Source organism: Salmo trutta, chromosome 8, assembly GCF_901001165.1.
Source record: "Salmo trutta chromosome 8, fSalTru1.1, whole genome shotgun sequence".
In the NCBI taxonomy this organism is placed as follows: Eukaryota; Metazoa; Chordata; class Actinopteri; order Salmoniformes; family Salmonidae; genus Salmo; species Salmo trutta.
The window spans coordinates 20885962-20958050 of record NC_042964.1 but is presented as its reverse complement, the minus strand read 5'-3'; the positions used below and the strand labels follow the sequence as shown (position 1 = coordinate 20958050).

General features: G+C 44.2%; 3 protein-coding genes and 1 pseudogene across 10 annotated transcripts in view; 1 reads left to right on the top strand and 3 right to left on the bottom strand.

Annotated features, from left to right (window-relative positions):
• The window catches only part of LOC115198453 (alpha-actinin-3), a 34691-nt gene extending 24809 nt beyond the window's left edge, over positions 1-9882 (bottom strand). The window contains exon 1 of the mRNA XM_029760397.1: positions 9495-9882. Within this exon, the coding sequence (XP_029616257.1) occupies positions 9495-9629 (135 nt within the window). The 5' untranslated portion in view covers positions 9630-9882. The remainder of the gene's footprint in view (positions 1-9494) is intronic.
• Positions 9883-10836: 954 nt separating this feature from the next.
• On the bottom strand, positions 10837-24463 carry LOC115198454 (RNA-binding protein 4B). 7 transcript variants are annotated; one of them, XM_029760398.1, is made up of 8 exons: positions 24405-24463; positions 22637-22787; positions 22071-22275; positions 21467-21594; positions 20159-21132; positions 18113-18184; positions 17641-17712; positions 10837-17356 (listed from the first exon to the last, which is right to left on the bottom strand). In XM_029760398.1, the coding sequence occupies exons 2-8, from the start codon at positions 22778-22780 to the stop codon at positions 17029-17031; spliced, it is 1923 nt and encodes a 640-aa protein (XP_029616258.1). In that variant the 5' UTR covers positions 22781-22787; positions 24405-24463; the 3' UTR covers positions 10837-17028. The 7 variants fall into 7 exon arrangements, with proteins under 7 accessions (XP_029616258.1, XP_029616261.1, XP_029616259.1 ...); XM_029760401.1 differs by having other exon boundaries at positions 21467-21573; XM_029760399.1 differs by lacking the exon at positions 24405-24463 and adding an exon at positions 23725-24397.
• Positions 24464-24537: 74 nt separating this feature from the next.
• Positions 24538-29049, bottom strand: LOC115198455 (copper chaperone for superoxide dismutase-like; annotated as a pseudogene).
• Positions 29050-34068: 5019 nt separating this feature from the next.
• LOC115198451 (galactose-3-O-sulfotransferase 3) lies at positions 34069-67685 on the top strand. 2 transcript variants are annotated; one of them, XM_029760396.1, is made up of 3 exons: positions 34069-34396; positions 65194-65290; positions 65761-67685. In XM_029760396.1, the coding sequence occupies exons 2-3, from the start codon at positions 65208-65210 to the stop codon at positions 67094-67096; spliced, it is 1419 nt and encodes a 472-aa protein (XP_029616256.1). In that variant the 5' UTR covers positions 34069-34396; positions 65194-65207; the 3' UTR covers positions 67097-67685. The 2 variants fall into 2 exon arrangements, with proteins under 2 accessions (XP_029616256.1, XP_029616255.1); XM_029760395.1 differs by lacking the exon at positions 34069-34396 and having other exon boundaries at positions 64861-65290.
• Positions 67686-72089: the final 4404 nt, after the last annotated feature.

Sequence of the window (72089 nt, the reverse complement as noted above, 5' to 3'; positions counted from 1 at the left end):
TTACTTTTGACCCAAAAGTAATGGGCCCCGGGGGTCTGGTCAAAAGTAGAGCGCTATAAAGGGAATGGGGTCCCATTTGGGACGCATCCAGAGACACTGAGGGCCAGCATTCTAAACACCAGGCCTAATATTTCTACATTTAGAGGATCAAGGGCTTTGACTAGCCTCGCGTTGGCAGGCTGAGTGTAGCGGCTAGCGGGCACTCCTCTTCTGCAAACCCAGCTCTGTCCCAGCTGCCAGCCACCCCCTGGGCACAAGGGCAGCCAGCTCCAAGCAACAGGTGGCACACCTGATGACAGCGTGGAGCGAATTGAAGCCCCCCCTCACACTCTCACGTCTAAGAGAATGCCCGTTGCTAATTATTCTGTATTTAACGCTTATTTCAGCAGTTACAGCATCGAGTGAAGCTCCTCTCATTGACCCACATCTGAGAGAATGCCCATCCTTAATTTGCATTTATTTAACCAGAGAGGTTGACTGAGAACATATTCTCATTGACAGCAACAGCCATGCAGGAACTGAATACTGAAGGATACTGAAGAAAACAGAGATAGAGGCCTATTTCTACACACTCAACTTGACTTGTGCATCAGGATGAAAAATGCTGCCCTTTTTCTTTAACTCTGTTCTGAAAACAATTTTTAGACAGGAAATCTGAAATAGACCAAATGCCACAGGTTTACAATGAGTTCTCTATAATATGGTGTTTGTGTGTTGCTTATTTATGAGGTTGACCGTTCCAAGCTTTAGTACTTGACTGGTATTAACAATCAAAGTGACAATATGTACGACTATGACCAACACAACACTTGGACCCGCACCTGCAGAGATTCATACCAACAGTTACACATCTGACATATTAATCATAATGTACTTCCATCTGTTTGCATCAATGGTTTTATTAAAGGGCAAGAGATGAAATAAATTCCATTCCATTGTTCCATTCCATTCTACTAAACATCATTCCATTATATATCGTTCCGTTCCATTCCATTCCAGTGTTTATCTGTTCTATTCTCCCTCCTGCAGCTTGACTGAGTGACTCTAAGGTCAAATGTCAAACACACTGGGCCTTCTAGTGGTCACAGGAGCATACGGTATGGGAACGTAGAGCGGAGCATGGTACAACCGTCCCATTGCTTCACAGTGTGTGTGTGTGTGTGTGTGTGTGTGTGTGTGTGTGTGTGTGTGTGTGTGTGTGTGTGGGTGTGTGTACATCCGCCCATGCGTGTGCATTTGCGTGTGTGTGTGTGTTTTTTTATGTGCCCTGGGCACTGTGATTGATGATTGCAGAGGGGATAAATTGGTTAAAGAGGGGAGTAGGATTTACAGCTGACCATCTGTCTTATATGAGTGTGGGGGGGAGGGGGTCTAATTTCAGCAGGCGTATCAGTTCTGTTCTGACTTCTGCCTCTTTAAACAGGATTCTGATATCATATTATATACACACACACACACACACACACACACACACACACACAGCTGCTATGACAGGCTTCCATCTTCAGTGCCAACGGCGGCATCCGATACAATGGAGAGATACCAGGGATTATCATCCAAAATGAACAAGTAATAAGACCATTGAACGACTTAATTTGTGGATTTTTGCCTCAGATACAGAGTAAACCATGACAAAACTCTTCCATCCCTCCCTCCATCCCTCGCTCCATCCATCCCTCCGTCCCTCCCCCACATCATATATCTTCTTTCTCCCTGTGGATTGTGGTGCCTCGGTGTCCCTTTACCGTTACCACACCATGGAATACCTGTGACCTCACATCTTAGCGCCCCCAACAACACACACACTTGGAGGAGGCATCACAGAACACACTCACTCCTCAGCCCTTCCTGTGGCCTCCCAGGGCTCCTAGCTCCACTAAGGCAGTTTATAGAAGCCTCCCTACATGGACACAGCTTCTGGAATAGCAACTGCCATCTGATCTCACTACAAGCTCTCTCTCTCTCTCTCTCTCTCTCTCTCTCTCTCACCTCGCCTTTTCCCTACACACACAAGGTTCTCTTGGCCAGTTCAGTTCTGTCTTGCATTCACTTGCAGGATGAACTTTGTTTCAAAATGTTGAATTATTGTAAGGAAGGAGAAAAGATAGAACAATAAAAACAAATTACTTAGAAAGGCTTGTCGATTCCGGTAGACTTCTTATAAAAATATGCCGAAGTAAATACAGTCAGGTCCAAAACTATTGACATCCTTGATAAAGAGGAGCAAAAATGACTGCATAAAATAAATAATACAAATACTAAGCTATATCGTATGCTCAAATAAAATAATTTTATACAAATACAATTTCTCAGAGAAAGATTTTGTTTAACAAGTAATAAAAAAAATATATAAGAAAAATAGGAGTCAAAATTATTGGTACCCCTGTTTTCAATACCTTTAAATACCTCACCTTCTAAAATGTTTTATGAGATTGGAGAACATATTGGGAGGGATCTTAGACCATTCCTCCATACAGAATCTTTCAAGATCCTTGATATGGACTGCCCTCTTAAATTCAAACCATAGGTTTTCAATAAGTTTGGGGACTGTGATGCAAATAGCAAAATGTTGATTTTGTGGTCAATTAACAATTTATTTTGGGATTTTGATGTGTGCTTGGGGTCATTGTCTTGCTGGAAGATTCACTTGCGGCCAAGTTTCAGTCTCCTAGCAGAGAGACTGGTTTTTAGCTCAAATGTCCTGGTACTGAGTAAAGTTCATGATGCTGTTGACCTTAACGACGGCCCCAAGACGAGTGGAAGCAAAATAGCCCCATAACATCAAATTATAGCCCCATAACAACATATTTTCTGAGTTTCTTTTCTGCATATGCCTCCTTTTTTCGACACCAAACCCACCACTGGTGTGCGTGGCCTACGACCTCTATTTTCATGTCATCTGACCATGGCACCATTTCCAATCTAAGTGCCAATGCCGTTTAGCAAACTCCAAGTGTTTACATTTGTTGGATGACATGAAAACAGAGCTCTTCCACTGGTCCTGGGGTCCCTTGTTAATAAGGACAATGGCATCATGAACTTTACCCAGCTATGTGGGTGAGACCTATGAGATAGATGAGATATTCATCAAACAAACGTCGGTGAGTTTCACTGGCTAGAACTAATGACAGAATAAACAACAGTTTTTGGAGAGCAGATTGTTAAAAGGGACTTAATAATATCATCCAGACCATGAATATCTGAGAAAACACATTGCATAGGCTAAGCTTGTCACTGTGCTTGTCACCAGAGATTGATGAGAATGTGAGGTGAAACAACCTGGTCTCAGAGCATTTCTTATTATTCTGTACGTAAATCCGAGACATTCCATTTAGTATGATATGTTACGTTTCATATGGTATGTATTAACGTGTGGATGTCCATCACCCATTTTGTATGATAGGTTACGAATTACAATTTGTATGATATGTTACGAATATGCAAAACATACAATACATTATGAATTTGCAAAATGTACAATATGTTACGCATTTGCAAAACATATGCTATGTTACGAATTCTAGCTAGGTGGCTAATGTTAGCTAGCTGGCTAATGTTAGCTAGGCTAGGGGTTAGTTAGGGGTTAGGGTTAAGTTCAGGAGTTAGGTTAATGGATAAGGGTTTGGGGAAGGGTCGCTAAAAGGGTTAAGGTTAGGGGAAGGGTTAACTAACATGCTAAGTAGCAAAAAAGTAGTAAGTAGTTGAAAAGTTGCAAATTAGCTAAAATGCTAAAGTTGTCCCTGATAAGATTCGAACTCGCAACCCACCCATCCACCCCGACCAACCACCCTACTTTCGTTTTTGCTTTAAGTGACCATCTGTCTTATGTAAACATACCAAACATAACATATCATACTAATTTGAGTGTCCCGGACTTATGTTTACTATGTTACGTCTAGTCTATGAGACCAGGCTGGGTGAAAGGGACACATCCTCATCAATTTCAAAATCCTTTGGATGAGATTTACAAGTAAATTACAGTACTACTGTATTCCATCAAAAGCCTTAATCTGATTTGTAGCAAAACTTCCATTGGATGAATTTTTTTAAGTCAAAGTGTGATAGGGATTAAACATTCTAAATAACTATACATACAATATCACATAAATAGAGAGTAGTAAATAGACGTTGAGATGAAAAAATTATATTTTCCCTTAATCTCTGCTAGATCCTGTGTTGGTCCGTTTCCATGGAAATTCATTCTGTCAATTCAGTAACACATTTTGGGAACTAGAGATGAGGGAAATGGAAGAAAAATGAATTGTGAAGTGTTAGTTGTTACTACTGCATTAAAATAAGACACAGAGACATAAGAGGAAAATGGATTTACCATGAGAGCTCAAGAGGCAGTGTTTGTTTCTCACACATACAAGCACACACACACACACACACACACACACACACACACACACACACACACACACACACACACACACACACACACACACACACACAAACTCCATCAAAGCCTACTGCCTCGAGCTCCCTGATCAGCTTACAGGCCTTATAAAGAGAGTATCCACCACAACAATCATTGATCGTTGTCTTGCTGGATCAATATCCACTACCCAAATATGAGCTCTCAAGTGTCCAAGCCAAGCCCTTGAACACTGACTGAGGTTTTGCATACCAAATGGCACGCTATTCCCTGCATAGTGCACTAGTGCAGCACTACAGGCTCACAGGGCTCTGGTCCAAAGTAGATCACAATATAGGGAATAAGGTGCCACTTGCGAAGCAACATGAGAGAGTGAGCCTCTTCCTATGGGGAATAAGTTCACTGCCGAGTGAATCACATCACATACTCCGGGTTTTCAGCTGCTAACTAACTGGCTAGATAGCTGAGTAATTGTCTGGCATAGCACAAGCTCATCCTAGCGCAATGCTAACCTATATATAACCTATATACATTGCATTCGGAAAGTATTCAGACCCCTTCACTTTTTACACATTGTGTTATGTTACAGCCTTACTTAAAAATTGATTACATTTAAAAAATAATCCCCATCAATCTATACTCAATATCCCATAATGACAAAGCAGAAATAGGTTTTTAGACATTTTAGCAAAACAAAACGTAATACCTAATTTACATAAGTATTCAGACCCTTTGCTATGAGACTCGAAATTGAGCTCAGGTGCATCCTGTTTCATGCATGTCAGAGCAAAAACCAAAGCCATGAGCTCCAAGGAATTGTCCTTAGAACTCAGAGACAGGACTGTGTCGAGGCAGAGATCTGGGAAAGGGTAACAAAAAAATTCTGCAGCATTGAAGGTCCCCAAGAACACAGTGGCCTCCATCTTTCTTAAATGGAAGAAGTTCGGAACCACCAAGAATCTTACTAGAGCTGGCCGCCCAGCCAAACTGAGCAACCGGGGAATAAGGCCCTTGGTCAGGGACGTGACCAAGAACCTGATGGTCACTGACAGAGCTCCAGAGTTCCTCTGCGGAGATGGGAGAATCTTCCAGAAAGACAACCATCTCTGCAGCACTCCACCAATCAGGCCTTTATGGTAGAGTGGCCAGATGGAAGCCACTCCTGAGTAAAAGGCACATGACAGAGTTTGCCAAAAGGCACCTAAAGGACTCTCAGACCATGAAAAACAAGATTATCTAGTCTGATGAAACCAAGATTGAACTCTTTGGCCTGAGTGCTGAGCGTCACGTCTGGAGGAAACCTGGCACCATCCCGACAGTGAAGCATGGTGGTGGCAGCATGATGCTGTTGTGATGTTTTTCTGCGGCAGGGACTGGGAGACTAGTCAGGATCGCGGGAAAGATTAACGGAGCAAAGTACAGAGAGATCCTTGATGAAAACCTGCTCCAGAGCACTCAGGACATAAGACTGGGGCTTAGGTTCACCTTCCAACAGGACAAGAACCCTAAGAACACAGTCAAGACAACGCAGGAGTGGCTTCGGGACAAGTCTCTGAATGTTCTTGAGTGGCCCAGCCAGAGCCCGGACTCCCCATCCATACTGACAAAGCTTGAGAGGATCTGCAGAGAAGAATGGGAGAAACGCCCCACATACTGGTGTGCCAAGCGTCATACCCAAGACTGTAATCGTTGCCAAAGGTGCTTCAATAAAGTACTGAGTAAAGGGTCTGAATACTTACGTAAATGTAATATTTCAGTATTTCTTTTTGGCAAAAATGTATACAAAAAAAACGTTTTTACTTTGTCATAATGGGGTATTGTGTGTAGATTGATGAGGGGAAAAAAACAATTTAATCAATTTTAGAATAAGGCTGTAACATAATGTGGAAAAAGTCAAGGGGTCTGAATACTTTCAGAATACACTGTATATAGCAGCAGTCTCACAGGCTGGAAGGTGCAGGTCTACCAGCCACAGGGGAATGGTCATCCCTGATCATATTAAGTTGGCATCTGTTGAGTGTGAATAGTCCACATCCTGTCCTCACTGCAGTGATGGGGCCCTCCTTGGCCAATTTAACACTCTGTGGTGTAAATTAAAGTTTATTTTTGTAATGTTAGGGAGTAACTTCTTAATAAAGTGTTCATTAGACTAATATGTTTTTCAACTTAAAGCTGAAGTGTTGCTCTGTAAACTTCATCTATTTTCTGTTTCACCTTAGGGCTTTAGTGTAGATGCCAAATATCATTATAATATCCTTTTTCGGTACACACAGAGCTAACCGAAATACACAATCCCTTTATAGGCTTACTGCAGTTGACATTATCTTTAGTTCCATGCAAGCTGACCTGACTAAATCATTTTCCATGTTAGTAGATAAATAAAACTACTGTATCGTATCACAGGAAATAGCTTCATAGCTCTCTATTTGCAGAAAAGGATTGTTATGACTGAGCTATAGCCAGAGACAGGACGGGTGGTGTGAATAAGAATCGTTCATACCTTCCTCTCATTCATCATCCTTTCATTCTGAACTCCTTAGGCGGTCCATGTTCAGATATAGTTTGTAACACCACTGTAAGACGTTAACTACCGTAACTGTAACGGAGGTGGCTCGGTAAACCATGCTCGAGTAATGAGAAACCTTGCCTTGAGACTAGAAGACCTGCGTTAGCTCCACGAGACTGTTAGCCTGCTTTAGCTCAGCAGGCTAACACAGTCTTGCAGTCTAAACCTTGATTGGCCATACTACTTCAACTCTTAGGACCAAGTGAAATATACAAATTCAACCCTCTCAAAGTGAAAGGAGTGCCGTGTAATATTTCTAATGCTGTATCATATTCAACAGAGTCACAGTGTGTTGACAAACACTTTATTACTGCGCCTGCCTGCAGTCGGGTGTTTTCCACAGAAATTTGGAACATGGGGTAGAACAGGTGGTGAGGTCCTCTCAGATTCATTTCACCTCAAAATGATGTCGCTTTCTATATTGATGATATGACATCAGCTTCTTAAGCTTCTTTCGTATGTGTGTGTGTGTGTGCTGTTCTTTACGTGCTAAAGTGACCCAATCACCCAGGCCAGTCATAGAGGTGAACTCACACCGCCCTTCTGGGGTGTGTGGATAAAATATGTGTGTATTCCTCTCAGAAAAATGACCCTCTATCATCTTACCTAAACAACAACAAAAAAGAAAGTGACATTGCACCACCTCAACAACTTCTTGGGACACAGAGAAGGTGTGAGAGAGACTGTTGGTGAGGGAACTGGCCAGGAGGCTTACTATATTGTTGGGAAAAAGGGGGGGGGGTGTAGGAGAGCGAGAGAGAGAGAAGGGGAGCGAGAGAGAGAGAGAGAACAAGAGGGAGAAGCCAGGAGAGAGGGAGAAGCAGGGAGAAAGAGAGGAGGGAGGGGAGGAACAGAAAGAGTTCAGGCGTATTTTTAGGACAGGTTTATTCGTAGGTCTGAAACTAACCCTGTCGGTGTACTTCTATACGAGTCGTCTCTCCCCTTCTCCGCCTCTCTGTTCTCTCACTCATCCTCTCTGGCCGCTGCCTGACTGGCCATCTGTTGACGTCTCTCACCCTTAAGGCCATGTGAGCTCCAGTACAGTCACTGTGCGAAGGAAACTTTTGCATCATAGAGACAGGGGAGTTCCATAGAAAAAGAACCAATTCCATTTTCTATGTGTTTCCTAATTAATGTTTGTATGTATGTTATGTACAGTATCCACCTTCTCCCAAGATGCCAATCAACCCAAGTAGGCTAGTTATGTATAAATATAAATAGGCCAAAGATATTTTCAGACAGAGAGTCAGACCTGTATGCAAGGACTACAATCCCCCAACTTCAGACCACTCTTTTAAAGGTGTACATGAACATTCTACAAAATCTTGTCAGAAGCAGAAAATGTCTTCTGGTAAATCAATGGTAATAGAATATACATATCAGAAATGAATGCCTATGACAGCTGAGGTGACGAACGTGTATTTATTAGCGGTTTAGTCATTATGCTCAATGAATTCACTATTGAGGTATGGTTGTCCCATTCCAAGTTTAGGCCAGGCCATAGAGCACAGGCAGGCGAGGCATACATCATAACTGTCACATCAGCCCATTGACTTTTAGGTTTGACAGCTCTGGCTCATTAAATGCACCTGTCATCCATGTCCGCGAGCACAACGAGGCCGGCTGATCGCCAAGACAACGGGCGGGCCCAAGTCCCCTCGCGACTCTCTAGGCCTATTTGACATTTTATTCATTTAGCAGACGCTCTCATCCAGGCTACATGACACTTCCAGACACTAAAATGTTGCCACCTCAAGCACAGAAAAATAAGCGGCACTCCCAAAATAAAAAAACGAACTCAAGAGAGACAACTTGGAGTAGTTTTGAGCGAGAGTTTTAAAAGCATTCAACTTTTAATATATCAACATATTTCTCTACAGGTATTTAGGCCTACTTTTATTGTGTGGGCCTAACTTTTGACTGGTAGGTCTAAGCATAGTTTAGAGCAGCGTTTCCCTATCTTGGTCCTGGGGACCCTAAGGGCTGCATCATCATCATCAAGCTTTGATTATTACAAATATCAGCTGTGTAGTGCTAGGGCAAAAAACAAAACGCGCAACTCTTGGGGTCTCCAAGACCGAGTTTGGGAAACGCTGGTTTAGAGATTCTGTAAATGGTTTGAGTTGGGCCTGCCTATAGCGCATGGTGACTTCTTGAAAGTCCCTATTTGTTCTATCGCTTAGTTTAAATGTGTGAGGGGTATATATATTTATTTTGAGACTGTCTTCGTGTGCCTGTCGGGGGTAAGTGAAAGATAACACTGAGAGCGTTACGCGTCTGAAATATCTAACCGCTCTGCTCATAGCTTCCAGAACTGAAAAGGAGCAGGTGCGTGCGCCAACTCCTTATCTCCCCCCGTTTCACTTGACAGCTTTAATACGTTTTACAGGGATTTTTGTAACTGTCAACCATTTGATTCTGGGCACTCATAAAACATACACAACGGGATGGCTGGACTCAAGCCAGACGCACAAATGCCCGTGGTGCACAACGAGCCGCTCTAGCCAACATTAAACCGTTGACTTACTCACAGCCCGGCACCGAACGTACCTTTCTCTGCTGTTTCTCCCAGGCGGGGTCCAGCAGCAGGTCCCTGTCCCACTCATCCTCCGGAGACATATACTGATGCTCCTCGCTCATCATATACGAGGTGTTATATTGCGCTTGGGTTTCGACAGCCATCATAATGCCGTCTAGGGTTTCTAGTACCCCCTCTGATTATATAGAACAGAAACGAGGTTTTTGCGCACTCTAAGCCTTGTAGATACCAGATGAAACCCTCCTTGGGCTTGAGGACTCGCTGTCTGTCGGGTGTGCTGGTCAGCAGAAACAAGAGATGCGGCGACAGAGTACAGACTGCGGCAGAGGTGCAGCTCCCACTACCAGAAACTCTGCTTGGTCGGTGCTACTTTCCTGGTCAAAAGTAGAACACGTGACCGCACCCCAATAAGTATGAGAACCCGGGCGGGCGGGTGTCAGGGTCTGACCCTAAAAAGGTGCGATGGGTGGGGTTGTGGTTGGAGAGTTGACCTATCCCGGGGCAGGGAGGCTTGAGAGAGGAGGATGGAGAAGTCAATCACACCCCTTACTGAAGGAGATTGTAAACTACAGCTTGTGGACCGCACCTGTTGCCTCTGGTGCGCCTCTATTCTCAGGCTGTAGTCTGTATACCGCTATACCCCTCACTGGCTACAATGATAAACAATACAGACCTCGGATAACTTGAATGTCCTTACAACGACATCTTATTCCAAGATGCATGTGTCATTAAGGATTATACTGACACAGCACATTTTAGGATAATTGTCGGGGAGATGACAGTACGAATGCTGGAAACTCACAGGGATAGGCTTTCTCCCATCCTTTCTCAAACCTCTCCTCTTGGAACCCCAGCTTTTCCATGCATTTGAACTATTCCAGATCTAGCACACCTGATTTAAAGTGTCAACTAATCACCAATGCCCTAGACCGTTTGAGTCAAGTGTGTTAGTTCAGGGCTACAACTAAATGATGAAACGTCTCTGGGGTTCCCTGAGGTGAGGTTTGAAAAAGGCTAGCCTAGCCTCTAGTATTGTGAAGGTCACATATCCAGATGGCACATTGACATGACAAGGCCTATAAAAAGTGCTGTGACTCAGAGGTAGAAATCAAAGAACAGCTGACGGCAGTTGACTTCTCAATATTTGGCTGATACACCAGTGACAGCTCAGCTGTAAAATGTCAGTAGGCTAAACAGCATAATACTGTCAAACAAAGTGATCTAGGCCTACAGTATTACATCAAAAATATCACAAAAAAATAACAAAAAGGTGCATAGCACTGCTTTATTACCATATTTTTGCTATAAGCTTTTAAAATTAGCCTATTTATGTTTAAAGAGAAAATGAAAAAGTTTATTTTAAAATTTTCATTTATTTGGTACAACCATGCAGACGTACAGTGCCTCAAGACATAAGCAATGCAAGGAGTATACATAATTCTATGAAATGTGGTTATTCATTGTCATAATACATTTAAGGCTACATTTTCATGGTGCGAAGTAGTTTAAAGCTGTGCAAAAACACAGTAAAACTCAATCTGGCATTGTGATTAAATTAGACTTCTCAAGCATTGTGCGTTATAAAAAGGACACTATTCATGCATTGCTCAGTGTACTAAACTCTAGTTAAATAAATCGCTTTTATAATGCACATTGTTGAAGAACTGTATAACACTGCTGGATTGAGTTTTACAATATTTTCTTGCATCTTTGAACAATTTTGCACCATTAAAATGTCCCCCTTCATCTCCTTCAAGCATGCTGATTCTTTGCACTTGTTTTTTCCTGTAAATGCACTTGAAGTACCAAATTACTCAACATTGATATTTGCAAAAACAATCACCTTAACAATCCAGTTTGGCATACAAAAATGTCTCCTCCAATAACAAGAGAAACTAGATCACTCAGACTATAAGAACATAGCTATTAGATAACAATTGAGGTAACAGTTTACATTAGGTTGCCTTTATATCGTAGTAGGACTATAAATAGTATCTTCTTTAACCAGATGAAATCGCACACCATTACACTGTAACTACACTTGACTTAATTAAGAATCTGGGGCAAGTCAACTTAGTTACAGCGTAGTTACAAGTTCTTGCATGTGAGAATATAATATTTGATGTGACTAGGTATTATTTGGGCAGCAATGTTAAGTGTGACTGACAGTGGACTGGCGACTACCCTGGGGGCAAAACTGTGGCCCAATTTCAATTCTCCCCGCTCTCCTTGAAGTGTGCACTCGTTCACTCCTTGAAGATGTAAAATATTGAGATTGGTATTAGATATACGGTATACTGTCTAGAACAATCCAATGCTTTCTCTCCCCCCCCCCCTCACTTCCTTGAGGGGGAGTGGACAAGCGCACATTTCAGGAAAGAGGGGCGAAATTCGGAATTGAGATTCCATTGGTAAGGCAGCATTTCTGGCTTCCCTGTCCTGTGTTGTGCAGCGCGAGGTAGAGCAGGACAGGAGCAGTGATTAAACGCTGCAGCCATATGGTTGCCAGTCAGTGTGAGCTAATAGGGAGCAGGCCAGGGGGAATTCAGCAATACAAGGCTGACTGCATTTGCTCAAGCACTAGAGTCAGACTCCACACGTCCACGTCTGAGAGGAAAAGGGGACTATGTGGGGGGGAAATACCCACATCCTGATTAGTTATTTTAGTTAGTCCATTTTGTGCAGAAGCAATACTGTAGTTTGAATGCTCAGAGAAGCGAGTACTGGTGAACCTTTTAACATTTTAGTCAATCCTATTCAGAGCGACTTACAGGAGCAATTAGAGTTAAGTGCCTTGCTCAAGGGCATAGACACATTTTTCACCTAGTCAGCTCGGGGGTTTTGAACCACAGACCTTCCGGTTACTGGCGAAACTCTCTTAACCCACCCCCTCTTTCCACGAGCCACCATTTTGAAAACATCTAGATTACTTTTCTCCTCTAAGATCAGGACAGAATGGGTTTAAGGGAACAGGCAGGGATCAGAGCTGGAGATCCCTACATTACCAACGCAGCTTCCTCCCATCCATCCATCCTTCATCCTTTTCAGTGGTAAAGCAGACAGAGACAGGAAGACCACGCCCTCTCCCTGTCAAGGCTCTGTCCGCCGCCAGCAACGCACCTCTCAGCTGCTCAGTGAACATGTCGGACAAGTGTGTGTGTGTGTTCAGCCATCCTAACAGAGGGAGATTCTTAACAGATACACACACATATATATACAGAACAACAAACAAGTACAGCCGGTTGAAGTGAAGAGAAATAGTCCCCGTACCAAAGAAATCCTATAGGAGTCCTGAGATTGCAGTGAATCTGCAGGTAGTTAAGCCTTTCTGGGCTCGTCTGTCTTATAGGACATTTTGGATAGGGCCATAGGGAGCTGTGTTAAAAAAAACATGAATGTTATTCTTCAGAGGGAGGTTAATTTATTGGCTTTATTAGTCTTGAATTGATTGATTAAACTGGAAGGAGCTGGTGGTGTTGGTAGTGAACAGTGATTAACCCCCATACATTCATGGCAAACCCAGGATCACAGTTCTTGCAAAGCAAAAACTCTCCCTACAAAGTCTGTTTTATGAATACCAAAGATGGTGGATAAATAAGAGTTTACTCTGGCCGTTAACCATTTTACAATAATGGTCAAGGGTTCCTGTTTGAGTGTGATTTTTCATCTCTCGCGTGAGCATGCTTTTCCCGCGCGAGCTCAGTTCCACCATATAGGTTGCATTCCCTTGCATGCATCAACCAATGTTTGCGTGCCACGTCATCGACTAACTGCTATAACATAATTCAAGTATCAGCTAATCACATTACCTATCCAGGCGTTGTAGGATAAGGTATGCATCAGCAATGCCTGGGCAGAGGAACGCAGCCAATGTCTGGCATGTGAGAAAGGGAACATCTGGCTTTAGTCTATTTATTGTCCCCATCTCGCTTGCCCCGACCAACCAGAAAAAAAATGAGCCAGTGAGATTTCTTGGCCTGGGTCACCCCCTCCGCAGGGGCAATCAGTAGACCAGAGTGGGCCTGCCCCGATCAGAAAATAAAAATAGGGAGTGGGGTGTCTCGCTTTCTCTACTGTCGCGGGTAATACTCTTACCAGCCAAGCGACCCCACTAGGCCACCATACACTGTGTCCATTGTCATTCACTAGGTCTCTATAGCTACAGCCATAGCCAGGGGTGGGTGTGGCCAGTTGGGGGCAGCTGATCCGCAGCCAGAGCCACAGAACCCAGCCTAGATCCAAGATGGCAGCGGTGGAGGCGGCAAGCATTGTGTACGGCGGACAGGCACAGAGGGGGATGGGTTGGGAGGAGGGGTGGCGAATACGGCGGTGTAGGAGTCACTAGCGGGAGCAGGAGATCCATATGTGCCAAGCCTCAACACATCAAAGACATCACACACTGGCTCACTCTATTAAACATGTAGTCACACACAAAAAGTAAAGCACAAGCACACAATCTCTCGCTCTAACACACACACACACACACACACATCAGCACGACAGAGAGAGACTGACGGAACAGTCCACTGTAGGTGCTGCATGGCGAGAGACGGGACAATTCACTGGAAGTCTGGTAGGAGACATCGCAGCAGCAGTGACCCCCCCCCACCCCCAAGAGAAGCCCTCCAGCTTTGGCAATGTCAACGCAGGTGAGTGGGGAGCTACGGAGGGGTGGTGGTGATGGCGGTGGGAGTTTGGTCAAAGCACAGTCAGAGAGGGGGACGGGAACGGTGCTTTGTTTCATTACCTTGGTGGAGTAGATTGAGTTCCCACTTCCCCTTTGCCTGCGCGACGTTTATTGTCTTCCCCCTCTCACCTCACACGCTTGGCTGTGTCTGGACGGCCGGGGACCTATTTCAGTTGACATAGTCAGTCAGTATGTACAGGGCTTTGGATATAGAGCACAGTGACGCATGCATGTCTAAAACAGTAGTCACTGGAGAAAGACACGTTGTTGGGTGTTGTGGTTGGGTAGGAGGAAGCCCTACAGATCAAAATGCCACAGATGGAGCCATTCTATCGGCGTGCCTCTCCCCAGCTCTCAGATGCTGTGTGTGTCCGCCATTGGTAAACAAGGAATCATCTGCAAACGAGTAATGCGCGCCACTCGGCTCAACATTGAATCTGCAATTAAAATGTTATGAAATCGACACCAGCTTGGCACAAAGCGGAAATCAAAAAGATCAGAGGTCATGGAAATGGTTTTCAGACATGAGAGCATGGTAACAGTAGAAGCCTTGTTGGGATACCAGTGGGGGGTTATGTCCCAATTATCTCTTTCTTCCTGATGTGTACAGTCGTTCACTACTTCTCACACATCTAAATCGCATTGGATTAGTGGAGGCATGGGCTAGAGGGTGTTTCCATTATATTTATTATACCAGTCATTTCCTCTCAAATTAGTGAAGGGAAATAAAAAATTAGTGAAGTGCACAATTGAGAAGAAAATAGATATTATTGGGACACACCCTGAGCCTGTCTGTGCTGTAGTCCTACAGAGTTCGAGTGAGGCTGGAAAGAGAGGCCGACCCCAGACTAGACTTACCCCATCCACCGAGGCAGACTAGGGGGGAGCCCACACTGACGCTACTCCTCATTTTCTCTGCCACCCTGGTCCCCAGTCACATGGGTCTGGTCATTACAACAAGGAGAAACAGGAAGGAGTGAAAAATACAAAAAAAAAAAAAAACAAGGAGAAGTACATCTGAAACGCTCAGGTTCTCCCCCCCACCGCAGTAGTCAGAAACATTCTTTATTTTAAAAATGGTGGGCATGTATAGTGTACATATTAAAAAGCATGCCGGTTTAATTGTTTATTTGAAAAAGGCAAAATAAAAAATATGGTCAGACACAAGGCAAGCAATAAGAATAAAAATACTTTTTTGTGACCATCGAGATTTCACAGGAGATGCAACCGTGTGTGTGTGTATATATGAGAGACGGAGAGAGAATATGCAATATAAAAAGCTACATCACTACAACCACAAGGAGAAAGGACAGCGGGGGACGGGGGTAGTGCGTCGTCTTACAACGGGGTGCAAGGACACGTCGGGGGCGGGCGACTGAAAGATACTGCTCCATCTGTCGTCATACCATCGGTGCAAACGTCACCGCACCGCTAAATAAAAATGATCACGTCACATTATCTTAAACCCTTTACCCTCCACCTCAGATTTTTTTTAAAAAGAAGACAGCCATTAGAAAAAAAGCACTTCAAAAAAAGGAGCTATTCCCTCCACTAAATGCACTTCACGCAACGCTTAGGCACAACGTTAAGCTCATCGAAACTCATGGTTCTCTAGCTAAAAAGTCTAAAAAGTCGACTTGCTTATAAATCCATCAAACAGCTCATACATACATGATCTGAGGGGTTAGAATGTACTCGTCGACCCCACAACCACTTACAGAAAAACTAAAACATACTTCAAAAGGCCTCAAAATACACTGATGCAGCAAGACACTAAAATGGGGCATTCTCCAAACTCCTGACCAGGGTTGGGGTCCATTCCATTTCAGGAAATAAATTGACTTGAATTCAAATGGAATGGATCCCAACCCTGCAACTGACACCAATTGATATAACTGGATGGATAGAAGGCAGACAATTCATACTATAACCAGCTAATCTCAATCCTATCTCATTGTCAAAGTTAGGTATAGATAGCCTGGTGAAACCTGACAATGTTGAATCCTCCATTGTTTCAGTGGCAAGCACAGCATTCAATCTGGTTTAACCAGGCTAAGGTATAGATAGAGTAAAAGAGGGCAGAAATGCAGCAGTGTCTTTCAGTGTTCTGGTTGCAGCGGGGTGAGGGGGGGGGGGATGAGGCTGGGTAGGTAGAGTAGTTCTTAAATAATAGTGTGGCTGTGGTCTGTGCCCTCGAGTCCCCCAGGATTGCGCTAGTGAGGGAACCGGACAGTGTGAATTACATTGAAACAGAAAGCCAACATCTCTCTCTCTCACACCACAGTCCCAACGCATGCAAGACACACAGACCCCTCCAACCCTGGACCTTCACAACAAACCACAGTGCAGTTTCAAGACATTCATATAGTCAAAATAAAAGCTAGAAATATTTCTGTTGAACTAGTGGAGAGATGAGCTAATTCATTGAATCCTCGAGAACCATCATATTTTGGCCTTTACACTGTAAATCACTCTTGAAGGCAATGAAAACGTATGACAGTTCTCAGTCTATTTCTTACACTTTAAAAAGCAATAGAAATCCCTACCAAAAAAAGCCAACGGTATGTGGCGGATAAGAGCAACTTTCCCCCCTCTTTCACTGCACTGTGTGTGTGGTATCAGGACCACAGTTGGGGTTTAGATGCTTGGGTATTTATCCATTGACTACAGTAAAAACTAATACCAAACCAACTCCACACACAAAACACTAATTCTCACACAGATACACATCCAGATATATATACCCCCACACACAGATACACACAGCCGCTGAGAGAAAGGAAGGGTACGAGGGTGGTATACGGGTTGTGTGCGGTGGGGTGCGGGGGGGGGGGGGGGGGGGGCAGAGGAGGTATGGACTATCGGAAGGGGGGCTCAGGCGTGTGAAGGGAGAGTTCGGGGGCTCGGCGGAGGACGGCCTCCTTGCGGTTCGGTGGCGGCGGCAGCGGCGACTCATACACTCTGGGCACTGCCACCATAGCGGAGGCGGGCACCACTGGCCTGAGGGCGGCGTCCAGCGCCGTGACGTGACCGGGCTGGCCGTGGTGGTGGGCGTGGCCCGCAATGGCGTGGGCAGGGATGGCGTGGTGGCTGGGAGGCGGGTAGGCGTACTGGAGCTGTTGCAGTTGCTGGTACTGTTGGAGTTGCTGGTACTGTTGGTACTGCTGGTAATACTCTGCATAGTACCTGGGGGAGAAGAGAGAGAAAGGTGGAGAGAGGGAGGAGGACGGGGAATGGAGTGGGGGGGGTAGAGGGGAGAAAGGGACAGAGAGGGAAGGAGAAAAAGGAGTAAAGAGGGAGGGAAGTAAGGAGCGGGAGAGGGACAAAGAGGAAAGGAGAGGGGGGGAGGGAGACAGACAAGAGGGTTTTGGATTATCTACTAGGGATCGTATATTCGTCTTTTACACACAAGGTTTCAAGTGGGGGTACAGAGTCTTTTCAGGGGGCAGTAGGTAGGGTAGGTAGCGTACTGTAACTGCTGGAGCTGCTGGTACTGTTGGTGCTGTTGTTGGTAGTACTCAGCATACTGTTGGTACTGCTCTCTAAGATACACACGAAGGGAGGGAGGGGGGACAGATTTTAGATCATGTACCAGTAGGGAACAGGTTTTCAGAGAATGTGCAAGGGGTTGGTTAAATTAAAACAAGCCTCTGATGGCAATGAAGGATAACGTATTGAGTAATTTGGCTAAGTGTATGTCCACTACCACTCCTGAAGTCTGAACATCAGAGGGGTCATGTAGTGGAAAAGGAGAGAGTGCAGTACACTGGGAAATGTCAGAGAGGATTCAATAAGGAGAGAGATGAGTTAAGTGCTCCTAAAACCATTGGGGCGAACCCTAACTTCCACTGAAGTCAAAATTCACTGAGCCACGCATTGATGTAAATGTGAGACTAAGTGAAAATGTGACTTAAAAATGGAAATTAGGATGCGCCTAATTACTGTAACTGCTGGAGCTGCTGGTACTGTTGGTGCTGTTGTTGGTAGTACTCAGCGTACTGTTGACACTGGTCTCTAAGATACACACGGAGGGAGGGAGACAGAGAGCGTTTCAGATCATCTACTAGCAGGGAATAGTAGTATTTTCACACAAAAAGAACAGGCTTTCAGAAAATGCACAAGGGGTAAAGCGAGTCTTTGATTGCAATGAAGGCTAATGTATTGAGCAATTCTGGTACAGGACCAGTCAAAAGTTTGGACACATACTCATTTCAGGGTTTTTCTTTATTTTTTACTAATTTCTACATTGTAGACATCAAAACTATGAAATAACACACATGGAATCATGTAGTAACCAAAGAAGTGTTAAACAAATAAAATATATTTTATATTTGAGATTCTTCAAAGTAACCACCCTTTGCCTTGATGACAGCTTTGCACACTCTTGGTATTCTCCCAACCAGCTTCATGAGGAAGTCACCTGGAATGCATTCCAACTAACAGGTGTGCCTTTCCTTCTTAATGTGTTTGAGCCAACCAGTTGTTGTGACATGGTAGGGGTGGTATACAGAAGATAGCCCTATTTGGTAAAAGACCAAATCCATATTATGCCAAGAACAGCTCAAATAAGCAAAGAGAAAAGACAGTCCATCACTAAGACAAGATGGTCAGTCAATACGAAAAATGTCAAGAACTTTGAAAGTTTCTTCAAGCGCAGTCGCAAAAACCATCAAGCCCTATGATGAAACTGACTCTCATGAGGACCGCCACAGGAAAGGAAGACCCAGAGTTTCCTCTGCTGCAGAGGATAAGTTCATTAGAGTTACCAGCCTCAGAAATTGCAGCCCAAATAAAATGCTTCAGAGTTCAAGTAACAGACAAACCTCAACATCAACTGTTCAGAGGAGACTGCGTGAATCAGGCCTTTCATGGTCGCATTGTTGCAAAGAAACTACTACTAAAAGGACACCAACAAGAAGAAGAGACTTGCTTGGGCCAAGAAACACGAGCAATGGACAATAGACCGGTGGAAATCTGTCCTTTGGTCTAATGAGTCCAAATTTGAGATTTTTGGTTCCAACCACCGTGTCTTTGTGAGACGCAGAGTAGGTAAACGGATGATTTCCGCATGTGTGGTTCCACCGTGAAGCATGGAGGAGGAGGTGGGATGGTGCTGTCTGTGATTTATTTAGAATTCAAGGCACACTTAACCAGCATGGCTACCACAGCATTCTGCAGCGATACGCCATCCCATCTGGTTTGAGCTTCGTAGGACTATCATTTGTTTTTCAACAGGACAATGACATAAAACACACCTCCAGGCTGTGTAAGGGCTATTTGACCAAGAAGGAGAGTGATGGAGTGCTGCATCAGATGACCTGGCATCCACAATCACCCGACCTCAACCAAATTGAGATGGTTTCGACCGCAGAGTGAAGGAAAAGCAGCCAACAAGTGCTCGGGATATGTGGGAACTCCTTCAAGACAGTTGGAAAAGCATTTCCTATGAAGCTGGTTGAGAGAATGCCAAGAGTGTACAAAGCTGTCATCAAGGCAAATGGTGGCTACTTTGAATAATCTCAAATATAAAATATATTTTGATTTGTTTCACACTTTTTTGGCTACTACCTGATTCCATATGTGTTATTTCATAGTTGAGGTCTTCACTATTATTCTACAATGTAGAAAATAGTAAAACCCTTGAATGACGAAGTGTGTCCAAACATTTGCCTCGTTCTGTATGTCCACTACCACTCCTGAAGCCTGAAAACACACGAAGGTTTGTAGTGAGAGGGTAATGTAGTGAGAAAGGAGTGTTTATGGTGTAGGGTGCAATGCATTGGGGAGGATCAGAGAGGATTAAACATTCCTACAACCTTTGGGGAGAATACAAAATCTCTACTGAAGTCAAATTTCACTCAGTCCTGCACTGATGTCAATGGGAAACTAAAATTTGAGTGGAAATCTGGATACGCCCCATAGAGCGTAAAGTCAACTAAATTGTGAATGAGGGTCAAAGAGGATTTGATAAGGAGAAAGTGCTAGTACCTAGTCATGGTGTCCTCCGCAGCTTCCGCTTCCTCCTCTGCAGCTCGCCCAGCGGGGGTGGGGAGCAGTGGCCGGCGTTGCTTGGGCGCTCTCTGGTACATGAAGGGCTTCATGACAGGGTCGGGCAGCAGGGACCCCGCCGAGCGCCTCAGGGGACTCCGGTCCCTTTCCCCGGACTTTGCCGCTTGGGCCGCCGCCGCATTCTGCTGCTCGGCCAGAACCTGCTGTCCCTGGGCGAAGTAGTGCTGCACCCTCGCTGCCTCAAAAATGGCCACCGACGGGTCCGCCGACACGCTCATGGCGGCGCCCATGGCTCCCATCCCCATGTGACCGTAGGCATGCTGGGCGCCCCCATAGAGCGCCGGTGCCAAGGCGTAGGCCTGGTTGATGGCAGCAGCTGCCGTAGGCATCTCAACGCCAGGGGCTGCCAGGTAGACGGCCCCTGGGTGGTGGTGGTGGTTGGCCATGGCATGCGCGTAGACGGGTGTGGAGTAGGCAGCGGCGGGGCTGGCAGCGATCTGACTGAGCTGACTGTAGAGGGCGGCGTGGCTGGGGTTCATGGACCTGGCGTACACCTGCGTGGCACCCGCCTGCGTCAATGCTGCCGCCTGATTTGCTGCCTGGACTCCATAGAGCTGATTGGCCACGTTGGCACCGTAGACCTGCGTCGCCAGGGCACCGTACACTGCCTGGTTGACGGGGTTGCCGTCCGTCCTCGTGCCGGTGGTGTGGCCCGTCAGCGCCGCGTACGTGGGGTCAAAGGTCGAGGTGTTGTAAACTGAGTTGTGGACGCTCTGCTGGACCTGGAGGGGGAGGCCGGCTGCGGCGGCGGCGGCTGCAGCTAACACAGCTGCCTGGCTTTGGTACTGTTCCAGAGAGGGCTTCCCTACAGGGCACTCCCCAGCGTAGTGGCCCTGCTTCCCACAGCTCACACAGGGGATCTTCCCGGTGGGGGTTTGCTTAGAGGGCTGTACCTGTAAGGATAAATAGACAAGACACAATCATGTTAGCTTCAGGGACATCTTTACTAAAGAGACAACCTGACATACAACACAGAGTATTATGGGTACCGTAGTACATAATTCTACAACCTTCAGGAACATCTTTACTGAGATAAAACCAGATATACAACGCAGAGCATTATGGGTACTGTACTACACATAGAAATACAATAACTAGAACGGAAATAACCCTTCAGACCACAGCAATTTGGCCGCACCCTCACGGGTCCACTCAAAATGGCCACCGGTCCACCCATCAATCCCTTTCCCCATTCTATTTCTATGTCAGGGCGTCGTGCTACAGCACCTTGGAGAGCTCCACGGAGAGCGGGCGTCCCTTGAAGGAGGTGCCGTGGAGAGCCTCGATGGCCTGTAGAGCCTCCTCCTTATTCTCCATGTGCACAAAGGCGTATCCTGCAGAAGAGGAGAGCCTGGCTGTCATTGAGCGCAGGGACACCAGTTAGAACCACACCGGGCATGCCACACACACCTTACCGCTCTATACACACGCATTTCTTATTGCTCTATACAATTATACACAGACCTTACCTGACTGTAATTCACATTGCATAATGAAGAAGCCCTAAACAGCTAAGAATACCTTGGATCTTAACTAGCCATCAATGGTACGCAGTGCTTGAAGTGCACTGAAATAGGTGCCGGTACTCATTTTGGGTGCTGGAACTCTTTATATTTAGTTGCTAGTACACATATTACAGCCAATATTCTATAAGTGATACAGTACTTCCTTCAGCAGTAGAACATTTGAGGTGCAAGTTCTTCGTACCGGACAGCACTATCCGGCCCACTTCAGGCACAGGTGGACCATAATGTACTGCATTTTAGTCATTTTAGTCATACTGCACAATCTCCCTTCTGAGTACTCCTCCATGAGAAGTGACGAGACTCACCTTTGACCTTGTCGCACTCCAGTACTTTGCCGAATGTCTGGAAGAGCTCCTGGAGATCCTCAGTGGTGCACATGCCCGACAGGTTGCCCACAAACACCTTGGTGGAGTGGAGCGGTCTGCCCCGGGACTCCTCCACCACCAGGTTCCTCCCCCGGAACTCCCTGCCGTTCAGCTCACTGATGGCCCGCTCTGCAGCCCCCTCGCCCTGGGGAGTACATTACATTAGATTACATTTCAAAATGCTAACTAAATAATGGGATCTTTTTAGATCTTTAGATTTGAATGTTACATTAGAAAACCATGTGAGAAACATCCAATAAGGAAATTAATGTTGTACCATATGGACTCAGTGTAGCCTACGTACACACAAAGTAACAACCAACACACAGTTCTGGTGTTCCCTCCCCATCATGGATTTAAAAGCATAGGATTGTTTGGTGTAAACTTTGCCTAGATGGAGTTAAGACCATTGTTAAAGCCATAAAGAACACTGTACGCAACCAAATATACACTTAAGGAGAATTGGAACATGCCTTAGTCCTTCCTATGGGATATCGATAACCTACCTGTAGGTGTACGAAGGCGAACTGTCGGAGAACGCTGCAGCTGACCACCTGCCCATACGACTCAAAGATGGCCGACAGCTCCTCCTGGGTGGTGTCCAGAGCCAGGTTGCCCACGAAGAGCTTCACCGTGTTGCTCTTGTCCATTGTGGCGCTGGGGACACACCGATGCAAGCAGGCGTGCGCGCACACACAGACAGACGCACGCAGACAGACAGACGAACACAGACAGACAGACGCACACAGACAGACAGACGCACACAGACAGACAGACAGACAGACGCACACAGACAGACAAACAGAGGCACACACACACAAGGGGGGGAGAGAGTAGACAAGTGAACATACTGAAGACAACTTTCCCGAACTTCAACTTGTTGCACTTGTCCACGGCGGTCGCTGGAGAAACCAAATTACAACCATTCAGAGGAAGAAAGCAAGAGATGAGTAAACGAATGAAACCACAGGAGAAGAGGGGAAGGAAATGTGTCAAGAAGAGATTTGACAGTTGACCACCATGCACAATAACTACAAAGGCATGAATGTCAGATTGAAGACACCATATCGTGTTATAATATGTTATTCTATGGATGACACCATAGAACCGTGGTTATGTTGCCTATTCTAGTCGCAAGCAACAAGTTGACCTCATTTCCTACAGGTCAAGAAGCACTAAGCTACCCTATAGGTTTGTCGACAGCTTAGCCTGGGCCTGTTGCTATGCTAGCTGTAGATCAAATCAAATTGTATTGGTCACATACACATATTTAGCGGATGTTATTGCGGGTGTAGCGAAATGCTTGTGTTCCTAGCTCCAACACTGCAGTAGTATCTAACAATTCACACAAATCTAAAAGTAAAATAATGGAATTAAGAAATATTTTGAAGAGCCATGTCGGAGTGGCATTGACTAAAATACAGTAGAACCATTAAAATAGTAAAGTAGTACATAAACATTAAAGTGACTAGTGTTCCATTATTAAAGTGATCGAAGAGCAACAACAAAAAATAAGGAACTTGACACCACCAGTGACGTTTCTGTTCTCTGTACATACCAAGCACAACATGTATATAATACTGAAAATACTAACGTTATACATAGTAGCCTATCCGCTGAGATCACCTATATTTACAGTAACGTTAGTTTAAAAAGTTCAGATGAGGGATCACCGCGTATGGAAACGATTTTGTTTTTCTGATGACGCAGCAAGAGAAAGTAAAAAATGTTTTGCTAGAAACATTGGGAATCTCCCGATCGATCACGATGTTACAGACATTTTACAAAAATGCGGTGCGGGTTTACATGATTTCGAAAGTCGCAGTTAAGACTGAGCAACCCGTTTTATTTAAAACTAGTAGCCTGATGGGGATATTTCATGTTTTGCTTGGTGTGACCGAAACTGAACAAACCTCGCGGCGAAAATGTGATCAAACAATTTCGATGCCATTTATCAGCAACCCAATCTACACAATTACACAAACAATACGCAAATTGTATCGAGTGAATGGTGTTGGATTGGAGACATTACAAAACGCTCTTATTGTAACATTGAAACGTTACAATAAGAGCATTTTTTCCGCACTGGAATGGACATTCCGCGAGAGCGAAAAATGTATCAAATGGTACGACAACCCGCTTTCCCTCTTTTGTGTCTTTGATGCTTCCGCTCTCCGCGGATAACACCTCATATTTGTACGCATCGTCGTTTGGTGTATTTTTCATCGTTTGTAAAGAAATAAAATGAAAGAGATGGACAGACATCTTACTTACCTAAGCAGTGTCGTGTTTCAAAATGGTAGCGCCTGCTTCCGTTTTTTTAGAATGACGCGCATTTCCACCAATGGGGAAGCTCGGGGCTGCCACACTAGAACGCCGATTCTTCACAATAACATTTGAACAGATAGGCTATTTCAAAAAATGGCTTTATTACATGTTTCCAACGAAGCAAAAGTCAGTAATTTATCAATTCATATACAGGGCAACTGGTGCCTTTTATTACAAGTCTGACTGAGAAAAGTAACCACAAAAACAAATCTCTACAACACTGGTTACAAATATTTTGATAAAACCATTGTGATATAAATCATACTACATTTATGAGGTAAACCACAATCTCCCTTGGAGGTACTGATATTTACACAGTAGAGCACTTGAGATAAGTATCAAAATTGTAATCAAACATAGAACGACAACATCCACATTGATATTACAAAACTATTCAAATTAGTCAACTACAACAGAATAGTCAGCATGGGATGTTTTGGCTTGAAATAAGAACATACATCCTATTCCTGTTGTGTTTCTTTAGTCTGTCATGAAAGGTTCCGGTCTCGGAAGAATTCGATATGGCATCTAAATAAAAAGGAAGCTGAACAGACAATTCTTTGATCTCTCCTCCTTCTCCTACTTAACCTCTCTCCCACTCTCTCAGTGCAGTTTCAGTCAGTGTGCGACATCATCAGCGACAGCCAGTGATGTTCACCATTCGGGGTAATTTTCACTAGGCAAAAAACAGAACACATGAACGGCTAACCTGGACTTGTCCAATGAGATCTCATTTTCAGTTATTGTCGCAAAAACGTTTTGCTACATTGTGCATGAATGAATATGACCCAGGCGTCTGGCATCACAGGTGAGCGGCAGGTGTCTCTGTGATGGTCTTGCTGCGTGCGGCCCGTTCCGGCCAGCGGTTGGTCCCTCTCCTCCCATAGCGTCACCCCGTCACACGCACAGATCTGCTTGGCATCTGGAACAGGCCAGCGGAGTGAGCGAATTATCCCACTGGCCAGTCTGTACCCAATGAGCACAGAGCAATAGATACACATACATTGACAGGGTCAGCAACTGCAGAGTCTAGACAATGAAGGCAACATGACACATGAGTCACACAGCAATATACACAGAATACTGTCACTAAGAGAAATTCCAAGAACCTATAGAATTGTATTTTAAAACGGTCAAATACAATTCATTAACTCCAACTCTGACTTACAGTTAGTCCACCTAACCGCTATCCTCATTTCTCCTCTACCATGAGCTCACCTCTGTCCGGAGTTCCCGGTCAATTTGGAGAGGGGGTGACCACCCCTTCCTAGGTCATCCTCCCCAGCATCCACCACCAGAGAACGACCAATCACGTCCCACACCTGCGAAGTGACAGAGGAGGGGCCAGTGTGGCCACTGTCAATGCCTGCATCCCAAATGGCACCGTATTCCCCATTTAGTGCACTACTTTTTCCCTGGTCAAAAGTAGTGCACTAAATGGGGAATAGGGTGCCAATTAGGACACAATCAATGTTGTTGGTACAACTGACCAGTGTGCTGTGCTCAGTATTTAATTGTGGCTAAACCTGCCCTCACCCTAGAATTAACATTCTAGATTACTAATTTATCTCCATAGTGAGTCTAGTTGTAAATTCTTTAAATTGCGCATGCCTCAAACACCATGTACTAAATGTCTACACTGTAATTACACTGTACTTGCCTGTGTAAGTACCATGTAAATACATAGGTTTTAGATCAGAAGGAGTAGGTGTGTGCATGTGTGTTACCTTTTGCTGAGGGTCCTCTAGTCTGAATGAGGCTCGGCCGTCTGGTCGGCCACAATATTCCCCAGATCACCTACATGCTGGAAGAAAACACATTTACATGGATATCACAGCCATGAAAAGCATTTGACCAGTCAGAAAAGGTAAAAGGCAATATATATTTTTTTTTTTACCAATATCTGTCTAATCAATATCAGTCAATACCAATCCTATCATCTCTTTGAGACAGTAAAAAGTGACTTCCTGGGAGCATAACATCTCAGAAAGTACCCCAGTTTCACAAGGTAATGAAGTAGGACTATACAGTGTAGCCTACTCTGAGTGAAGGCAAGGAAACTGTACCCTGTCTGGGTCCTGCGAGGAGCCATGTTGTCTCCCATAGGGGTTATAGTGTTCTCCACAGCTGTTTGAACACACACAGAGAGAGAAACATGAGTTATCAGCTCCCATGATCCTCTGGGGCAAGCAGGTGCAACTGTGATATCATGAGCTGCAGGGATGCAATCATAAAGCGACAGATCTAGCCAATGGTTCCTTTAATTGACTTTGAGGAAACTCTGAAGAATGTAAAAAATTGGGGCAAAAGCAATGCATACAGTATAATATACTATGATAAATATAACCTTTGAACAACTGCAAAATCCTCAAATAATGCATTTTGGGTGGTAATATAACATTTGTGTGTGCTTCACACACACACACACACACACACACACACACACACACACACACACACACACACACACACACACACACACACACACACACACACACACACACACACACACACACACACACACACACACACACGTAACCAATGTGAAATGGCTAGTTAGTTAGCGGTGGTGCGCGCTAATAGCGTTTCAATCAGTGACGTCACTCGCTCTGAGACTTGAAGTAGGGTTTCCCCTTGCGTTGCAAGGGCCGTGGCTTTTGTGGCGCGATGGGTAACGATGCTTCGTGGGTGTCAATTGTTGATGTGTGCAAGGGTCCCTGGTTCGAGCCCGGGTTGGGGCAAAGAGAGGGACGGAACCTACACTGTTACACACACACACGTTACCTCTGGCAGTCCTGTGTGAGATCTCCTAGCATGTGGATGTGGAGGCCGTGGGCACCAGGTTCCAGACCATCAAAGGTCCCGTCGATCAAACAGCGCTCCTCAGACAGCTGCAGGAACCGCACCACCCCCTGAACAGGACCGCTACCAACGATCACGGCTAGCGCTGCACCCAAGTCTGATACACACAGACACACAAACATTTGCATAGAGTACAGACTCACACACACACATAAAGAGTAGACACACATTACACATATAGTAGAATAAACAAATACAGATGCACATAGGCTGCCCCATACACCTGTGATTTAGGCCTACTAATAACTTCAATATTGGACATTAGTCTGTTAATGTGTTCAGGCATTCTGAATTCACCAAGTAATTCATACACTCTCAGGCTGATGGCTCCCGCCATAGGCCGTGGACACATTGGGATTTTGTATTGGGAGTATTTCGGATAGAGGCAATGCTTTTTCAATGAGAGTCATCCTTTGAGGGGTGAATGACAACGGAGATGGCTGTCCAACAAAAAACGCACAAATTGTTCGTCTTTTTGCGTACACAAAAAAAGGGATGTATTTTTTGACGGGCAATGAATGCAAGTAATATACAATTTCATCCGTGTTCACATGTTCCGAAAGTATGTCTACAGCCTGCGTCCTGTGCTCTCTATGAGATCCTGCACCTCACGGGACGTCAGAGATGCTTCCACCAGAACCTCCTCCTTCCCCACCGACCGCACTCCTGTACTCGGGAATAAAGGAGAGGCGAGAAAGAGGGCATGAGGAGCAGAAAAAAAAGAGAAAGAAAAGGGTGAGGAACCAAAACAGTGAGAGCGGAAAGCAATGAGGAGAACACACAGAGATGAGGAATGAAGGAAAAGAAAAGAGAGATTACTGCTGCCATGTGACCGGCTATGCTTTAGATGGCTTTTAGTGGATGAATCTTGGAATGCATGGAGGGGCCCTGTGGTTTCGTTCCAGTGTTAAGTATTTGAGCAAAAGCAAGAGCAGCCCCTGTACTGCTAACTAAATTGCAATGCACTGCACTAGGATGTAGCAGTAATAGCTAAGTAAATAATAACAACATTCATCATTTGTTCTACTGTATTACTATTGGTATGCAGCCTAGGGGCAATGCCCCTAGTTCACATTGAGTTGTGCACACTGTAGCATAAGTGTAGTTAGTAGCCTACTACACTAATCAATTATTTGAGTGGTGGAATGGACAGGTAAAAATGCACCTACATGGATTTCCCTCCAGTGCAGCTTGGATTGTCTCTGCACTGCAAACTCCAGCTGTACAGAACAGAGAGATTAGATACAGTACGCAGTGAACTAGGTCCTCAAAGTACAGTACAGTCTGTATGGCTATATCTCTAAATGTGAAATTAAGCTACTTTAGTTTTCCACCAATGCTGCGTTCCATATCAATTATTGGCGATAGCTAAAGTAGGCCTACCAGGTACGATTTATGAAGTCAAATGACAGATAGCTAGCTATTGCAGACAGTCCTGTTATTCATTTGTATAAGCGGTCTTGACTCTTTAATATAGTCATTGAATCTTAGGGCTGGTCAATAAGCAATTGTTTACATTCAGTAGCCTACTGACACTCAGGATCGCAAAATTGACAATTTGTAGTTTGAAGAAAGCATATTAACATACGATTGTTCAAACCTTCGTATTTCTATCTGTGTCCATGTTTGTGCTACACGCAGTTGTCTGACCTATGATAACAAAATGTAATAGATAAACTCCTACTTTCCTCCAAACACAAAACGGGTGAAGGGCGCTGCCATCTTTACGAGGTCGGTAAACGGTATTTTGACCGTCACCGCCACCTAGTGTTAATTACAGTCACTGCATAAATTTGGTGTTTAAATGTATAACTTTTTATAATGTGAACGTGACAAGACAAGTAAATGTAATACGATGGGGGGGAGTGGACTGAGAATAGGAGTGTGTCCCAAATGGCACCCTATTCCCTATATACTGAAAGTAGTGCAATATATACAGTACCAGTCAAAATTTTGGACACAGATAGTCATTTAAGGGTTTTTCTTTATTTGAACTATTTTCTATATTGTAGAAGAATAGTGAAGACATCAGAACTATGAAATAACACATATGGAATCATGTAGTAACCAAAAAAGGGTTAAACAAATCAAAATATATTTTATATTTGAGATTCTTCAAAGTAGGCCTTCCCTGTGGCTCAGTTGGTAGAGCATAGTATTTGCAACGCCAGCATGGTGTGTGCAACGCCAGGGTTGTGGGTTCAATTCCCACAGGGGGCCAGTACAAAAAAAAAAATGCATGAAATGAAATGTATGCGCTCACTACTGTAAGGTGCTCTGGATAAGAGCGTCTGCTGAATGACTAAAATGTAGCCATCATTTACCTTGATGACAGCTTCACACACTCTTGGCATTCTCTCAACCAGCTTCATGAGGTAGTCACCTGGAATGCATTTCAATTTACAGGTGTGCCTTGTTAATTTGTGGAATTTCTTAGTTTTTAAATTTTTTAGAGACAACCAGTTGTGTTTTTACATGGTAGGGGTGGTATACAGAAGATAGCCCTATTTGGAAAAAGACCAAGTCCATATAATGGCAAGAACAGCTCAAATAAGCAAAGAGAAACGACAGTCCATCATTACTTAAAGACATTACATTTTCCGGATTGACTGACCTTCAATAACTTTGAAAGTTTCTTCAAGTGCAGTCGCAAAAACCATCAAGCGCTTTGATGAAACTGGCTCTCATGAGGATAAACCAAAAATTTGACATTGTTTTTCCATTGGAATTTGGTTGCGCTTTTAGATGGTTGAAAGCATAGTGATAACAAATTGGGAATTGAACAAACTTCTGGCTCTCTTTTTGAGTGGGTGAATAAAGGTTGAAATCGCATTGATCAATGTCTCAACCAATTATTACCCACATTTCCACGTTGAAATTACGTTCTTTGTCCTGTGGGGAGGGGATCAATAAACCCATCAACTTTGGGACACACGTGACTTTAATGATGCTTTTCATGTTCCAGTTTTAATATGATCGACAGCAGAGTAGAACACACAATATAAACACAAAGGTTGAGATTGAGAGTATGTTGTACTGTACTGTCTGATGATGCAGTGACCTACCTACCTTAGTCAGATGTGCAGTGGATCTAGGGCACCCTATTCCCGATGTAGTGCACTACTTTTGACCGGGGCCCATAGGGTTCTGGTCAAAAGAAGTGCACTATTTAAGGAATAGGGAGCCAATTGGGAAGCAGCCCATAGAAGAGGATCACTTAGAAGATTGAGGTTGAGTTATTAATGATGATTGCTTTTCCTACACTGCACGTGTGGTGTATAGATGGTTGCGTCCTATGGGCCCTGGTCAATAGTAGTGCACTATATAGTGAATAGGGTGGTATTTGGGACGCAAGCCATAGACCCAGGTCACCCATCTCAATCTGTGGTAGATTATTAGATTATTGTTACCCATTTCATCCTGCAGATTACAGGCCGTTAGATTCCCGGTATGTGGACTGCACCACTAAGCTGATCACTAGTGAGATTTCAGAACACCCAGGGGTCAGAGGGGATCTGGTTTGATATAGTGTCTGTGGGTTGGGGGAGGGGGGGGGGGGCTGGATTGGAACCAGTGCTTTGATCAGATGACATGAAAATAGAGCTTCTTGGCCATGTACACCAGCGGTGCGTTTGGCGTCGAAATGAGAACGCATGAGCAGAAAATAACCTCATGCCTACTGTAAAATATCTTTGATGTTATGAGGCTATTTTGCTTCCACTGGTCCTGGGGCCCTTGTTAAGGTCAACGGCATCATTAATTTTACCCAGAACCAGGGCATTTTAGCCAAAACCCTGGTTGCTTCTGCCAGGAGGTTGTAACTAGCGCACATCAAAATCCACAAAGAAATGGTTAAAAGACCCCAAAAAATCAACATTTAGCAACGGCCATCAGTCTCTAGACTTGAAACCCTTTGAAAACCTGTGATTAGAATTGAAGAGGGCAGTCCATAAGCACAGATGAAGGATTTCAAGGATCTGAAAATAATGTGGATGAAGGAATGGTGTAAGATCCCTCCCAATGTGTTCTCCAATTCATAAAACATTTTAGAAAAAGGCTCAGTGCCGTTATCCTCGCAAGTTGAGGTATTGAACGGTATTGAAAACAGGGGTGTCAATCATTTCTGACCAAAAAAGACAGATTGTTCTTCACTATACATGGTACTGTAGACCTGTCGTCAGCCAAATTTATACTCAACTCAACGTACACTAGGTTAAGTGCTCCAACACTAATGCTATGTTTATGACACATATGATACCAATACACCCTCGTTATACAGAGAAAGTGAACACTCTGAAAACTCCTGTTAACACATAGGCTCTCCCAAATGTCACTCTATTCTGTATATAGTGCACTACTTTTGACCAGGACGCATAGAGCTCTGGTCAAAAGTAGTGCACTATATAGGGATAGGGTGCGATTTGGGACGCATATATCCACCTTTCCTTGTCGGCTCTTCTGTTTTTTACCTTTGACCCCATTCACAGTTAATGGCTACTTCCTGGTGGAGGTTCTAAGGGTGTGTGTGTGTGTGTGTGTGTGTGTGTGTGTGTGTGTGTGTGTGTGTGTGTGTGTGTGTGTGTGTGTGTGTGTGTGTGTGTGTGTGTGTGTGTGTGTGTGTGTGTGTGTGTGTGTGTCACTTTAACAGGCAACGCTAGCACTCCCTCAGCCTTGCCTGGTGAACTGCTCCAGTTACTGACTGGACACAAACACACACACAGTTGATGAGAGGACGGAGAGTTGAGCTCCCTCTGTAGTGTAATCAGAGAGAGGGAAATGATGAAGGAGCAGCTTTACCATAGAAAATATGCAGTGAGTGCAAAAGGCCATAACATGCAAATTAAATCATCACAGAAGATTAAGCACCACCCCCCACACACACGCACACACACACACACACACACACACACAGCGCAAGTGCATGCACGTATGCACACACACACACACACACACACACACACACACACACACACACACACACACACACACACACACACACAGAGCACCCATTAATCCGCCCAGGACTGAGCTAAGCAGAGAGAGAGATGGGGAGAGAGGGAGAGAGGGAGAGAGCGAGAGAGAGAGGCCTGGCTGTACGGGATACCTGATCCTGGAGAAGTGGGGTTTCTCCTCCCTCCGAGAGTCAAGCTAACACAGACAAACACACACTCTCTCTCTCTCTGGAGTTGAAATCCAAGCAGCACTACACTAGCCCCGGCCGTAACAAGGGAGCAGCGGAGCAGGAGGGAGGAGTGGAGGGGGGTGGTGGGGGGGCCAAGGAAGGCATTGTGGTGATCGATGGTGATGACAAGCCTTGTAGGAGGGAAGGAGGGAGCAGTAGGGGGCTTATCTATCCTAGATGGTGTGTGTGTGTGTGTGTGTGTGTGTGTGTGTGTGTGTGTGTTTGTGTGTGTGCGCGTGCGCATGCGCGTGCGCGCGCGTGCGTAAGGTGAATTATTTAACTCTTCCATAGGAAGATAAGAGGGCTTCAGTGACAGAGGATCCCCTTGGAGGTCGCAACAATGTCACAGGACAGGGCCACACGCTGTCATTTCTTCACACTTCACAAGGTAAACATATAGAACATGTTTGCATTTGGTTCATATGTTGTTTGTCATATTCCGTAAAGTACATGGACAATGAAGGTGAAATGCTGAATCAATTACATAAGTAGCTAGGCCAGTTATACACTTGGGGTCACGCATGATTATCATGAACCAGGTTAACATGAGCTTCTGTACAAACCATTGTTTGTCTCTGGATAAAATGCATCTATATTGCATACCAAGGCTACTTACTTACATTGTTGTCTGAAAATAGATATATTTTTATTCCAAGTGAAGCCATTTGCCTTGCTTGTATTTTCTTATAGGAGGACAATCTTCTCATAACAAACTCGTCAGATAAATGATCTTCATTCAGTTGCTACAGCTATTGTGGAAAGTAAGATCTTTAATGTATGGCGAGTGTGATAAACAGACATATAGATATCCCAGTGTAAATTCCATAACTTTGATCAACTAAAATCATGACAACATTGAATCAAGTGACGGTCTATGTGGCCTAGCAATAATCCTGAATCACAAATGATTTTTTTAAAAGCACAATTGTCGCAATCAAATAAACCAATACATTCTATGAAACAAAAAAATATATCAGAAAATGTAGGCCTACAGTCAGAAATGTCTAACATTGCTGACCAAGTAGCATTTAGGGAACAATGCCTCGTTAAATGACACTGTCTTGTCTCCTTATTGAAGAACTTGTTGATCCATGAAGTTCATTATGTTCCTCTGCTTCTTATGAACACAACCCAATGTCTTAGTAGTGCACTTCATAGGGAAAAGGGGGCTATTTGGGACATAAACAGACATTGTGAAGACAGTGGGTTGTGTTCATAAGAAGCAGAGGAACATAATGAACTTCATGGATCAACAAATTCTTCAATAAGGAGACAAGACAGTGTCGTTTAACGAGGCATTGTCTCCCTCTATTGTCCAAGCAATGGTCTATCCAGTCTACCCCGACCATATGGACACTGCAATATGGTGCCATGGGCCATCCACACCCAAACAACACTTCATCAAATCATAATAATAAAGAACGTCTTGTCTTATAATATATAATTGAGTCATTCCGCGTCATCAGCATGTGTGCGCTTGTGTGTGTGCTGCTCCTTCATTCCACGACTGGGGTGGGGGTGGTGGGGGGGGGGGGGGGCGCGCATTCGGTACGGGTATAGAAGAAAGGCATGACCGTCTCGTTTGTGCGCACGAGGGGTCTCAAAGCATTGATGACATACAGCGGGAGAGCAGTATCCGCCGGACAGAGGGGCAATCAAATGTAAAACGAACGATTCCATCCTGCAGCGTTTCCATAGCACTAGCCTCCTATACAGTCCTTTTGATGTTTCGATCACGAATGAATCGATGACGAAGAAGAGTAAGAAGGAAAAGGGAGATTGGAGGAGATTCGCTTCTCTCATAACGGGGTACCGGTGACCTATTAGTCAAAAACGTCAAAGGAGAATAGCCGCACCATCATCTGTCGCGTCTGTTTGTCGTGAGATGACAAAGGTGGGTGATATAGAATAGAATATCATCATAATGTTTTGTGTTTCTCTGTAACAGCACCCTTTTTATTCCAATACCCGTTAATCGCTATTTCCCCAATTTTTATGACAGAATATTTACCTGGGAATTTCTGTTGGCATTGCTCCCAGTAGTCTACAATAGAATATATTATTTAATTGCTTTTCCAACGTCACCGGGCTGGTGCACCCAGCACCCCACTGCCCCGGGTCTTAATTCTTTACAACGCCTGCCGCTGCGGTGTTGTGTCAGTCACTGACCGATGATCAAGCGACGACTGTCTCGGGCATAGGCTGTTGTGACAAGTGCGTTTGTCATTTCAGCCCGTCAGTCAGTTATTCGTTCGCCGGTTCGCATTTCATCCTTATTATTATGCCCTTCGGAGTTTATTTTTGTATGAATGAATTATCCCAAAATATTGACATGTGGGTTTGGATCTGGGTGCCGTGCTCATATTCTCCCGGTCTCGTCCTGTCCTGTTATTATACGGAGGACGGTAGGCTACTTTAGGAACTCAATAGATTGTGATATTCTTCAGTGCTTTCAGAATGTATTCATACACCTTGACTTATTCCAAATTTTTTTGTGTTAAAGTCTGAATTCAAAATGGATCTAAAAAAAAAACTATAATGACGAAATAAAACATGTTTTTAGAATTGTTTGCGTATTTATTGAAAATCAAACAAAAACAATTTATTGAAAATGAAAAAATATCTAATTTACATACCTATTCACACCCCTTTGCTATGACATTCCAAATTTAGCTCAGTTGCATCCAAATTCCTTTGATGATCCTTTAGATGTCACTACAACAACTTGATTGGAGTCCACCTGTTGTCAATGCAATTGTTTGGACATGATTTAGAAATAAACACACTTTTCTATATAAGGTCCCACAGTTGACAGTGCATTTCAGAGCAAAAACTATACCATGAAGTCAAAGGAACTTTCGTAGATCTCCATCGAGGCAAATCTTTTTTTGGAAGGGTATAAAACAATTTCTAGAGTGTTGAAAGTTTACAAGAGCACAGTGGTCTCCATCATTGGGAAACTACCTAGAACTACCTAGAGCTGGCCATCTGACCAAACTGAGCAACTGGGCAAGAAGGACCTTGGTCAGGGAGGTGACCAAGAACCCAATGACCAATCTGACAGAACTATAGAGTTTCTTGGCTGAGATGGGAGTACCTGCCAGAAGGACAACAGTCTCTGCAACACTTCACCAATCTGGGCTTTATAGGAGAGTGGCCAAAAGGAAGCCCCTCCTGAGAAAAAGGCACACGACAGCACATCTGGAGTTTGCAAAAAGGCACGTGAAAAACTCTGAGATCATAAGGAAAAAGATTCTGTAGTCTGATGAGACAAAAATGTAACTATTTGGCACGAATGCAAAGTGCTATGTCTGGATAAAACCAGGCACAGATCATCACCTGTTAAACACCAACCCTCCCGTGAAGCATGGTGGTGGCAGCATCATGCTATGGGGATGGTTTTCAGCGGCAGGGACTGAGAGATTGGTAAGGATAGAGGGAACAATGAATGGAACCAAATACAGGCAAATCCCTGATTAGAACCTGCTTCAGAGTGCAAATGACCTTCGACTGGAGCGAAGATTTACATTCAAACAGGGCATTGACCCCAAGCATGCAGCCAAAGCGACGCTGGAATGGCTTCAGCACATGTGACAGTCTTTGTGTGGCCCAGCCAAAGCCCAGACCTGAATCCCATAAAAAATCTGTAGAAAAACTTGAAGATTGCTGTTCACTGCCGCTCCCCAACTAATTTAACAGAGCCTGAGAAAATCTGCAGGGAAGAATGGAGAAAAATCCCCAAATCCAGATGTGCAAAGCTGATACAGAAACACCCGCCAAAGGTGCTTCTACTAAGTATTGTCTCAGGGGTGTGAATACTTATGTAAATGAGATATTTCTGTATTTCTGTATATTTCTGTATTTCATTTGCAAACATTTCTAAAAACATGTTTTCACTTTGTCGTTATTGGGTATTGTGTGTAGATGGGGGAGATAAAAAAACAACAACAATTTGATCCATTTTGAATTCAGGCTGTAACACAACAAAATGTTTAATAAGTCAAGGGGTATGGATACTTTTTGAAGGCACTATCTTCCAGAAGGACCTGAAAGCCATATGATTGATTATTCTAGCCTATCCATTATATTAGATTAAATTGGTTTAACACTCTCCCCGCTTAATGAAGGCCTAATTATTTTTCATTGAAAAGAGGTTATCATTTCAGAACATGAGACGGAGAGAGATGATACAACAGGAAATAGAAAACATATTTAAGATGCATTTAGGCCTATGAATAAATGCAATGTTTTCGCAATATAATAGTATTTGCTATTTTGTTTCATCCTAATTTCCTTTTTACCAACCTATTTTTTACCAACCTATGGGTTAATTAGAATGAAACATGATATCAAATCAAATCAAATCAAAAAACTCCTGAGAAAGGCCAAAAACCTAGGAAGAAACCTAGAGAGGAACCAGGCTATGAGGGGTGGCCAGTCCTCTTCTGGCTGTGCCGGGTGGATATTATAACAGAACATGGTCAAGATGTTAAAATGTTCGTAAATGACCAGCATGGTCAAATAATAATAATCATAGTAATTGTCGAGGGTGCAACAAGCACGTCCGGTGAAACAGGTCAGGGTTCCGTAGCCGCAGGCAGAACAGTTGAAACTGGAGCAGCAGCATGGTCAGGTGGACTGGGGACAGCAAGGAGTCATCATGCCAGGTAGTCCTGAGGCATGGTCCTAGGGCTCAGGTCCTCCGAGAGAAAGAAAGAAAGAAAGAAAGAAAGAAGAGAGAATTAGAGAGAGCATATTTACATTCACACAGGACACCGGATAAGACAAGAGAATACTCCAGATGTAACAGACTGACCTTAGCCCCCCGACACATAAACTACTGCAGCATAAATACTGGAGGCTGAGACAGGAGGGATCAGAAGACACTGTGGCCCCATCCGATGATACCCCCGGACAGGGCCAAACAGGCAGGATATAACCTGTTCATATCTATCTGTTCAGTCATTCTACCACAGTGCATCTTGTTCTCACCCTATCATCTATAAGGTTAATATTAGTGTGATTGAGCTGAAAGTGCTGTCAGATTAGATATACCCTGAGTGTACAAAACATTTCATAAAATAGAATTACCGGGTGAATCCAGGTGAAAGCTACAGTGCCTTCAGAAAGTATTCATACCCCTTGACTTACTCCACAATTTGTTGTGTTACAGCCTGAATTCAAAATGGATTAAATAGAAAATAACTAAATCATTTTTTTCCTCACCCATCTACACACAATACCCCATCATGACGAAGTGAAAACATATTTCGAATTTTTAGCTAATTTATTGAAAAATGAAATACAGAAATATCTCAATTTACATAGGTTCACACCCCTGAGTCAATACAATGTAGAAGCACCTTTGGCAGCTATTACAGCTATGAGTCTTTCTTGGTAAGTCTCTAAGAGCTTTCCACACCTGGATTGTACAACATTTTATGAATTATTATTTTAAAAAATTCTTCAAGCTTTGTCGAATTGGTTGTTGATCATTGCTAGACATCCATTTTCAGGTCATGTCATAGATTTTCAAGCAGATTTAAGTCAAAACTAACTTGGTCACTCAGGAACATTCAGTCTTCTTGGTAAGCAACACCAGTGTAGATTTGTTCTTGTGTTTTAGGTTATTGTCCTGCTGAAAGGTGAATTCATCTCCCAGTGTCTGTTGGAAAGCAGACTGAAGCAGGTTTTCAGATAGGATTTTGCCTGTGCTTAGCTCCATTCCTTTTTTTCAGTCCTTAACGATTACAAGCGTTCCCATAACATGATGTAGCCACCACTATGCTTGGAAATATGGAATGTGGTGCTCAGTAATGTGTTGTATAGGATTTTCCCTAAACATAACACTTTGTATTCAGGACAAAAAGTGAATTGCTTTGCCACATTTTCTGCAGTATTACTTTAGTGCCTTGCATGTGCAGGATGTATGTCACGTCTTTCTGAAGAATGGGACCAAAGCGCAGCGTGTGTATCGTTCCACATTTTATTATAACTGTGAAACTATGCAAGACATACAAATAAACTAATGAACAAAACAACAAACCGTGACGAAGCGGTGCAACATACACTTACTCAAAATACAATCTCCCACAAACCCAGGTGGGAAAAACAACTACTTAAGTATGATCTCCAATTAGAGACAACGATGACCAGCTGCCTGTAATTGGAGATCATCCCAAAAAACAACAACATAGAAATACAGAAACAAGAACATGACAACATAGAAAATCTAAACTAGACACAACCCCGTCACCCCCTGACCTACTCTACCATAGAAAATAAAAGCTTCTATGGTCAGGACGTGACAATGTAACTGCAATGTTGTTGATCCAGCCTCAGTTTATCCTATCAGAGCCATTAAACTCTGTAACTGTTTAAGTAAAAAAAATCATTAATAATAATAATTATGTTAAAACTTAAAACACTATTATTGCACACAGAATGATTCCATGCAACACATTATGTGGCTTGTTAAGCACATTTTGACTCCAGAACTTATTTAGGCTTGCCATAACAACGGGGTTGAATACTTATTGACTAAAGACATTTCACCTTTTCATTTTTATTAATTTGTAAAACTTTCTAAAAACATAATTCCACTTTGACATTATGGGGTATTGTGTGTAGGCCAGTGACATAAAATCTCAATTAAATCAATTTAAAATTCAGGCTGTAACACAACAAAATGTGGGAAAAGGGGTGTGAATACATTCTGAAGGCACTGTATGATCCCTTATTGATGTAACTTGTTAAATCCACTTCACTCAGTGTAGATGAAGGGGAGGATGCAGGTTAAAGAAGGATTTCTAAGCCTTAAGACAATTGAGACATGGATTGTGTATGTGTGCCATTCAGAGGGTGAATGGGCAAGACAAAAGAGGTATGGTAGTAGGTGCCAGGCGCACCGGTTTAAGTGTGTCACGCTGCTGGGGTTTTCACATTCAACAGTTTCCCATGTGTATCACGAATGGTCCACCACCCGAAGGACATCCAGCCAACTTGACACAACTGTGAGAAGCATTGGAGTCAACATGGGCCAGCATCCCTGTAGAAAGCTTTTGACACCTTGTAGAGTCCATGCCCTGACAAATTGAGGCCGTTCTGAGGGCAAAAGCAGGTGCAACTCAATATTAGCAATGCAATGCAACTCAATATTAAGCCAATGCAACTCAATATTGTTCCTAATGTTCTGTACACTCAGTGTAGTTTGGCATGAGTGAGGGATATGCTATGTAATTAGTCTAGCAGGCTACAGTGCATTTCGTTCACTACTGTAGAAGTTTGAACGTTCCTATTTTTGTGTGGTCCAGGTAGGTTTACTTCTATTGATTGGATTTATTTTTACTTAATCGTCACTTGTTTCATTATTAGCCTATATTGACAATACAACTATTTCTTGGCAATCAAATTCTTTAAATTGAACAAAATTGAGGTTAGTGTTTGTGTGTGTGTCACAAAAGAGTACAAACTGAGGACAAATCAAGTATATTGAGAATGTGGCACCACAGTATAGAATTAAAGAGATTCTCTGGTACTTGTGCATACTTTTTATCCAGTAGTTCTGAAAGTAGTGCTCACGAGCCAAAAGGTAGTCCCCAAAAATTGCATTGCACTCTCTCGCTGTGTGTGCATGATGTGCCTCTTGCTAGATGTTAGTCAAATGGTGAGAGGCTGAAGCTCATTGGTTGAACTCAAATTGTTAGGGGGCTGGCCGAGGTGGGGGAAAATGTAGGGAAAATTCAGATAAACCCATTCATACCACTCTAATGGTATAGCAGTGTGTTCTCTTTGAGGGTGGTCCAAATGGTTAGCCAAGCAAGGGAAATTTGCAATATAAGCCCCTCAGCCCTGATTTTTAGTCGAGTTTGCGAGTGTACAATTATGTTCACTTCGGAGCCTGAAACTCCCCATAATTCAATTTGGGACGATTGCACATCCGCTAAGAAAAGTCAGCCAAAAATTAAAACCTAAACGTCAATATATGAAGTCAACATACAAGTGTAAGTAAAAACTAATGTAAATAAGTTAGAAATTGTGCTACTAATGCACATGACGGCACAAACACGGCTCGTAAAAGTAATTATGTTTTTGTTTGGTTAGCTTTTGGAAATTGTAAATATAAAAATGGTCATCCCTGTGGCTCAGTTGGTAGAGCATGGTGTTTGCAACGCCAGCATGGTGTGTGCAACGCCAGGGTCGTGGGTTCAATTCCCACAAGTGGCCAGTACAAAAAAAAATACATGAAATGTATGCATTCACTACTGTAAGTTGCTCTGGATAAGAGCGTCTGCTAAATGACTAAAATGTAAAAATGTTTCCAGCTAGGCAGGCTAACGTTATTTAGCTAATTAATTTGCTAGCCATTATACAGTAGGTGTATATTAATAATTATTTATTTTATGTAAGTAGGCATGCAATCATAATTGACTGTAGCGCATATAAAGCACCCACAAGTGCCGGTGACTGAAAACACAATCACGGGATGAACGAGTGATGAATTTACGGGCCAGGGTGGTCCATTCCTATCACCTCAGCTAACTTCATTTGAGGGCTGAGGGGATACGGTGTGTTTGCCTTTGTCTTCCTGCCTGGACCTGTGGGAACACAATACAGAATAATGAATGCATGCTCTTGAAGTGACAATGCAGGCTTATGAATAACAGTGATAGCATCCTCCACACACACACACACACACACACACACACACACACACACACACACACACACACACACACACACACACACACACACACCTCTCTCTTTCTCTCTCCTCCCCCGGGCGTGCGCAATCTCCATGCCTGGCAGACTGGGAAAAAGGCACAATCGGGTGCGTGAGCGGTTTCCCAATAGCGATGGAACTCATGCCCCGTTTACATCGTGACAAACGTATTTTATTGCGCCATACGTCATCTTTATGCAATCTCGTTCCGTTACTGGACGGAGAGCATAGGGGGAGTTTCACAATGCAAGATGAAGGACAACCTAGTCTCTTGTCAGGGATTACATTTTTGGGGGAGATCGTAAAATATGACCTTTTCATTCAAGACAGGAGAAACATATTGTTTCAGTTGATAATAAAATATGTTTTGTTTAGTTACTTTTTCCTCAACTTCTTTCTATAACTTTCTAGCAAGTTAAGCTAGCATACAGAGCAGCTAGCTAGCTAAAAGCTAGTCTATACTGTAGCTTGCGACCTTCACCTAATAATTATCATAAAAAACAAACGTCATTACCATCACAATAAACTAAAACGGGAGGCAACAGTCCTAAAGTATAATTGTTTTAAAATCCAATGTGTATTATTTTTAACATACTATTAAAATAGTACTCACTTATAGGAATGAGTAATTGTTTACAAGTTGCTAGCTATCCCATAAACCCAAACACATATTTTCATCTTCAATGGTTTGGTAACTTCCTAGTCTTCGACGGACTCTGGCCGGAATACGTAGAGTTTGGAAAAATTGTGCTTATGATTAATGTGAATGGGGCGTCAGGCTTACAAGTGTTTTAATATTCATCTTTCCTACAACGGCCAAATATGTAACATGCGTTTCCCAAAACACCATGCAGAGAGAGCGTTCGCTATGTGCGATGATCTTACCTTAACATTATAATTATTTCGCAATACTGACGACGGATCAGTACCTAGAGAGATATTACCACCTACAGCTCCAAATATTGAATCGGCTTACTTGAACGCTTACCAATAAAAATGCACTGAATCACAGATTTGGCATATCATTGCTCACATGTTAGGCTACACATCATAAAATACACTTGAGTGTACAAAACATTAGTAATACGAGCCAATGCTAACGAGTGTTAGAGCTATTGCTATTGTTTTGGGAAGCAGCTCGGAGATTTAATAATGCTCCTAAAAGGTTCTAACAATGAACTTAGCCTTAAGATGCTTTTTGGAAACCGGGCCCAGATCAACAGGCGCAACCAACGGATAGGGGGGGGGGGCGAACTTGACAATGACTTGCGGGCAGTGGGTTCCAAACAACAATGACAGAAAATGTATAGCCTACAAAACATATTTTTTTTAGGGGAAATTATACTACCACCTACACAGGTAGAGCCCTATCTGTGCACGTGCCTGCATACATACCAAACAAACATGGAGGTGTAACAGTGTAGGTTACGTCCCTTTCTTCGCCCCAACCCGGGCTCAAACCAGGGAGCCTTGCACACAACAACAACTGACACCCCACGAAGCATCGTTACCCATCGCGCCACAAAAGCCGCGGCCCTTGCAACGCAAGGGGAAACCCTACTTCAAGTCTCAGAGCGAGTGACGTCACCGATTGAAATGCTATTAGCGCGCACCGCCGCTAACTAACTAGCCATTTCACATCGGTTACAGAGGCATGGCAATGATAGAGCAGTAGGTTAAAGCAGTGGTTTTCCAACCTCTCCTCAGGGACCCCCAGACGTTTCACAACTCTGTTGTAGCCTTGAACTAGCTCACCTGATTCACCTATTCAAAGGTTTGATGATTAATTGCCAAGTTGAATCAGGTGTGTGGAATAGTTAAAGCCCAGTGCAGTCCAAAACATAATTATCCTGTGTTTTATATATATATATATATGAATAATACTGTGAAAATGATGATAATGCCCTGTTTGAAAAGATCGCCCGAAATTTCAGCCTGTTTTGGTGGGATGGAGTTTAAGCCTTCCATGGTGACTTCACCATGTGGTACATTTGTTAATAGACCATTAAGAAAGACAGTTCCAAACCTCTCTGTCAATAGCAGAACATTTAAAGTTTTCCCCTCCCCACTCATACCTCCCAGACAGTCCTAGCTAAATTCTTGCTTGAGAAATTTCCCTTTGCTAAGTAGCTATTTTGGTGTATTTTTGACAATTTTAATTGAAAACAATTACAGTAAGGTACTTAAGGTACTTTGTTACCCAGAAATGATTTGATATTGAAAAAAAAATAAAAAATGCTGCGTTGGACCTTTAAAATACATGGGTTCCAGAAGAGAGGTTTGAAAACCCCTGGGCTAAAGCACATACAGGTCTGGTACAAGGATACGCAAGCTGCGGACTTCAACCCTGGTCCTGCATAGCGTTAGGGTCCTGACCCTCATGCCACTAACTCATCTCTGTGTAGTTGGGCGGTGGGCTCAGGCTAGCCCTCATACAACTACCCCATCTCTTTCTGTAGTTGTGTGTTGTGTAGTTGTGTAGTTGTGTGTTGGGTATTTGTGTGGTGTGTATTTGTGTGGTGTGTGGTGGCTGGGCTCAGGGCAGGCCCTTCTCTATAGTTGTGTGTCGTGTAGTTGTGTGTGTGTTGTAGTTGTGATTAAATCCGCAGAGGGGTGTGTGTATATGAGAGAGGTGAAAACGATGAGGTAATGGAGAGGTAGTACTACAATTACGGTCCTGGAGGTTTCCCTGACCAACTTACCCTGACCAGGAAAAATTCCTGGCCAACTAGGCAATGCAAGCGTTCTCGATAGTGTGCCCTTTGCCAGTGCCCTTTGCCAGTGGCAAAGCAGATATAAAAACAGATGGGCAGGGTTTGCAGAGCCAGGGGTTGGACGTGTGTCCAGTGGGGCCGGGCTGTTCTTGGTGTGGCAAAACATTATTCTCATCTCCTTGTAGATGTACAACATCCCCATCCATGGGGACCTGGATTAAATTGACAGTCGGGAATTGACCGTTGGGGATTACTGCACACACGCGCGCGTGCGCACACACACACACACACACACACACACACACACACACACACACACACAAACAATACACACATACACACAAGGAGCGTGGGTGGAATAGCAGGATGGGTGCGGTTGGCCTTGTATTGCAGGTGTGGAATTGAGATTATTTGCCCTCAATCCCTTGTCCTTCTTTTGAGCAGCTGTTGCTAAATGAACTCAATGGATTTTCAGGCCAAATAGAATCCGATCCATCGTCATGTTCCCAAAATGTTGGAACTTGTAAGCAAGGTGGTGTTCGTCAGATAAGAATAAAGGAAAATGTTTTAAAACTGACAATTCTTATTCAATGTTTAGTTTCAGGGTAAATCCATTTCAATTCAATCACTTTTTGACAGCACCCCTTTTGACTTGAACGAAACCTTCCATACATTGTAGATGTGCTCAGAAAGTGGCTTTTTGGACCACCACAGGTGTGAACGTTTCCCCTGGGTACAGATCTAGGATCAGCTTCTTCTGCCCCAATCCTAACCTGAACCATTAGTTGGGAAAATGCTAAACTGACCCAAGATCAGCATCTAGGGGCAACTTCACACTACATCCCAGGTTTGGCTGGAAGAGTGGGCGTGACCGTTGGAGTTGCCCTCCGGCTCCACCGCTGTGGTTCTCATGAACCCAAGGAAAGACTACCCCCTCGGAGGAAGGGAACACAAACCCTTTCTCCACATGGTAAGAACATCAAAGGAAGGCATCTTCTGGCGCTGCCACACCAATGCCATATCTTAGCCCTGCTCACAATGATGCAACTCCGTGGTTCTCAAACCTCTCCTCCCCGAACTAGCTCACCTGATTCGAATAGTCAAGGGCTTGATGATTAGTTGGCAAGTTGAATCAGGTGTGCTATCTCTGGAATAGATCAAATACATGGAATGGCCGGGGACAGAGAGGAAGAGGTGAAGTGAGAGGGATAACAGGGCCCAACATCTGTCTTCTTCAGCAGGTGGTGTTTTTTTGTGGTTTGTTTTTCGCTCACCAACCGAGGACTTTTTGTATGGAGGTCAATGAGAGAGTGTTGAATTTGGTTAACAAATAGTTGAATGGCTTATTTGCTACGTGTGGCTTATTTGATCGAATATACGTTTTGTAAGGATTTGGCTGTTACGAGTGTACTGATATAAGTAGGACACGTGACATCCTGGCAACTTTGAGAAAAAACGACTGATGTTGTTGTGCCTGGTTGTCACTAGTTACCGCAGCCACAACATTATAAACCCCACCTATTTCGACAATTTATCTTCTTAACATGTGAACACTTACCTTAACCACACTGCTAACATTATTCCTAACCCTAACCTCAAATTACGACCATAAATATAATAAAAAAATGTGCATGCATTTTTACGATATAGCCAATTTGAACTTTGTGGCTGGGGTAACTAGTGGAAAACGTAGTGTCTGTTGTTCAAACCCACCTGTTGTTCTGCCCTCTCATTGGCTAGAATGGTCCCTCCCGATCTTGCCTTCTCCCGACTACCTTTCATTTTTGAAGACATTTCGTTTCATTGTTAGAGCGGCCACTAGAGTATCTGGCCAATATAATGGATAATCTGTGCTTGGGGTCCCCAAGGAGAGGTTTGAGAACCACTGATGTAACTAAACAACACCAGCAGCAATAGGCCATCTAGGTTCACACCACCCTATAAGAACACACTGGATTGCCTGTCTAGTTAAGGCGTCAGCATATATCAATTTGGTTTGCTCCTAGCAGAACTCGGCATAGCGAAACGACCATCTGTGCTCTCATACTCCCTAAAGACCTTTGCTTGAAAAACGAGAAAATAACAGCAACATTACTGTTGTGCCTCTTGAGCCACCATCACAACGACATAGCCAGAAACACTTCCCCAAAAATAGTCTGAATTAATCTAAGATAAATCAAGAAATCTGTCATCAATGTTGATGTTTTTGCAAATGATGTCTTAGTCACTCAATTTTACATCGAACTAAGATGTTCTGTGAGGTAATTCTCAAGTGACAAAAGTTGCATGAAAGCGTGTCGTCTCTCGTTGAACGACAACAAACACTTCATGTTCCCACTCCTGCTAGACGTAGTACTGTTGAACAACCACTGATGGAGGGGCAATGACTTTGGCCACCGAACTTTGACTTGCCTTTGACTTGCCTCAATAAAAAAATGTGTGTGCACGAACAGCCGGAGAACAAAACAGCTGAAGACAAAAACGTCACAAAATGTCAACGTAATATAAGCGCAAACTTGTTCGACTGGGAAGCCTACGGTAAGCTTTACGGTGTCCAGTATCGGGAGCCATTATGTGGGAAGCCCCATTAGATATCCACAGGTGTATACACAGGTGTCACAATAGACAACTAAACGACTGTTGTCCAAACAATATCATCTTTCACAGCAGAATATAATCCAGCAAGATGTTTCAAAATCCTTTTTTTATTCAAATAAATCCTTACCAGCAGCAGCAGGACACAACTTCAATTTTTTTTAGGTTCTTCAACACTAAACAAATCCTCAGAGTAGATAACTTTAAGGTGAAAATACAGATAAAAACTGTTCTGTACAGTACAAAATACTGATTAAAAATACTGAGAAAATAACAGTGTGAAAGTAACGGTGTCAAGGTCTTTCCCCTTGGGGCCATGACTGGCTGGCAGGGGTCAGTAATAGATTGCCTCCCTACTGACCCGTCTCAGTGCAGAGCGATGTGTGTGTCTGTGTGGTGCAGAGCAACCCTCCCCTAGGGGATCTGGAGGAATAATGAATCTCTCCTCAGATGGAGGGTCTCTGTTACCTATGGGGCGCTGGTTGTAACATGTAAGCGTATAGTGTCGTGAAAAAGATGTATTCCGTGCATACAGTTTCCTCCTCCTTCTGGCTGGCATTAGAGGACAGGTTCGAGGAGCAGGATCTTTTAAAACCACTACAGTTAGAGGAGACTGGAGTGGAATCTGATTACAGTCTTTTACAGCACCTTCGTGGCGGCGGGGAGATATCACATTTACCTCTCTCTCTGTCTCTCTCTCCCCCTCTCTACCTCCCTCTCTCCCTCTCCCTCTCCCTCTCGTTATTTTTTTCTCTCCTCTTTCTCTGCCCCCGCTCTCTTTGTGCTTTCCTCCCCGCTCTCCATCCCCGTCTCTTTCCTTCCCTTCTTCTCCAACACTAAAGCTCTGCCAGAGGCTATATGCCATCTGCTCTGACATTTTTAGAATAAGGAGAACTTTATTAAAAATTGTTGCATCACAATTAAGAATTCAACCAACCCCACTGGCAGACTTACGGGCGTTAGCATGAACCCAGATCTGTTTGTGCTGTCTTGCCAACTTATTGGAAGTCATTGTCAAGCAAGACAGCACAAACAGATCTGGGATCAGGCTACGACTCCTTACAGTACAATACATGGTGCACACCCTACAGAGGAGGAAAATACCAAGGAAATGACCCCCTTCATCATTATCAGTTGGACCTATGACCTTTACCCCCTGACCTTTGTGGCTTGATTTGCATCGACTCAAATAGTCACTGTGGATGCCCGATGGGTGTGTGCATGCGCGTGTGTCTTTGGATTTGAGGATGTTATTTGTTTCTTAATCAAGTCATTTTGTTCCTAGCTCCTGAGAGGGGATTTAATTAGTCCTCATATATATGACAAATGGCCAATGCTTACCTCAAAAATAATCAACACACTTTACCAGCCAATCCCCCCCCATTATATAATTGCGTCTGGACTGGACGGTGTTCTCTTTAAATGGTGTTTAATCATTAAAATATGTACGAACATATTGATCCAGCCTTCTGTTTCCATATTAGACATCATTAGAAGTTATGGGATAGTTGCAACCATAGCCTCTCATATTAGTAGATTTATTATAGTATTACTCACACCAGTATTAGTCGGTGTGTGTGTGTACACGTTTTACTATACTTGTGAGTACCAGAAGTCCTCAGCAATAGTAAACCAACTAAAATTCCGAGAAGTGAGGACATTTTGCCAGTCCTCACTTTTAAAAAGGCTATTTTAGACATAGGGGTAAGTTAAGGGTTCGAATTGGGGTTTGGGTTAGGGTTAGTGGTTAGGTTTAGGAGTTAGGGTTAGATTTAGGGTTAAGGGTTAGATTTAGGGTTAAGGGTTAATGTTAGGGTTAAGTTTAGGGTTGGGGAAAATAGAATTTTGAATAGTCCCCAAAAAGTCCTCACAAGTATAGTAAGACATAGCTGTGTGTATGTGTGTGCGTGTGTGTGCGTGCGTGTATGTGTGTGTGTCCTACGCCTTGCCCCAACCTCCAGTTAATGGTGTGTTTATTTTTCTACCCCCACGTCAATACAACTAAGTGATGAAAGAAATCTTCAATCCCTTTCATATGTGTACAACCCACACACATATTCTACAGCTACACACCAACCAACAAACCATGTCCTCTTTCATGTTCTCACTGTCTATAAACGCAACAGTATGTTAATTGGAGCGTGTGTGTTTTCACCTCTCTCATAGAACACACACGTTCTCATACACACACACACACACACACACACACGCACACGCCCACACACACACACACACACACACACACACACACACACACACACACACACACACACACACACACACGTTTAGATTCATTAAACAAACCTCACATTCCTTACTTGCTGCTGCTGCTCTTTCAAGTACACTGTGGAAAACTAAACTATACTCAAACAAATCACAGTCTAGCTGCCTTGGCTGGCCACACACACACACACACACACACACACACACACACACACACACACACACACACACACACACACACACGGATTGCCTTTGGCCTGGCGAGTGCTGGTAATCGCTGTTGTGCTTAACAGCAGGGTTAGGCTGTGTGTGTGTGTGTGTGTGTGTGTGTGTGTGTGTGTGTGTGTGTGTGTGTGTGTGTGTGTGTGTGTGTGTGTATGTGTATATGTGTGTGTGTGTGTGTGTGTGTGTGTGTGTGTGTGTGTGTGTGTGTGTGTGTGTGTGTGTGTGTGTGTGTGTGTGTGTGTGTGTGTGAGAGAGAGAGAGAACGTGTGTTTTCTATGAGAGAGGTGAAAACAATGAGGTAATGGAGAGGTAGTGCTACAATTAGGGAAACAAGTCCTGGCCAACTAGCAATGCAAGTGTTCTCTGTGTGTAGAGAGGGCAGTGTGAAGACCTTGATAATGTGGTTTCATAACAGAGTACTGTTAACAACTCTCTCGCTAAATTGGACGCAGGCAGCACCGATAGCATCGTGGTAACTGGCAGTGCTTGGCAGTGTGTGTGTGTGTGTGTGTGATTAAAGTGTGTTTTGGAGAAGAGGGACCCAAAATGTAAACTCATTTGGCGATGAGGATGTTTCTTATGTAAATGAACAGCTGATATGTCAGTTTAATAAGCAGCACTGGCCTGCATGCTTTTTTTAATCCTTCTGCTCTCAAAAACAAAGAAAGTAGAGCAAGCTTTTTAAGTGTTTTAGAGAATTGGGTCTATTTCTGGGTTCTATTTTTGATAGAAATTGAGGCACTCAGTAATGGTCTGTCTGGGTGATTTGAAAGACTCACAGACCGTTTTTGTAGTTCATGTTGGAATAGGCCTTTGAGAAAATGTCGATTGCCTGTGTTGCTCCAAATTACTTGTATGTTTGCTATTCAACTGTATTTTTCTATAAATGGCACTGTCATATTTGGAAAAACATTACAGTCTTTATATAGCTTGCTTTTAGTCTCTCTGTCTCTCTCTATCTCTCTCTGCATGGGGTCGTTTAGGGAGAAGTGTTGTTTCTATGAAGCTCCTTCATAGAGGCAGCAGAACAGTAATGAACCTCTCAGGACCACAAAGAATCTGTCTCAATGTGTGTCTGGCTAACGGGGTGTGGCCCAAGACAAAGGCTGTGTCCCAAATGGCACCCTGCTCCCTCTATAGTGCACTACATTTGACAAGAGCCCTATGGGTTCTGTTGTGCACGATAAATGGAATAGGGTGCAATTTGGGATGCAGACTGCTGGGAAAGGGTCTGAAAGTGAATGGGCTTACTGTAGGGAGAAGGGGTTAGGATGTAGGGTTGGTGAGGAGAAGGGGAGAAGTGGTTGGGCTGGGGGGAAGAAAGAAGGATGGCGGGTGGGTAGGAGAAGGGGAGAAAGGGTTGGGCTGGGGGGGAGGAGGAGGGGAGGGGTAGAGATAGGGGGGATGGAGGGGGGTGAGGAGAATGAGGGAAGAGGTGGGGGGTAGAGGTACGGGTAGAGAGGAGGGATGGAGGGTGGTTGAGGAGAAGGGGAGAAGAGGTTGGGCTGGAGAGGTAGGAGGAGGGGAGGGGGTAGAATTTAGGGGAAAAGAGGGATGGAGTAAGAGAAGAGGGGGGTAGAGAAGGGATGTAAGGTGGGTGAGGAGAAAGGAGAAAAGATGAATGTGGGGTAAGTGAGGGGATGGAGGGGATAGAGAGAAGGGAGGAGGAGGAGGGATGAGGACGTTTTTCAGGAAGAGCAGATAAAGAGAAGATGGGTGGAGGGCAGATGAGGAGAGAGGGAGAGCAGGATTGGGAGGCAGTGCGAAGTACAATGTCAAGCCGTTGTATATCAGATTGATTCTGAGGATTCCAAGAAGAATATAATACTTAAGACTTATGCAAGCAAACAGCCCCCTAAGAACTGGGGCCGTACTTCTCAGGCATATCAGAGCAGGAGTGCTTATTTAGGATCAGTTTAGTCTTTTAGATCACAATGAAAAGATTACATGGACCTGATCCTAGATCAGCACTCCTACTCTGAGTGAGACGCTGGATACATATGGCCCTGGAGTCCCTGTGAAAATGATGTCACATTTAGTTGAGTTTAGTTTATTTGATCATTTAAAACAAGGTACACATACAAAATGATGCACTTGATTAAGAATTATCGAGGATAAACAACAAAAAGTCAGACTTTTTCATTTGGGTTCCTCTTTCATGATAGCATTTAGCAAGTTGGGCATATGTGGCAGGATAAAAAAAAAAAAAAACGGAAGCTAAAATGGCAGGTCAATTTGGTTATTTAGACATATAAACACAACAACATATACGTACCATACACAAAGGAACTCTACTTGGTCATCCTCATTGGGCTAGGAGGGATTGCTCACAGAGGCACCCTATCCATCAACCAGGATATCACCTTCCTTTGAAAGATAGAGAGAGTTGGAATAGTTTGAACAGGCAGAGGCAGACTATTCCACTCAGAGGCTCCTGAATATGAAAAAGTACCTTTCCCTGTCAGGCTTCTGAATCTATATACAAACGCACATACACACACGTTAGCTATCCTAGCTTTAGCGTTATGGTCGTGTGAAGAAAGGGGTAAAGTAGTGGATTTACTTTTTTTGGGGGATGTGCCTCTCTGGATTTGACGATTACATTGGTACGACTTACAACATATAGAAGGGCTATGATGGGGTGGCTCTCTTTCTCTCTCGTGCCCTCTTTTTTCCCCCATTTCAACGCAGTTCTCAATCGAGCACATCTACTGTAATCTCTGACAGATAGCTGAGTTTCTCAACTCCCCGATATGTACGTCACATCAACGGAGTTGAGCGGAGACGACTGTGGGCGGAGTTTACCGCTGACTACATCGAGTCGCTGTCAGTCGATACTTGCAAAAACGTCAATTCCTAAACCCTTGCAATGTACCGATGTATTTTCCTCTGTAGCTGCGTGCCTTTCTTTGTTTGCTGAAATCGATACTTTTTAATAAAACTTTTGTCAAATACAACCACCGACTGTTTCCTCGTATCGACCGACAGCGGCTGGATGTAGTCGGAGGTAAACTCCGACCCACAGTCGTCTCCGCTCAACTCCGTTGATGTGACGTACATATCGTGGAGTTGAGAAACCCAGCTATTAGACAGACAGACAGACATATACACTGATCTATAGTGTTTCCATGATGATGCCACACACACACACACACACACACACACACACACACACACACACACACACACACACACACACACACACACACACACACACACACACACACACACAGGATGCGTGTTCAGAGCTATAGCGTGACATCTTCTGTAATAACTACTGTGACTGGTCCGATCGGAATCTCTGGAATATCTTATTTTGATCAATTGGTGTCAGAAGGAGACGATGGAACTCTAGAATTCCCAGATGGAATTGTGTCACAGACTATAGTCCATTAAGATCTCATGATAGTGTTTTAATATGTTCTATTTAGTGCTGCGCTGCTGTCACTGTGTCTGTGTCACTGCAATACCATTGAGACGTATCTATCCCTTCATCCCTCCTCTCCCCTCTATGTGCCTCTGTAACCTTCAAGTGGAACACGCTGAAAGAGAGAGAGTTTGTTACAGAAGTTCTCTCTCTCTCTCTCCACATGGTCGCTAATAGGGAACGGCTAAAGCATCAAGGTTGGAGAGGGGGGGGATTAGACTGGGGGGGGGGTGTGGATGAGGGTATGCAGACCCTCAAGCAACTGTGGCCCTTCATGATGAGTTCAGATTTTTTCTGGCCCCTATCTCTGGACTAGAGAAATAGAGAGAGAGGGTACAGAGAGAGAGGTGAGAGAGGGAGAGAGAGGGTAGAGAGAGAGAGAGAGAGAGAGAGAGAGGGAGAGAGGGAGGGAGCGAGAGAGGGTAGAAAGAGAGAGAGAGAGAGGAGAGAGTGGGTAGAGAAAGAGAGAGCGAGAATGGGTAGAGAGAGAGAGAGAGAGAGAGAGACAAGGAGAGAGGGTATAGAGAAAGAGAGAGAGAAAAGAGAGACAGAGTGGGGGATAGTGCAGTTAGAGGGTATATTCCCCATGCCCTTAGTTGCCGCCGGAGATGCTCGCTCCTTCCCCAAGCTCTGACGACGGGTCATCTCCCCGGCGGCAGAGTGCTGAGTGAACAGCTGGAGCATCGCATGTCAGTCAGCCAGCCGTGTGTGTGTGTGTGGTATTACTGTAGCAGTGTGACCCTTACCACTGGTTGACATCTGTTCCTACGCCAGTCATATTTTATAACAAAGGGAGGGAGGGAGGGAGGGTCATTCATTCCCCACTTAGCACTGTAAAGGGATAGTTCACCCAAAATGCATGTATAATCATTTATAAAGGATTTATAATCCTTATTAGGTGTTACCAACAATGTTCCCTCAAAGCCGCGCACCTCCTCGGACTGCCGCGCAGAAGAAATGCCAGGCCTCGCAAAGACTCAAGAGATTGAACTTCACAGAGTTCACCCTATTAGTTTGCACTATATAGATCAATGTCATTTCCTGTGATCAAATAAACATTATATCAGCCCCTTTTCAAACGCAACAAACCAAAACGAATCTAACTTTGCAAGATTGAGTCTGGGATTTTGTTGTAGGCAGAGCCAGAACGCAACGGAGTAGAATTATATTATATATTTCAATCACCTTTGAGTGAATGCACATTTCAGATCAGTTCAGATCAGAGTGCACGTGCATGCGCACATTTGTTGATATTCTTTGCTAGTTAGCGAGTTTTGAGCCTAGTTTTAGATAAGTATAGGTCAGCAGTGGGGCGTTACTGCTTCCTACAAGAGCACAGAATGCGTAGGCTACATTTAAAGCTGTCTTTGAGAAAAAGCTGACGTCTTAATTAAAGAGGCAGTGTTGTATTTTGAGGCAGGTTTGAATATGCAAATAAGCCAATAGGCAGAAGGGTAGCCTACACTGTCTATTTCTCTGTATAATAAAAATAACACATTTTCTTTTGTAAAGAGGCTTCTTGCATCATACAACACAATTCAATGCAATTTACAGTCACCTATTTGGCCCATGGTGTTATAATTAATTCATGTCAAAACCTTCATAATGTCAAAACGTTTTTTTAAAGTCTCATGCAATGTAGGCCTGCATTGAACAACCCATATAGGCTACTGTAGGCTTTATCAAAGATATCAAAAGCTATTTCCATGTGAAAATGTTATGGGATTTGCTCCATTGGTTTTGTTGGTAGGCCTACATTATGCTCAAATAGCCACAATAGCCTATTGGCTACTGTCTAAAACTGTAAGGGTACAGCCTCAGTGTTCACTGTAAACGCGCTGGAAGTTGCACAACATTTTCACAATGTTCAAGTTTCTGTTCACAAGACCACAAATTTGCTCAGTGCCCCAACAAATTAGAGGGAACAGTGTGGAGGTAAATCTAATCTAAACCATAGTCCTGTTACTTCATCCTGAACTGACCAATTTGATAATAGGTTTGTGGGTCTTGTGTCCACTAGAAAACCTAGCGAGGGAGGTCTCTGACAGAAAGTAATCTACGGTCGTATAGGGTCAAAGGTTAGGGGTCAACGTATGAAGTCAGGACAAGACGCCGTCAGCATCGACTATAAGCATCTGCCATTGGGCCGGAGGGAGTTGAGAGTTAGCTAGCGTGAAGGTCTGCTCATTACATCATTAAGGCTAGCCTCAAATAACCTTTTGTGTCGGTCACGCAAGATGTGTGTTGTTCGTTTCACGGCATGTTTGACGTACTTTGACTCCACAGTCTGACAATGATTGGTGTAGAATTATTGTAAAAGAAAATCGAGGGCTGGAGAAATAAAAAGGGAGAGAGAGAGCAAAGAAGATAGAGGGAGGGAGAGATAGAGAGAGAAAAGGAAAGGAAAGAAAAGATAGACAGAGAGAAGCAACAGAGAAATGAAGAGAAACTGACAGATTGAATTCCTTCACGTCACACCGAAATGACTGTGACGTTAGTGAAAGACACTGATGTAAACAGCTCTAATGTGGACAAATAACTCTCTGCCCTTTTTCTAAAACGAAACTGATCACATAATGGATGGCGAGGCTTTATTTACGACGCCGTAACAAAAGAGATTGTCGCAAAATCCTTTTTAGGTCAAAACACACAAAGACAGAGAGACACAGACTCTGGCCACACTAGAAAGAAGCCGTGTTTAATTAAAAAGGCCTGATTGGGTTTCACAGCGATTGGCACAGATATGACAGCACAGGAGGCTGACACCCGACACCCACTACACGACTATGATTTAGTAGTAGTAGTCTGTGTGTGTGTGTGTGTGTGTGACCAGAATCTGGGGCTCACTGACAGAGAGCCACTTAAATCCCTTTCTTATTAACTCTCCATGACACCTGATCCACCACGCGGGGTGGCTCACTCATAGACACACACCACACTCACTGCTTAAACCCATGGCTCTTCTTACCGCTGCAAAATGGTGTGTGTGTGTGTGTGTGTGTGTGTGTGTGTGTGTGTGTGTGTGTGTGTGTGTGCATCTGTGTGCCTCTGGGCCCTTTTTCTCTGCTGTTATCTGGGCAACATCTCATCAGTCTGGTCGAAGTCTGTCTGTCTGTGGCACTAAATGAAACATATGTCTTGGTAAGTACACTCGTGATCTTCAATGGAGGTCAATGGGGCCATATTGTAACTATATAGCAATCTGCTAGGGCTATATTCTGGACATACAGTACATAGTAATAGTACGGGCAACGCAGATCTAGCGGTGGTATTGAGCGGCCATTTTGGGAATTCAGAACACATGGATTAACACCCCTACACTAGCAACAAGTGCCAATGGATCCTTAGTGACCACAGTGGGTCAAGACCTTGGATTAACCTCCCATCCGAAGGACAGTTAAAGCTTGGAGTAGACTAGGACTTTCTTTCTCAACCCTGGCCCTGGGGACCCAAAGGGATTAAGGCCACCGCACATATATATCGGGTGGCCAAGGAGGAAGAAGGAGAAGGGGAGCAAAGTGAAAATGACACGGTTTGGGAACACCTCTTGGAGCCAGCCTGTGGTCTGAAAGGGGGAAGACTGGGTGAAAGCATGAGGAGTTTTTTTTAGGGCCTTCATTTTTGTGGAACCCAGCAGGAAAGTATCCTGAAGGCATAGAGTCAGGTGAAGAGAGAGTGGGAATGGTCATGTTATCAAACTTAGTTTTTTTTTTTGCATATATAATTATGCATAGTTACACCCTTCTAATAATAGTTGCTATGTGTTGTGTTTCTCTTTGCTTTCCAAGTCTTGTGCTATCACTCTCTTAGGAACCAGAAGCTGAAATGGAGAAAGCCAAAAACTCCAGTTGAGATGTCATGCTGTTGTCCGATGAGAGATAGAGATAAGATTGTGCATAGTGTGATTATAGATCAGAGGCCATATGTTTCGGAGTTGTAAACCTAATCATTAACTGTCAATGTTAATCATGTTTTTTTATGTTTTATTATCATTGTTGGTTCATTTCTAAGTCATTTAATGTTGAACAGTATGGAGTTAAATGTTCAAAATGGGGGACTGATGGGTTCTGACTCTAAACTTGAAATATTGTTAATTACCAGGTATCCTATGGAAATATTGAGTGCCATTAACTTCTGGTTTCTACACCAGAAGTTAATGGTTATCTGTAGGAGGAGAATGTAAGGGTAAGTAACAACACATCCGCCACGCTGATCTTCAACACGGGGGCCACTCAGGGGTGCGTGCCCCTCCTGTACTCCGGTTTACTCATGACTGCATGGCCCGGCATGACTCCAACACCATCATCAAGTTTGCCGATGACACAACAGTGGTAGGCCTGATCACCGACAATGATGAGACAGCCTATAGGGAGGAGGTCAGAGACCTGGCCGTGTGGTGCCTTTCCTTTCCCTCAACATGATCAAGACAAAGGAGATGATTGTGGACTACAGGAAAAGGAGGACCAAGCATGCCCCCATTCTCATCGACGGGGCTGCAGCGGAGCAGGTGGAGAGCCTCAAGTTCCTTGGTGTCCACATCACCAACAAACTATCATGGTCCAAACACACTAAGACAGTCTTGAAGAGGTTACGACAAAGCCTATTCCCCCTCAGGAGACTGAAAAGATTTGGCATGGGTCCCCAGATCCTCAAAAGGTTATACAGCTGCACCATCGAGAGCAACTGCTCGGACTCTGACCGCAAGGCACTACAGAAAGTAGTGCGTACGACCGAGTACATCACTGGGGCCAAGCTTCCTGCCATCTAGGACCTCTATACCAGGCGGTGTCAGAGGAAGAACCAAAGAATGTCAGTTCTCCCTAGGAGAGGTGGGGGGGTGAAGTCAGGTGCAGGAGACCAAATATGCAAGAGAAGAGCGTTTATTCCTGAGTCCAAACAAAATGAACAGGCACATGACCAGAATAAGTAGTCCACCCAAAAAGGTCCGGAACGCAATCCAGAAAGTACGCCTGTCCACTAAAGACAAAGAAAATACAACGCAACCCAAAACCACGACAGGTAAAACAAAACAATCCCGCACGAACCCAAACTGGTAGGGCGAGAATAAATAACCCACTAATGAACCTAAACTCAAAACAGGTGAAACACAAGACAGACAAAACCAAACGAAAAGGAAAAGGGATCGGTGGCAGCTAGTAGACCGGCGACGACGACCGCCGAGCGCCGCCCGAACAGGGAGAGGAGCCACCTTCTGTAGAAGTCGTGACACATGGACTGTTTTTCTCTGCTACCACACGGCAAGCATTACCGTAGCGCCAAGTCTAGGTCTAAAAAACTTCTTAACGGCTTCTACCCCCAAGCCATAAGATTCCTGAACATCTAATCAAAGGGCTACCCAGACCCCTCTTTTACGCTGCTGCTACTCTCTGTTTATTATCTATGCATAGTCACTTTAACAATACCTACCTACATGTGCATATTACCTCAATTACCTCAACTAACTGGTGCCCCTGCACATTGACTCTGTACCGGTACCCAATGTATATAGCCTCGCTATTGTTATTTTACTGCTGCTGTTTATTTATTTGTTACTTTCATTTTATATTTTTTACTTATCTATTTTTTACTTAACACTTTTTTTTATAAAACTTCTTAAAGCATTGTTGTTAAGGGCTTGTAAGTAAGCATTTCACTGTAAGGTTGTATATGGCGCATGTGACAAATACAATTTGATTTGACATAATGGAGGCAATTAAGCTTGGAATGTACTGAGTAAAGGAAAGGAAATCACATGTTGGAAAGCACTGATGGAAAGATGTAGTTTAGTGAGGAAGGAGGCCAAATTAAGGGAGAAGTACTTATCTTCCTGCCTAGCAATAAACATGTATTGTTCAGAGGGAAGGAGGATGTTCCGCCCAAAATTTGACCATATACACTACCATCGGTGGAAACATGTCTTTGTGTGGGATGCACTAACATGGATTAACTCTTAAACTGGGTTGAATCAAGATTTATCATTTTACATCATTTAGCAGACGCTCTTATCCAGAGCGACTTATAGTAGTGAACGCATACATTTCATTCTTTTTTCTTTTTTTAGTACTGGCCCCCCATGGGAATCAAACCCACAACCCTGGCGTTGCACACACCATGCTCTACCAACTGAGCCACAGGGAAGATTGTTCATCTTGTTGCACCAAATGTTAAACCTAGTTTTAAATTAATCATAGTTAAATTAAATGTTTCCTTTAATCTAATGTAGTTTTCACTTTAAACCTAGATATATTTTAAGCCTGTTGCTCAATGAATTCTTGTTAAAAATATAAACTTAGATTGGAGATTAATTCTAAACTGCCACTTGAGGTGGTTTAACTGATAAAGTGGCAGCATAACTACTGTGGAGAGACCAAAATGACGGAGTTCCTCAGAGAATAATTAGAGACAGGTTTAATCCTGTTGAGTTTTATGATAATGATGCGTTTTCAAGGAGGTGCCGCTTCTCCAATGACTCTGTAATGCAACTGGAAAGAAAGGTTGGACCAACCATTAAGCATGGGAGTGATAGAAACGCGGCTGCACCCCACTACTTTAGCTCTTGGTGACTCTACGGTTCTACGCAACTGGAAGTTATCCAGATGATGGATGAGGACCTTTTTGGACTCCACAAGTCAACCGTCTACAGGGTTGTAGTCAGAATGTCCAATGTTATTGCCAGTCTGACATCAAATCAAATTTTATTGGTCACATACACATGGTTAGCAGATGTTATTGCGAGTGTAGCGAAATGCCTGTGCTTCTAGTTCCGACAGTGCAGTAATATCTAACAGTAATCAAAAAATTCCACAACAACTACCTAATGCAAACAAATCTAAATAAAGGGATGGAATTAGAATATGTTCATATAAATATATGAATGAGCGATGACCGCATAGGCAAGATGCAATAGATGGTATAAAATACAGTATATACATATGAGATGAGGAATACAAGATATGTCAACATTATTAAAGTGGCATTATTAAAGTGACTAGTGATCCATTTATTAAAGTGGCCAATGATTTCAAGTCTGTATGTAGGCAGCAGCCTATCTGTGTTAGTGAAGGCTGTTTAACAGTCTTATGGCCTTGAGATAGAAGCTGTTTTTCAGTCTCTCGGTCCCAGCTTTGATGCACCTGTACTGACCTCGCCTTCTGGATGATAGCGGGGTGAACAGGCAGTGGCTCAGGTGGTTGTTGTCCTTGATGATCCTTTTGGCCTTCCTGTGACATCGGGTGCTGTAGGTGTCCTGGATGGCATGGAGTTTGCCCCCGGTGATGCATTGTGCAGACCACACCACCCTCTGGAGAGCCTTGCGGTTGTGGGCGTTGCAGTTGCCGTACCAGGCGGTGATAAAGCCCGACAGGATGCACTCAATTGTGCATCTGTAAAAGTTTGTGGGTTTTAGGTGTTAAGCCAAATTTCTTCAGCCTCCTGAGGTTGAAGAGGCGCTGTTGCGCCTTCTTCACCACACTGTCTGTGCGGGTGGACCATTTCAGTTTGTCCGTGATGTGTACGCCGAGGAACTTAAAACTTTCCACCTTCTCCAGTGCTGTCCCGTCGATGTGGATAGGGGAGGCTCCCTCTACTGTTTCCTGAAGTCCACGATAATCTCCTTTGTTTTGTTGATGTTGAGTGAGAGGTTATTTTCCTGACACCACACTCCGAGTGCCCTCACCTCCTCCCTGTAGGCTGTCTCGTCGTTGTTGGTAATCAAGCCCACTACTGTTGTGTCGTCTGCAAACTTGATGATTGAGTTGGATACGTGCATGGTCACGCAGTCATGGGTGAACAGGGAGTACAGGAGGGGGCTGAGCATGCACCCTTGTGGGGCCCCAGTATTGAGGATCAGCGTAGTGGAGATGTTTTTTCCTCCCTTCACCACCTGGGGGTGGCTTGTCAGGAAGTCCAGGAACCAATTGCACAGGGCGGGGTTGAGACCCAGGGCCTCAAGCTTAATGATGAGCTTGGAAGGTACTATTCTGTTGAATGCTGAGCTGTAGTCAATGACTAGCATTCTTACATAGGTGTTCCTCTTCTCTAGATGGGATAGGGCAGTGTGCAGTGTGATGGCGATTGCATCGTCTGTGGACCTTTTGGGGCGGTATGCAAATTGAAGTGGGTCTGGGGTGGCAGGTAAGGTGGAGTTGATATGATCCTCGACTAGTCTCTCAAAGCACTTCATGATGACAGAAGTGAGTGCTACGGGGCGATAGTAATTTAGTTCAGTTACCTTTGCCTTCTTGGGTACAGGAACAATGGTGGCCATCTTGAAGCATGTGGGGACAGCAGACTGGGATAGGGAGAGGTTGAATATGTCTATAAACACACCAGCCAGCTGGTCTTTGCGTGCTCTGAGGACACGGCTAGGGATGCCATCTGGACCGGCAGCCTTGCGAGGGTAAACACGTTTAAATGTCTTACTCATGTAGGCCACGGAGAAGGAGAGCCCACAGTCCTTGGTAGCGGGCCGCGTCGGTGGCACTGTATTATCCTCAAAGCAGGCAAAAAAGGTGTTTAGTTTGTCTGGAAGTAAGACGTCGGTGTCCGTGACATGGCTGGTTTTCTTTTTGTAGTCCGTGAATGCCTGTAGACCCTGCCACATACGTCTCGCGTCTGAGCCGTTGAATTGCGACTGCACTTTGCCCCTATACCGACATTTCGCTTGTTTGATTGCCTTGCTGAGCAGTGATCCAGTGTATTGCCCGCACGAGTGCTACAATCAATATGATGATAGAATTTAGGTAGCCTTGTTCTCAAATTTGCTTTGTTGAAATCCCCAGCTACAATAAATGCAGCCTCGGGATATATGGTTTCCAGTACATAAGGTTCAAGCCTACAGAGGAAACAAGAGCTGGATTTTACAGTAGAGCTAGATTCCTAAGTGTACTAGGGGCAATAGACTGTACACACATTCCTATTCCCAACCCTGGTGGTGAGAATGGAGAACTCTTCCGTAATCGTAAAGGTTACTGCTCCGTCAACGTGCAGGCTGTCTGTGATGACCAAGGTCAGCTCACCAACATCGTAGCTAGATGGCCAGGATCCACCCATGACAGCAGAGTCTTTGACAATAGTCGTCTGTGTGCAATTCTGGAAAGGGGGCCATATGAAGGCCACCTACTAGGTGACAATGGATATGCCTGTCGGGGGTACCTTATGACTCCCCCTTTAAACCCCCAGTCACCTGAAGAGAGAGAATACACCTCTCACATCCTGGCCAGAGGTCACATAAAGAGAGTTTTTGGAGTGTGGAAAAAAAGATTTCCCCTGCCTAAAGGAGGGCCTCCGCACGAAGACGGACACTACACTGACAATCATTATTGCAGTGGCGGTACTGTATAACTTTGGCAAGAGACAAGAAGACGAGCTACCTGAGGAGGCTGAGGAGGACCTACCTGAGGAGGCTGAGGAGGACCTACCTGAGGAGGCTGAGGAGGACTTACCTGAGGAGGCTGAGGAGGACCTACCTGAGGAGGCTGAGGAGGACCTACCTGAGGAGGCTGAGGAGGACCTACCTGAGGAGGCTGAGGAGGACCTACCTGAGGAGGCTGAGGAGGACCTACCTGAGGAGGCTGAGGAGGACCTACCTGAGGAGGCTGAGGAGGACTTACCTGAGGAGGCTGAGGAGGACCTACCTGAGGAGGCTGAGGAGGACTTACCTGCGGAGGCTGAGGAGGACCTACCTGAGGAGGCTGAGGAGGACCTACCTGAGGAGAATGCAGAAGATGGCCAGGTGCAACATGCTGCCAATGCAAATGGGAATGCTGTGAGGAGAACCTTGATTGAGAACCATTTTGCAGCCTTAGGTGTGTATAATGTAACATTGGTAACATGTAAAAAGCAATATTATATTTTCATTGGCACATACAATTCCTAATTAGGCTAAATGTATTAGTAAGACTTTGTTATTGTCAATACCATACAGGGTGGAACTGGAAGCACCAGAACACAAGAGTGGGGACAAGACTGGAGGATACCAAATTGCTTGGGAAAGCATAGTTTAAAAAAAATTGCTTAAATAAATAAAAATATCAGTGGGCATTTGTTTCCCTGAAGGAGTTTCTGTTCCTGAATTTGCAGTAGCTCTTTTTGTAAATTCAGGACCTCAATCTGCAGTAGATTTTTCTCTCTCTCCAGCTCCAAAACATCAATAGGAGCTTGGTTCCTGTCAGTTCTGGGGCATTTGCTTGGCCTGTTTGGGGTTTTTTCTGCTGGTTCAAGATCCAGGCACTGCTGCTTCTCCGTAGCACAGGGTCTCAGCTCAACTAAAGGAAAGGAAAGAAAGAAAATTACCTCATTATTAGTAGGCTATTTACGTGCCCATTTTGTACAACATTTGAATTGGGGCTTATGACATGTCCAGCCTTGGTACGAATTATGATGTTATGCAACATGCTGTAACGGGGCTGATAACGGTAAGATTGTAGTGAAGTAGCTTTAACGTTAGTTTTAACGTGCGTTATAGTCATTGATATTTACCAGTTATTTATGCTTACTAAATATTGGTGGGTCGAGTTGTCCGTTGTCATCATAGGGGTTATGGAGAGGGGCAAACTGCTGGAGAATCATCTCGCATATCTTCTGGGAGAGAGGATCAATTCCCTTGGATGGAGGCCCCCCTCCGGTCTGAAATAGCCCCCGCCTCTCCTCTGCCGCATCCTTTTTGGCTTCGCTTTTAAGTTTTTCCAGCACTCCTTCATCCGATTTTGGGTCCCTCTTCTCTTTAATCCGTGTCGATCCATTAAATCTGGCCTTCTTTTTGACAGTCTTGTTGTCTGTCTTTTTATCCTCCAGTATTTTTCTAAATTCCTCCATCAGAGCCAACAATTGTTTTTTTTTTTCATAAGCAGACATTTGAACCTCTTTGACGTGCCATGATCAGGTGGCTTGCGGACAAATAATAAATGCCTAAATAAGTAATAACAATAATAAATTATATTTTATGCTAGCTAGCATGGTTTATAAACTAGCTAGCTACAGTAGCTAACGTTAGCTAACGAATGAGTTTTCTGTCTAGTACTGGCTAAATAACAGATTTTACTTCAAATCAGCCAACCCATGAGAACCTTTGACGTTGGAGTTGCAGTAGTTCTAACGTTACATTGTTATTATTTTATCAAGGAACAGCAACTTTGTGGCCTCATTTGTCAAGTAGGCCAGCTACTTCGCTTCAACTCACGAAATACCTCATATATTGGTGTAACATGTCACTAATCATAGTTTAAAATCGTTAATCATAGATTAACTGATCCAGATTTAAAATTAAGTGGTGCAACACATCTTTGATTAATTATAAACCTAGATTGACAAAACCTAGATTAGCTCTAATCCTGGATTAATTTAAACCATGTTGGTGCAACTCACCCTTTGTCTTATGCAGCTGTATGACCCAATGGGTGAATAAACTTGCTTTGAGCTTTACTAATCGTCCGTGAGTTTTTATATGGTTCAGTTAGAACCTAACACCCCCTACACTGGCAACAAGTGCCATGGGATCTTTAGTGACCACAGTGGGTCAAGACCTCGGTTTAACCTCCCATCAGAAGGACAGTTAGAGCCTGGGGTAGACTAGAGCTGTCTTTCTCAACCCTGGCCCTGGGGACCCGAAGGGTGTTCATTTCCGTTTTTTTGCCCTAGCACAACCAACACACTTGATTCAACTAATCAACTCATTATCAAGCCTTTCAAATAGAATCAGGTGTGTTAGATGCTGGGGCAAAAACAAAAATGTCTCCAGGACCAGGATTGAGAACTGCTGGACTAGAGAAAGTAGTTGTGGAAATGTGGTTACAATTTTGGTAAGTAACCCGAACTGACGTGCTGAGGAATGGGATAGTGTAATCAAGAGGCGACATTGACAGGAGGCCATTATTATGCAGGAGGAGAGGAGGTTGGCTTGGAATCTTGAGGCGAGGTGACATAGGCAACCTGGAAGCTGTCACAGTGTACCACTCTCACTAATTTTTTTACCCCCTTTTTCTCCCCAATTTCGTGGTATCCAATTGGTAGTTACAGTCTTGTCCCGTTGTTGCAACTCCCGTACGAACTCGGGAGAGGCGTAGGTCGAGAGCCGTACATCCCCCTGAAACACAACCCAGCCAAGCCGCACTGCTTCTTGACACAATGCCCACTTAATCCGGAAGCCAGCCGCACCAATGTGTCAGAGGAAATACAGTACACCTGGTGACCGTGTCAGCGTGCATTGCGCACCGGCCCGCCACAGGAGCCACTAGTGCGCGATGGGACAAGAACATCCCTGCCAGCCAAAATCTCCCCTAACCCGGACGATGCTGGGCCAATTGTGCGCCGCCCCATGGGTTTCCCGGTCGCGGCCGGCTGCGACAGAGCCTGGACTCGAACCAGGATCTCTAGTGCCTTAGACCACTGCACCACTTGGGAGGCCATCAACAGGGTCTGCTTACAGTAATGTACGCATCTGGATGAGTCCTAAGAGGAATGAGCTAATGGATACTCAGTATTCTAGCAAGGTACATCCAGTCCACTGCCTATTATGAATATTCAAAGAGGCTAATGAGAAGAACCCAATGCCACTATCATTCAAATGTGACAAAAGCCAAGTCACTATACACACTCTTGCTTATGGATGCGGCCAGTTATACGTTAAATACATCTCCCTCTTTCTCTCCTTTGGTTTTGCATATACAGTATGTTTCCCCTTTCTATCGCTCTCCCTTTCTCACCCTCTTATCTCTGTATCTCCCTTTTTACTTATTCCCATTTTCTCTGTCCCTCCCTCCTCTCACTCTCCTTTTTCTCTCCCTCAGTGAAGTGGCGGATCATGTCTCAGAAGAAGATATTTCTGGTCTTTGTGGCAATCAGTACCGTCAGTCTACTGCTGCACCATGGGGGCCATTTCAGCTGGTGAGACACACACACGCCCGCACACACAGAATTTGTTACAGGAAATAATCAATGCCACCTGCTTAGGTTAGCATAGGGCTAAATGTGCCAGGTAATGAAATGGGAACAGCTAACATGTAGTGTCAATGATTTTAATTGGCTGATGTGCACTTAAACCTTTTCTATTGTTCGCAAGTATGGCCCGCCTTGTTCCACAGAATACAATAATAATCATTGTCACAGTCCTTGTACCTCTAGTCTGGCATCAATCACTATCAACAGATTTAATCCATAACATACAGCATCGAATCTAGTCAACCCACATCCAATCATGTGTATTAAAGACAAGGAAAATATATAATTATGCTAACCATTGTGTTAATCAGTCAAAACTGAATAGGAACTTTATTCACCTTAAAGTTCCTCATTACACAGAGATTGAGCTGCAAATCCCGTATTAAAAGCCCCCCCTCTCTATTTTTCTCATCTAGGACGATGGAAGCCTTTCACCTCGGCTGTCCGTCACTACGCACCCAGCTGTCCTCCTCTCTCAAGCCCAAACACACCAACGTAGCCTTCCTCAAGACGCACAAGACGGCCAGCACCACCATGCAGAATCTGCTCTTCCGCTTCGCAGAGCGCAACAACCTGACAGTGGCGCTCCCTGTGCAGGCCTGCGGACACCAGTTCTGCTACCCGCGCACCTTCAACGCCCACCTCGTCCACCCGCACACCCTGCCACCCAACGTGGTCACCAGCCACATGCGCTTCAACCGGGCCGAGATGCAGCGCCTCATGCCTAACGATACCATCTACGTGACCATACTTCGAGAACCAGGGTCCATGTTTGAATCGTTGTTCAGTTACTATAACCAGTACTGTCAGAGTTTTAAGAGAGTTCCCAATGGGTCCCTGGAGGCATTTCTGGACGAGCCGTGGCGGTACTACCGTCCTGACGAAAAGGACTCCATGTACGCCCGTAACACGCTGACTTTTGACCTTGGTGGGGACAAGGACCGTCCGGCGGCAGACGTGACAGCGTACGCCCGGGCCTTTGTGGCCGAGACAGAACGCGTCTTCTCCCTGGTGATGATCGCCGAGTACTTTGACGAGTCGCTGGTCCTCCTCCGTCACCTTCTCTCCTGGGACCTGGAAGACGTGCTCTACGTCAAGCTCAACATGCGGATGTCCGGCTCCAAGCACAGCCTCTCGCCAGGCCTCCCCTTCAAGATCCGCGCCTGGAACGCCTTGGACGCACGCCTCTATGATCACTTCAACGCCTCCCTGTGGCGCCAGCTGACTGCCCTGGGCCCGGCGTGCGTGGCCAGGGAGGTGCGGTTGCTCCGCAGGGCCCAGGAGAGGCTGGTGAGGGGCTGCTTCGGAGGACGGCTTCCCCAGCTCCGCTCTGCTGCCCAGATCAAGAACAAGGAGCTGCGGCCGTGGCAGCCCAGCGCAAAGGTGGACATCGTGGGCTACGACCTGCCGACCAACACCAACGCCACGTGGCCCGGAAGCCTGGCCCACGAGCTGTGTCTGAAGCTCATCATGCCAGAGGTCCAGTACACCAGGGTCCTGCTTCGATCGCAGTCGTTACGCTACCGACGCAGCTACCCGCTCCGCTCCCCTCAGCCCCAGCCGCAGCAGCCCGTACGGTCGGTCCTGCCACGCCACCAACAGGTGGGGATACAGCAGATTCACCGGGAGATCCTTCCTCCAGGACCTGGTCCCGCCTCTAGCCCCACAGCCACCTCTCGACCTGCAGGGACCCAGAGCAGGGCCACCAGGGTGGGGCTAAGGCCCTCGGGCCCCCAGATGCAGACGCCATAACTTAAGACTGCACCAGCCTTGAATATAGACTGAATACAAACGGACTGAATACAGACAGACTAAATACAGGCATGCAGCCAGACAGACAGACTGTCCTCCAGACTTCAGCCATTTGTCTCCAGGAACTGTATCAGGTGGTTCTGGAAGAGATAGGGAGAGGGGGGGGACACCACCAAATTGGGGCTGGAGATTGGGGTAGGACCCCAGAGCACTCTCATTAATTACAAACTCTGTATGGAACAATAAAGAACTGTTACTCTCGCTTTATCTCTCTCACTCTCTAATGCCATACCCCCCCCCCCAAACCTTGAGAAGATCTTGATGATGACAGTGAGAGAGGGTCACCGCTCCGGGTCCGTGTCCTCCGAGAATCCAACCCTCTAAGCCTTCTCCAGAGAGGAAAACCATCCAGTTCTGGGCCTCTCACCCAATGACTTTACCCCCTCCCACTGAGTGTTAGGCCCCAGGACAGAGGTCAAATGTCAAAAGTTAGGCCAGCGGTCCTTAGACTGACCCCGGCCCAATTCCTCCCCCCCTCTACACACCCACACACACACACACACACACACACACACACACACACACACACACACACACACACACACACACACACACACACACACACACACACACACACGCTCGCAGCCCTACACCAACTCTCTCCCTCCTGCCCACCCTGCTTTAGAACATCTCTCTCTGCTTCTCGGACCCCAGCTCATCTATCTCTCCCCTCCACCAGCAACTGAACTAGACCATGGCGGCTGCTGCTGACAAATGGGATGTTTTTAGATATGGGAATTGTGTGTGTGTGAAAGCGTTTTTCCTATGTATTTTGTTAATCTGGGGCGTTATCGCAATAAAGTTTTATGTAAAGTCTTATGTAAAGGTAGGGATCTTATAACCACCCGACACACACACACACACACACACACACACACACTGGACTCAACCCGTTGTTGGTTATGCAAGCCTGCTAAAAGACATGATGAGTGAGAGCTACAGTGTTTGAATATTTAATTATGTAATCTTAATGAGGCTCTCTTTGGACAGACCTTCCACTTGGGTTACCCAGTGAAACACACACACACACACACACACACACACACACACACACACACACACACACACACACACACACACACACACACACACACACACACACACACACACACACACACACACACACACACACACAGCAGTGCGGACCATGCCAAAGCAGATTACCTATCTGAAGCAAAGCATAGGGAGGAAATAACTACGATACGAAGGGAAAGCAGTAGAAGAAGAGAGAGTCTGGGTCCTGTTCATTTGGACACACTGCGGAAAACGTTTTAAAACATTTTGCAATGGAATTCGAAAATTGTGTATTTCTTCTTCGAAAACTCAATATACTATTCCCTTCCTATTTCAGTCCTTGGTCTCCCATTTGGTGCCTAATGAACATGGCCCTGGTGTGGTGGCTGTCATGTGGAGGTTGTGTTTTGCCACTCGTTTCATTATGTGGTACATTTTTTATGCAGTTGGTTGTTCATGTTTAATGTGTTAAGTATGTTTAACTCGAATGACCTAAATGGTATGGTTTGACCTGGGTGTCCTTGAGAGGGTGTGTGTGTGTGTGTGTGTGTGTGTGTGTGTGTGTGTGTGTGTGTGTGTGTGTGTGTGTGTGTGTGTGTGTGTGTGTGTGTGTGTGTGTGTGTGTGTGTGCGTTTTGTTTCTGAGTATATATTATTTATTCTCTTCATCACTGGAAAAAAACGGTCTGTTTATGTTTACCTTCAATGTATATTTCCGATTTTGGAACAGGACATTGTATTGTGGACCAAACCACTTATGGCAATACACACTGTACATGTTCTGATGAATAAAATGTACATTTTCTACATAGGCCAACCACAAAAGCCACTCAGACAGCACCAAGTGTAATCACTTTATTATAAATTTTATTGTGTTTTAAGTGCTTCATAATGCCCTAGATTGCATCCCACATGACACCCTATTCCCTACATAGTGCATTATCTGTAGTGCACTATGTAGGGAATAGGGTGCCATTTGGGACTCAGTTCTAGTCTAGTGGAAAGAGGACAGGGTAGAAAGATAACTTTCAGAAGGGCCCTTGACCCCGTGAAATCCTCCATGTTCGACTGCTGTTCATTTTTAAAGTGCTCTTTGATTGTACTCCATTTTTCATCCCAAATGTCACCCTTTTGATCAGAGCCTTATGGGCCCTGGTCAAAAGTAGTGCACTAAATAGGGAATAGGTTGCCATTTGGGACACAAGGTACCAAATCTAGGCTGGTTTCTTGGTTTTGAGAGACTTAACTAGCACAGAATGGTGGTTGTGTCACCTACAAGTCAATGTTAGCCAGCCTTTTTAGGAATGCTAGAATTAAGCAATAAGGCCCGAAGGGGTGTGGTATATGGCCATTATACCACGGCTAAGGGCTGTTCTAAAGCACGCTGCAACGTGGAGTGCCTGGACACAGCCCTTAGCCATGGTATATTGGTCATATATCACAAACCCCCTAGGGACTTATAAACTGGTTACCAACGTAATTAGAGCAGTAAAAATAAACGTTTTGTCATACCTGTGGTATACGGTCTGAAATACCACAGCTATCAGCCAATCAGCATTCAGGGCTCGAACCAACCAGGTTAGAATAGCTGTTTACTACTGTACATCTTGTCACTTTATTTGTCAAATTCTCTTTTAGAACAACGTGGAACAAAAGTGTTCTTTTAGAATGAACCGTGTTCTGTTTTTAGAGTGTCTTTCTCAACAAATTGTGTCTTTGTGAAGAGAAAGTGTCAATGTGACACAAAATGATGCGCTTGATCTTTTTTCCGTGACTATATTTCCAATGACATTGTCTCTCTTTCCATGGCATTAATTCATTCTCATACGATATTTATTGATGTATTTCAACTGAAAGGGGTGTTTCTGTTTTTGACTGGGGGGCTCTGATCATACAAAATGAATGTGAAGTTTCCCTTAGACGCGTATCTGGGGACAGTTTAGCATTTTCTCTGCTAATGGTTAAGGATAGGATTGGGGAGGGGGAGCTGATCCTAGATCTGTACCTAGGGAAAACTTTACCTAGATCAATCAGCTAGAGACAATCAGAGCTAGATGTCCCAAACCTTTGTACTGAGGGATGATGGGGGGGAAAGCAACCCTTAAAAGTTGAATGATTCAAATCAATGTTGTTTGTTGTCATTTTTCATTTAACATGGGGTATCGGTTTTTAATTACTTTAATTGATAAGCCATTATAATTGGTTATACATTGTTTAGAAATGCTTGTACATGTGTATACATGGTTATAAATGCTGAAATATGCATTAATAATAGTAAACACTAGTTGTAGTTTTATAAGACTTATTAATGAAAGCTATTACATGCAAATACACATGTACATCATTAAGAAGACACATATGTATACAACAAGAAGTGATTCAAATCCCCAAGAGTCTCAAGCTGCCATGAAGCAGCCTAATATGCAAATACACCCCAAATCACATCCAACTTCCATTAAAAAACAACAACAAATATCTCTCTCCGTTTCAATGGGAAAAACCGATGCAAATCAAATGTGTTTGATGTTTACTATGATTACAGCAATCAGCTGTCCCCTTGCCAATGTCTTATTATAACCGCTGTTGTTGTCATGGTTTTATCATGAGCTGAGGTGGCTGAAGTGGTGTGTGTGTGTGTGTGTGTGTGTGTGTGTGTGTGTGTGTGTGTGTGTGTGTGTGTGTGTGTGTGTGTGTGTGTGTGTGTGTGTGTGTGTGTGTGTGTGTGTGCCTGGCTGACTGCACTGCTCAGATCTGTGTCACTTCAAACGGACGACAAAGCCACTCTCTGCCAGAGCTCTAATGAGACGCTAATTGAAAGGAGCCGGTGAACATCCAACTGCATCCCAAATGGCACCCTATTCCCTACTATAGGGAATAGGGTGACATTTGGAACGCAGACACAATCTCATTCAACCGCCCCCCTAATCAAGACAGTTCCATAATTATTGGCACCCTTGATAAAGATGAGCAAAAAAGAATGTATCAAATAAGTAATTCAAATACTGAGTTATATTGTATGATCTAATAAATGTGAACAATATATTATTGTATACTAATACAATTGCTCAGAGAAAGATATTTCTATTGCTTGATTGGCACCCATAATGATTCTTGTAAATAAAATCTAAGAAAATCAAATCTGGATTAACATTCTACTTTTTTTAAATTAATCTCAGTTTAAGGAACTGTATTGTGGCCTTCCATGGCTTCCTGTTTCACTGGGGTATAAAAATCAGGTAACACACATGTACAATCCCTTTGTCACACATAACTATGGGAAAAGTCAAAGACCTCACAAACAAAAAAAGACAAACGGTTGTTGACCTTCGTAAAACAGGCAATGGGTACAAAAAAATAGCAAAAATATCTGAAATGTACCATTTACCACTATTAGGGCAACAACTAAGAAGCTTAAAACCACTGGAACAGTGGTGTACTTGCCTGGTATTGGTCAGAAGTGTATCTGGTTGGTTCGGAAAGCAAAGAAAAATCCAAGGTCTAAAATTAGAGAATTACAGAACTCGGTTGCATTTTAGGGTCACTAGGGCTCTAAATCTACAATTACATGCCACCTCCATGCCAATAGGCTCTTTGGAAGGGTTGCCAGAAAAAATAAGCCTTTATTAAGAGCAAATATAAATGGAGGGCGAGGGAGAAATCTGTATGCGTCTCTGTGTGCGGAGTAAGTTTGCTAAGAGGCATTGGCACTTGGATTGAAACCGGTGCTACTGTATCGTCAGATGAACCGAAAATAGAGCTATTTGCCAACACACACCAGCGGTCGGTTTGGCTTCAAAAGAACGATGCATATGGGTAGTTGCCATATGCCCAAAATAAAAGTGGAAAATTATTTTGTCTAACATTAAAGTAAAAAAACATATAGTTACAATAAACTATGTCTAAACAACTCTAACTGTTAT

Excerpts from the sequence above, each read along its gene's own strand:
- LOC115198454 (XM_029760398.1), bottom strand. The coding sequence starts at position 22,780 with ATGGACAAGAGCAACACGGTGAAGCTCTTCGTGGGCAACCTGGCTCTG. Across the intron at positions 18,185-20,158 it reads GCGGAGGACACCATGACTAG|AGACCAGTGTCAACAGTACG; the intron begins GTACTAGCACTT and ends TGTGTATCTTAG. Across the intron at positions 17,357-17,640 it reads CAGCAGCTCCAGCAGTTACA|GTACTATGCAGAGTATTACC; the intron begins GTACGCTACCTA and ends CTTCTCCCCCAG.
- LOC115198451 (XM_029760395.1), top strand. The coding sequence starts at position 65,076 with ATGTTTCCCCTTTCTATCGCTCTCCCTTTCTCACCCTCTTATCTCTGT. Across the intron at positions 65,291-65,760 it reads CATGGGGGCCATTTCAGCTG|GACGATGGAAGCCTTTCACC; the intron begins GTGAGACACACA and ends TTTCTCATCTAG.